The sequence below is a fragment of the Myotis daubentonii genome, chromosome 4 (assembly GCF_963259705.1).
Source record: "Myotis daubentonii chromosome 4, mMyoDau2.1, whole genome shotgun sequence".
Taxonomy (NCBI): domain Eukaryota; kingdom Metazoa; phylum Chordata; class Mammalia; order Chiroptera; family Vespertilionidae; genus Myotis; species Myotis daubentonii.
In genome coordinates, this window is record NC_081843.1 from 94,127,075 (window position 1) to 94,199,163 (window position 72,089).

At 35.1% G+C, this 72,089-nt stretch overlaps 1 protein-coding gene across 1 annotated transcript; it reads right to left on the reverse strand.

The window, feature by feature from the left end:
- Positions 1-9,998: 9,998 nt before the first annotated feature.
- LOC132232450 (small nuclear ribonucleoprotein E-like) lies at positions 9,999-10,481 on the reverse strand. The gene has a single exon (XM_059691870.1). It carries the CDS (start codon positions 10,432-10,434, stop codon positions 10,147-10,149), a length of 288 nt encoding a protein of 95 aa, XP_059547853.1. The 5' UTR covers positions 10,435-10,481; the 3' UTR covers positions 9,999-10,146.
- Between the last annotated feature and the right edge of the window lie 61,608 nt (positions 10,482-72,089).

Below are 72,089 nucleotides of genomic sequence, written 5' to 3' on the forward strand. Positions count from 1 at the left end.
CCCCCCTGGGTTTCCGATCACTGTCAGTGGCAGGGGGCTTCTTCCTGCTTTCCCTTTCACCTCCCTGCATTGTGCCTACATATGCAAATTAACCGCCATCTTGTTGGCAGTTAACTGCCAATCATAGTTGGCAGTTAATTTGCATATAGCCCTGATTAGCCAATGAAAAGGGTATCATCGTACGCCAATTACCATTTTTCTCTTTTATTAGATAGGATTATGAAAAGTAATATTAGTTTCTCTGCTGAAGTTTTAAAAATGTGTTAAACCTCTTAATTACAAAGCAACTTTGTGTGTGTGTGTGTGCGCGCGCGCGCGCGCGCGCGTGTGTGTGTGTGTGTGTGTGTGTGTTTAGTGAATTGATTAGGATAATTCAGGCTGCCTGTGAAATGTTTCATACTTCATACTATTCAAGTGCACTATGGAGGTAAATATGATGATATTCTCAAATAACTATTACTGTGGTAGTGAGATATAGATTATGCTTGCATAATGGTTCCTTGTAAAATGCTTAGGACAACTTTTAGGGCTCCGGGTAAGATCACTCTCATCATTCTGTACATTTTAATTTTCAATGTTTTTGAAAGTCTAAATGACTAAGCATTGAGATCAACTAAAGTGATCATGGTTTTCATATGAATACACATAACAGTACAACTCTTTAAACCCTTGTTTTCAGATTGTTTTATAAAAATAATATGAGTTTTAAAAGTAGGATGGTTCATCTTTCTCTGTGCAGGCCAAATACCTGAGATACAGAAACAAATATGAATAATAAACCTTTAAGTCAAAAAGGAAGTTCAGGGAGGCCACTGAGAGTGCCCTTCAACTCAATCTACACTTCCATTTCCTTTTAACTTTGAATTTTGTCTAATGCTTGGCAATATCACCACTGACAAAAAGTGTATTTTAAACACTATGTCATAGTAACATCTTTATTACCAAAAAGGAAAATAAAAATGGTACCAGCAGCATGGTATCTCAAAGCAGAATAATAACCCCATTATTCTGCTTTGAGGAACTAAGAAAGGAGACTTGGGATATACAGATATGGTTAATTATCAACCTAATGATAAAGAATGTCAGAGACATAACAATAAAATAAGAAAAAATAAACAGAAAATTCTACTAATGGATAGTGATGAATAGATGGGAGTCTTGATCCACGCTGAGGCCTGAGAAAGGTGAATAAAAACTTGTGGAATTAATCTAAGCCATGGATTCTCCTTTATACCACTTGTACTTTCTATTAGGGCTGGAATTATTCCATTTTACACTGGGAAGTCAGGGATACTTAGCCTGGTTCACACCCTTGTTTCACTTTTTTGTTCCCAAATCTATCATTGCGGTTGCTTCTCTTTTCCCACACTCTTCCACCGTAACCCTTCCAATCTGTTCTGGACATAGCTGCAAGAGTGAATGATCTTTTTCAAACTGTAATTTGGATCAGGTCACTCCCTGGAGTTAAGTGCTCCAAATTCATATTGCATGCTATTTGTGAATAGGGCATAATCAAAAACAAGATAAACTTTTCAATTTATTGGCACGAAATAAAAGCTAAAACTTGAGCCTGTTGCATTCCAATTTCGGGCCCAGGAGAGGCATGTGGAATTTGATTTCTGATGGCTGAGTGGCCCATGTCCTCCTTGCAGGGAACCAACACAGGACTCACAACATGAAGCTAGTAGTCACTGAGGAGGCCTTCACACCCTTTGCACCCAGGAAGGAAGCTCCTAAACCTTCTGAAACTTAGGACGCTGGATATGACTTCTATAGATATTGCTCCTGTGATGTAGTGAGAAGAAAAGTGACAAGCCTTAACCCTTGGCTTGGGCCAGGCTACTTGAGAGATGCTATCTCCCTGGTTACTTCTGAACAACCTCAAGTTGTGTGCCATAGGGTTGGAGGTAGGCAACTACAAAATCACAAGTTGGGGAATGGAATGAATTTCATGAACCAGGCCTTTAGTAAAATTATATTCTTCCAACAAGTTGAGATATTCAAAATTCAAAATTAAACCATGTGCAATATTTCAGCTCTTTTCATTTAATACTTTCAGGTTCTCACTTGCTTTTATAGAGATGTTCATAAATGTTTTCCTGTTTGAAAAAATTGTTTTTAATAACTGCATTTCGCTAAAAGCTTCAAAAACTGTGTTTTCTAACTGTTTTAACTGTGGAATATTTCACTAAATATTTCTAAGTGATATTAAACAAACTATATATATCCACTACCATTACAGCATGTAGATTGATTTACAATATAGTTCTTCAAGAGTTCAAACATTTCTAAAACCTATAATTAGTGACAGGCAATAAAAGGAGAAAATAAAATTACATCTGAATCAGGTTTAAAGAGAAATCTAGATTTCTGCTTAAGGAGGCAATCTGCTGTCTCCTATCACTCCATGTTGCACACTTACAGAAAAAGCTTATAACAGAATAGTGAAGTCACTTTAGCATAACAGTCATTTGAGCTAAATGAAAAGCCACGCTTCAAAAGTGCTATGCACAGACATTTAATATAGACATCTCTGATAATTCCTCTTCCTTGGAGATAGTCCTAACATAATTCAGTTACTATTCCTTCCACAGATTTGTTTATTAAGGTTTTCATATAACCAGGGCCATTCCTGCAGCTTCCATATGCATGTGAATGTCAGCATTTTATTCAACTTACATATTTATCATTTATTCAAGTTATAGATTTCTTGAGATAGTGAAATACAATATTTAATTTTCAGTAAAAGCACACCTTTTCCTTGGAAGAGAAGTATCTATTATATTGCATCTGGGAAGGTTTGGGGAAGAAAAAAAAGTCTGTTAAAATAAGAAAAACCTGAAAAAAATGTTAAGCTGAATAAGAAGATAGATATAAACTCGGGCTGTTTCAAATAGCTTTTAGGTATATAATAAATGTCCTGTCACCTCCCACCCTGTGGTGTAGCTTGCTTAAACGAAGGAGAAGAAACATAAACTTCCACCTCTCAATGAATGAAATGTCAGAGAACTTGCAGTCATTTTTTAAAACCCACATACATACAGTAGAGTATGCATATAGTAGAGTATATGCATATGCATATTTCTGCATTTATAACTAAGTATATTCACACATATACATGTACAGATTATACACAAATATATAAGTATCCTAAATAATAAAAGCCTACTATGCAAATTGAACAGCAGAATGACCAGTAGAATGACCGGTTGCTATAACATGCACTGACCACCAGGGGTCAGATGCTCAATGCAGGAGCTTCCCCCAGCCCACAGGCCCCAGGCCAGCAAGGTGGGTGCCAGCGGGGACCCCTGATCACCCCACCGGTCTCCCTACAGATCGGCATTGATCGCTGGCCAGGCCTAGGGACCCTACCCATGCACAAATTTCATGCAGCGGGCCTCTAGCATGCATATATATATTTTTAAATAATGGTTATATTTAAAAGTGAGAATCATAGTTTAGTATACAGAAGCAATGATGAATGTAGATCTGTATATTTTGGGGATATGAGAATCATTAAAACCAAGCATTAAAATAAATTAAAGTTAGAATCACATCTTCTATTCAACTAAATTTAAAAAACAACAAAATACCTGTACAATTGCATTGCCCTCATTAAAATATGATTGTTTTAATAATTTATTTGTACCAAATATCAACTCAATAAGATTTATCTTTAGCTTATATATTTAAATTTTAATTTTATTTGTATATTTTTATGACAGATAATGTATTAAAATAGTCTTATATATCCTGTTTATTAATTAATAATAGCACAAATATTTAAATTGAATGCTCACATGTCTTTAAATTATTGGATATAAAATAAAATAAATATTTAAGAACCACTATCTTATAAAAGCTTCAGGAAGCAGGGCAGGACTAATTTAATGTTCACTAAGTTGATTCTTGAAGCTCCCAAATGAAATTAGACACCTGCTTTCCCCACCATACATCTGTCCGTCTGCTGGTTGAGATCATTTCACCCTTCCAGCAACTGTGGAAGTACCATTAATGAAATGTTTCTGCTTTGCACTGCAATATACTATTTCACTGAAAGCAAAGAAGACAGTTTACCTCTGATCACCCATTTCCTGTAAATTTACAAAACCGTAATATAGGGGTACAAAGAGCTCCAATATTCATCAATATGAGTGAGTTTGGGGGAATTGTCTATATTTTTCCTTCACTGTGTTTTCTCTTAACATCCAATCCAACTTTTTTGGTTCTTGGATATTGGATTTAGAAATCTGAGGAATGTGTTAGCTCCTAAATAAGTTCCTGTTATTTTCAATAACTTAAATTGAATGGCAATATTCCATATGTAGCTACAGAGCCTTCTGAAAAATAGTTATTAATCTTTCTTTTTCATGACTCAACATCTATTTCTTAAGACATATAAACTTTCAATTTGAATTGTAACATCATTTCTCAACTTTCCCCCCCAGATTCTCTTAGGCTTGAAGAACTATCATACCAAACACAGGATAAAAAATACAGCTCCATATAATGACTTGATTATAGCTTGTTAAGAATAGACTTGTTATCCACTCATCATTCCCTCTTCAATTTTTCATTGAGATGTGCTCTTTTAGAAATTTGTTGAGTGGGAAGATATGAGCATATATAAACATGCATTGAACAGCTGAACTGAAATGTTTATAGCCCTGAACAGGAGATTGCTCATTGGCACTAGTACAATGCACAGACATTTTCATGCACGGTCTGTAATTGCAATATTGTATTTGAGGGAAAATGTGTTTGGTAAAGAGTGAAAACAATTCTACAGTTGCTCAGGATGATAGCATTAGTGAAGTTAACCAAATCAATGTTTCATCTAATGGTTTTTATTTCATCAGATTTATAGAACATAATGTTATAAAGCATGTTGAAATACTAAATTATAATTAAATAAGACACGATTAAATAAATTTTGATTTCTAAAATGAGTGCAAAAAAAAGAGTACTGTTAAATTTTGAATGTATATAATCTCATTACATATAGACAGGAATTACTCAATTTCCTTGACATACATTTTACTATTTTCTCCATGGGTAGAAAAGTAATATCAATTACAATTCTATTATTTTTACCCATCTATTCAAATGCTTTGTTTTGCTGTAGCTGGAAAATAATGAATTCAATACTGTCTCATTTTACTTAAACCAACTGAATATAGGTTCCTCACACATTCTCTTCAACTTGGTCATTCAAATTTCAAAATTTTAAGTAAAACAAAAAGTGACTCTGATTAATTTATTTCATTGAAAAAGTATTAATAAGATGCATTTTGGAAGTGATAACAGATAGATTTCAGGCTTCCATGTTTCCACTTCATAATTCCTCTGCTCTAGATGGTGCAGTTCTAAGGGTAAGAGCAAAGCTCTCTCCAGCTATTTCAAACTCTAACAGCAACACACTTTCCAGCTTCCAATCAGAATTTGAAAGAGCTGGGAAGAATGTTGCTCCCACCATTAGAACAAAAGCAAAAGTTACACCAACTATAAATTAGTGCCTTTTCTTGAAAATATTGGAGAACTGGAGGTCAAACAACTTAGAGAAATCTAAACAAAGATCCCTGAAGGTAGAAATGGAATCTAAGCATTTGCTTATCTGGAACAGACACCTGGTCCTATAATCTCATGAGCAGATTCAGCCCTCACCAGTTTGGCTCAGTGCATAGAGTGCTGGCCTGCGGACTGAAGGGTCCCATGTCCCATTCCTGTCAAGAGCATGCACTTTGGTTGCAGGTTCTTCCCCAGCCCAGGCCCTGGATGGGGCGCATGCAGGCGGCAACTAATAGATGTCTTTCTCTAACTTGGATATTTCTCTGTCTTTCCCTCTCTCCTCCACTCTCTCTAAAAAATAATGAAAAAATATCCTTCAGTGAGGATTGAAAAAAAAAAAAAAAACATCTGATGAGTAGATTCAACTAAAAAATTTGACATCCATTCTATGAGTTGCTAAAGACTGAATATGGGCTGGCATAAAAGTGTGACGTTCCAGCAGACCAGAGACAAAGGCAAATTTGCATTTTCTTATGGTTGTTTCTCCTGGAATCCTACCACCTGCTCATTTGGAAGATCAGGAAGATACTTAGAAAGTTTTCCCATGTGGTGTTTACTTGGCAGGGGCAGGGGGTACTTCACAAATCCATCCAGACCAATATCAGAATTCTACCTATACAGTAGTTACTCCTTACCCAAAGGGTATGCATTCCAAGACACACACCCCTCAGTGAATACCTAAAACCAGGGATAGTATAGAAACTTATATATACTATGTTTTTCCCTATAGATATATGCCTTGATAAATTTTAATTTATAAATTAGGCATAGTAAGATAAGAACAACAAGTAATAATAAAAGAGAACAATCATAACAATATACTATAATAAAAGTTATCTGAATGTGATCTCTCTTCTTTCTCTTTCTCTGATAACTCATGCAGGGATATCAAGACAGTTACTAAGTGACTAATGGGTGGGAGCATATATAGCTTGGATATACTGGACAAAGGGAAGATCCATGTCCTGGGAGGAATGGAGTGGGATGAGATTTCATCTCCCCACTCAGAACAATGTATTATTTAAAATTTAAAAATTGCTTGTTTCTATAATTTGCAATTTAATATTTTCAGACTGCAGTTGGCAGTAGATAACTGAAACCAGGGAAAGCAAAACCACAATTGAGAGCTAACTACTATATATGATTATAATAAAATAAAATAAAAATCCTTTAATATAAATGGATTTTAAAATGCATTGGTGGAAACCCACTATTGCAGGAAGAGGAGAGAAATACGGGGGGAATTCTAGCCCTGGCTAGGATGAGTGGTGGGGGTGGGGGTGAAAGAAGTAATCACTGAATAGGCTAAATAGCAGAACTGAGAAGATAAATGTAGAGTAGAATTTTAGAAACTGCCAGAGAGAGAGAGAGAGAGAGAGAGAGAGAGAGAGAGAGAGAGAGAGAGAGACTGAAAATAATGAACAACACCTAAGAAGCATGGAGGAGCATAATGAAGAATCTAACATTTGTTATACTGAAATCCTAGAAGAAGAGAAGAAGAAAGAGGGTGGTCGGATTAAGAGGTATATGAAAAGTAATGGGCTAGCTTTTCTGAACTTTGACAAAGTGTATAAGCATTCTTAAAATAAATAAATAAATAATAGCTGAGTGAACATCAGACAGGAAAGATCCAAAGAAGCTCATTGCAAAGAATATCATAATTGTTTAAAAATAAAGACAAAGAAAAACAATATTGAAACCAGCAGATAGTGGGGGTAACAATTATAATGACAGCAAATTTGGCATCAGAAGTGATAGAGGTGAGAAATAAATGTCACATTTTTCAAGTGCTGATGTAATAAAATGTTCAGAATACTTAATCCAGAAGAGAAAAAAAAAGTCTTTAGGAATGAAGTGGCATTCCAGACAACCTCAGAAGATGTAAACTAAGAGATTCTTCTGCCAATGCAACCTACTTGAAAATAAATATCCATGAAATGAAATTAAGACAAAGGATTGGATAAATAAATGAACTGAAGAGAAGGTATAAATCTTTACAGAAAAATTTCTGACTTATGAATGTAAAAAGAATGCAGTCACGACAAAGATTCCCCCTAAACCAACTCTAACCAGGCTCCTGTAAGACCTTTCATGATGAAGGCACGTCCTTGGGCCTCATCCCTCAGAGCAAGAATCCTGCTAAGTCAGTTTAGATAGAATCCCTCACCCTTGATATCTGGACAGCTTCTCTGCTCCAGCAATCCCCCAAGTGGCACCCAATCACTCTGGTGTACCTATAGCAAGAATCTGCTCTTATCCCTCATGTTATCTCCTAGTAATTTATATCCACTGATGCTCCTCTCACTCCCCATCTCTTATACATCCTATCTCTATACTATGAATCCCACTTTCCCTTTTTGTAATTGAAGTTGAGCCTGATCTCTCTACCCTAGATAAGTAGTCCCTTTTAAATAAAGTCTTCCTTACCATACTATATAAAACCCTAATATTCACATTGACGGAACGGCAGGACGACCAGTCGCTATGATGTACACTGACCATCAGGGGGCAGATGCTCAATGCAGGAGCTGGCCCCAGGTGGTCAGTGTGTCCCCCCAGGAAAAATGCTTCTCAGCCAGAAGCCAGGCTCATGGCTTCTGAGTGCAGCAGTGGTGGTGGGAGCCTAAGGACCCCTTGGGGGATGTCCAACTGCCAGCAGGGAGTGGTCCTAACCCAACAGGTGGACACGACAGGTGGGCATCCGTTGAGGGGTCTGGGACTGCGAGAGGGAGTAGGCCGGGCTGAGGGACCCCTCCCCCCAGTGTACGAATATCATGCACTGGGCCTCTAGTCTTTAATAAGTATCATGAATATTTATTTTAACAGTTAGTAAAACCCCATTACAAGACCACAGTCATACTTGTAGGCTAATAAGTGTTATAATGTATGGTCAAAATCTTTAGGAGTTGCAAAATATTTACCTAGCTTCAAACCTCTCCCTGAAAAACAATTAATTTATTATGATGATTTTCATATATGTCCATCCCCTTAAAAGTAAGCTAAATTTAGTGACTTGCTTCTATCGAATAGAGTTTAAAAAAACAATAGCAGTAACTGTACAATAGAGACACCTGACAAATACCATACTAGCCGAGAGATCAAGGTTATGACTGGGAATGAGTCATGTGGATATTATGTTCCTCCCCACACAATGGGATGAGAAGATCACCACCTCTGTGGTATTCAAACATAGCCAAGTAGGATAGTGGCCTATAAGTTATTTGACTGGTATCCTTAAAAAGTGTCTATATCATAAAACAAAAGGAAAAAAAAATCACAGATTAAGGGAAGCTAAGGTAATCTGATGTCTAAATGCAGCATAATACACATAATCTTGGAATTAAAAAAATAGTAGAAAAACTAAGGTAATGAATATAGTCTGCAATTTAGCTATTGTACTTTGTACCAAAGTTAATTGCTAAGTTTGGATAATAGAAAAATTATATAAGTCTATAAAGTCAGGAAGTTGAAGGAAACAAACAGTATATATCCATAGAATATGCCAGGACACATTGTAAGGTTTTAAATTAATGAGATCTGAGAGAAGGTTAGAAGGGATCCCTCTGTACTATCTTCGCTCTTCTTCTGAAATGAATCATTATTTCTAAACAAAAAAGTTTTTAGAAAATTCTGAGATGAAAATCTGTGTTATCTCCAGCTTCAATCATTCTCCTTCAATATGTTCTATTCTCTTTTCTTTTTCAATGTTCTTTTATCTGATCCTTGTTTTTACTCCATCTCTAGTGACATCTGAATTTTATTGTGATATCCATAAGAAAGGACATAGAAATATGAATGCAAAATACACTTTTTGAAATATTCAAATTTAGAAGCACATTTGTGAATTTAAATCCTTTCATGAAATCCTCACTTGAATATAAACAGGGATGATTAATAATCAAAAAAAATGCTGTGTCATCATAGAATGACTCCTGACAGCACCGTTCTCTCACCCAAAGGACATTCTGGTGAACATGAAATTGTTCCTTAAGGGTCAATTGCCTATTTCTATTATTAGGAACACTTTTTTCCCTGTCCTTAGCCTACCCCTGGGAAGATATCTCCCACATATGACTTAGCCTCAGTAATGCTACTTGCTCTTATTCACAATTGATGGATTATGTATTACTTAATACTTCAACACATATGTTATTATTTATTTGCTTAGTTTTAAATATGTTTGTATTAATTTTAGAGAGAGAGGAAGTGAAAGGGAGACATAGAAACATCAATGAAAGAGAATCATTGATTGGCTTCCCCCTGCAAGCCTCCTACTGGGGATCCAGCCTGACACCTGGGCATGTGCCCTGACTGTGAATCAAACCTGTGACCTCGTGGTGCATGGTCAACACTCAACCACTGAGCACACCAGCTGGGCAGTCTATGTTATTTTATTTTATTTTTTTGTTATTGTTATTTTTTTTTTAACAAAAACAATTCCACATCATTTATTGTCATCTGGTAGTAACTTAAGGGTATTGTAAGCCAATATGAATAAATGGGTAAGAAATATTCTCCCAACAAAGGACACCAAAAAACACAAACTGTATTTCTTCTCAGTAATTCCTCACTTCATTAAGACATTTCTAGGTGGAGACACTGGAGCAGAGTAATATTACCTCCTTTCAGCATGATCCGACCTAGCTGTTTTCTTGACTTTGTTTTAGAATGAATCTCTTCTGCATCATCTAATACGAGATTCATATACTCATCAAAACGAATGATACAGCCTTCTATCTGCATATTCACTTGCTCATAAAGCCACACCTGAATCCGAGATCTATTTTGTAAGTGTCTGAAGATGAGGTTGATGGGCTGCACCATCACCTTCTGCACCTTTTGGCCCTGGCCCCGGCACACCATGGCGGAAGCTAACAAAGAGAACACCAAGCCGCACGCTCCTTCAGAACCACTTCAGTCTACGTTATTTTTAATTCCTTCAGGTAATCTGAAGGCTTGGCATAGAGAAATGTTCCACATTCTTGGGTTCTTCACAAGGAAAATTCCATTTACTTAAGTGCCCTTGAGTTCTTTTCACTTTTTTTGATACCTTCTACACAATGGTCTTGTGTTTTTCTTGCACCTTATGTATGGAGATACAAATTCATTATTTCAAAATTTTGAAATCATAGATATAACACTCCAAATCACTGTAAACCAGCAAGGCAGATTCATTTTTACCTGGAAGTTAAAACCTCATTGGGAAAGACTGTAAATTTTTACATCTCCCTATGTATGGTTGCTACTCCACAAAATTAGTGATGAGTTAATCCATTCTCCTTTAAAATCAGCTGTGTTTTTTGTCATTCTAATAAATTAATTTAGGCTTATCCCTACTTTATCTCACATTGATCACCATACACAGCAGATGCTCCAATTAGCCAAAGTCTATACCTTTTAAAAAGTGTTAATCTATATTCAATTCCCATAATTTTTTTTTCATTGAACATCATAATCTCCAGTCACTTCATTTAAATTACTAAAATATATCAAGAAAATAAACAAAGGAAAAACAGGCTATGCTTTACTATGTAAAGTGTTGCACTATTTTTACTATCTTATTTATTCTTATATTCACTCTGCAACATGAATACTGTTAATCTCCCTTTGAAGGGAAATGTCAAATACTGAACACTCTAGTCTAGTATCATGTTTTCCATGCTCTTTTTTCTTAGTAATTTTTTGCAGGTCATACAACCTCTTTACTTTAAGCTTCTCTGACTGCTCAAGTGCACATAAAATAAATACAAATGGTGAGTGTTTAGAATATAGTGAAACTCAGAATAATCTGTATTATTTTTAAAGATATCAAAAGAAAGAGTGTTAGAAATTGTTCTCAGCAAAAATAAAAACATGTTAGAGAAAGTATTAGAGGTATAAGCATTGATAGATTCTGGTAAATTCATATTACCATCGCCTTTATGTCCTAATTCTATCTTGCTCAAGATCTGCAAATAATTAGCCTATACAGCAAGTGCCACCCTCCTCCCTCCACCTCCACAATCTATATTCACCTATAACAAATGAATGCAAAATTTAAGCATGTTCATTAAAGTATCATTAACTTCTTCATGGTGTGGTATCTTTCTTTTCTCTTAAATGTAGATGATTTCTTAATCTTGATTAGGTCAGCTCTGATTACTTTCAGCCCCCAAGCACATGGGTCAGTTCTGAATTTCACAGTTGATTTACTGAATAGATGAAAAGAAAATTAGACCTTGATGTATTTGTCTGACTTATCATGGTGGGGAATCTCATATATTGATTAGCCCTTAGGAGAGCAGCATCCTCAGACTCTCTGCAGAAGGACATGGCAGTCTAGTTAACATCCATAGAACAACCAGGAAAATGGAGTAGCTTGTTCCGTAGAGAAACGAAAATTACAGTTGCCTTGACAACCAAGGATGACTCCTGCCTACACTCCTTGTGACTTTCTTGGTATGTGTAAAATTCGTTCTGAGATTAATCATTTTTCCTTCAGAAAATTGATTTTTCAGAATTATGCCTCTTGGAGATACTATCTAACAAATGAATTACAGTTAGGAATTTGATTTATTCTCCATCCATATCCCTTGGGTTTTTTATTTTTTTCCTTTATTGATTAAGGTATTACAAATGTGTCCTATCCTCCCATTGTGCCCCTCCCCCCACCTCCCCACCCCAATCATGCCCTCACCCTCACTCCCTGTTGTCTGCATCCATTACTTATGCCTATATGCATGCATTCAAGTCCTTTGGTTGATCTCTCTCCCTTATGTTCTCTGTTTTTGACTGCAAAATCTGTATGCTTACATTTGAACTTGTAGAACAACTATGCACTTTTACAGAGAGGATATTCTCTGTGTTCTGAACATGCTTTGAGTTACATAGGATTACGCACTCAGTGTGTGAGCCCTTTTGCACAATGTAAAGGCCACATACCAGTGACAAATGATAAGGAGCGTGATGGAACCTCTTATCTTTTTTAGAACTCTACATTAAGCCAATGCATTAGAGTTGTTAATGCATGCACAGAGATTCAGCCTATAAATAAAATTATAACTGTATTTCCCTTGAGCTTCCCTATATGTTTTAACGACTTCCATAGTGTATAATTTGTAAGAGTCTTTCACAGGAGCAAGAATTATTTCCATTTTTCCAATCATGCTGCTCATTTTTTGTTATAGAGTCTTTTATTTATTATTTTAAATGATATAATTATTTAAAAACATTCCTTTTTAAAAAATCTTTATGCAGAGGATATGCTTTTTATTGATTTTAAAGAGTAAAGAGAGAGAGAGAGAGAGAGAGAGAGAGAGAGAGAGAGAGAGAGAGAGAGAATGAATTATCTATCAATTGCCTGCCTCCCTTATGCACCCTGACTGGGGCACAAACACACAACCTGACCAGGAATTGAACCTGCCACCTCTCAGTGCACAAGAGGACATTCAACCAACTGAGCCACACCAGCCATGGCCAAAAAGATATTCTTGATTATAACTTTTGTTTTGAAAGCACAACATTCAGTGACTATACATGTACTATAAAGAATACACACAGTGATGAACCATTTATTCTCCTAAAACAGTTGTTTCACAGTTGGAAAGGCCGAATATAAACATTGTGCAATTTTCTAGGATTGTTCAGAAGATCTGTATATGTAGAGTGGCCTTCACAAGGGGAGATCATCACAGATGCTATCTAAGATGTAAATATTTCACTGACATGCATGTTATAGTGAAACATTTGAGAATAGTCAGAGGGGGAGTAGAATGAGAAGAATATAGATATAGATATAGATAGATATAGATATAGATATAGATATAGATATAGATATAGATATAGATATAGATATAGATATATAGATATAAATAATATAAATATTCAGACTGGAGAGAGTAGAAACATAACAGGTAGAGAAGGGATAAGCAAGGCAAGCTTCAAAAGTTTTATTGTTTCACATATTATGTGTATATAACTTAAAGTTGTCAAATAGGCAATAATAAATAAGCAGTATGATATAAAAGTTTGGACTTAATGAAGACATGTTTTTCCTGAATATGCAAAAATGGCAATTTATAGAACATCTAATATACTATAGATATTACCATGATACTATAACCTAGGGAAAGGGTGTAGACTGTGAACAGATCTTGGTAACAAGCCCTGAGGGTCTTAAAAAGTTATTTGGTTAACCATTTAATTTAAGTGATACATTTTAGAATTTGCACACAGGTAAAGGTTGCTTGAAAATGCATATTTCAAGAGATAAAAATGTGGGTGATAAATTATATTGAGCTTTAATATTGTTTAATATGGCAGCCCCAATCTAGCAATTATCTGCTCTTTTAATGTGATGAGCAGTCAGTGGTTCTCAACCTTCTGGCCCTTTAAATACAGTTCCTCATGGTGTGACCCAACCATAAAATTATTTTCGTTGCTACTTCATAACTGTAATGTTGCTACTGTGATGACTCGTAATGTAAATATCTGATATGCAGGATGGTCTTAGGCGAGCCCTGTGAAAGGGTCATTCGACCGCCAAAGGGGTCGCGACCCACAGGTTGAGAACCGCTGACTGCTAGCTAAATTTGACAGTGCTCTGTGGCACTGGGGCCATCCTGGCAGCTGTGGGCCACTTCTCAGGAAAGCCCTGGTGTGAAAAACTGTGAGCAGACTGAGGTGAACTGGTGGCATTCCAACTCACTGGAATAATAATTGACAGCAGTTAAGAGTGGGATAGCTTCAAGCTTGCATTCAATGTGTCCTCTCTGTCACTGCCTTGAGGAAAGAAAAGAGTGAAGATTTTCCATTTTGAATGATGACCTCTCTTAGTCACACGGATTAGCATGGAGGTATCTGACATAATTTTAGATAAATGAGTACTTGACTAATTATAAAATAATGTTATATGTTATTCTAAACATATGAAAATAGTATTTTTCAATCAATGGTAAACTAAACTGGATGAGGTCAGTATTCAATTGGCTTCTAGTGCTTCCCAGATACGGAGGTTCAAATAAATATGAAGCATCACCATAAATTTCCTGAACATCTTATTGGACTAATGATTAACTTATACTAAGCAAGTTCAATAAATATTCCACTGATAAGATATATTTCTTTTATGTTCAAATTTACTTTTTTCCATCTCCACTATTATCCTGTTAAATCAGTAAATATTCTTAGAGAAGTGTTTTGTTTATATTTTTGCTATTTTTATAATTGACAACAAAATGTATGTATATATATATGTGTGTGTGTGTATATATATATATACACACATATATATATATACACACCCCCAATTCTCCAAGTTCAACAAAAAGTCATTTCAAAGAGGCTTACTTTAGAAAATAAAATTATGCCTCACAAAGATTATATTGTAGCTGGTAATTCTCTTCACTCTGATTATGAAAAACTGAAAGAGGGCTCAGGAGGAAAAAAACAAAAAGAAAACTTAGCATGAAATTAAAAAATAAGAAAAATGAATGTAATGCTAAAACTCATGAAACTGGAAATAATACACATAAACTTTACAAGGTGAGCAAAAACACATCAGGGAAAATAAAATGATGAAATTAAACAATAATTCTCTGTAAATTTACTTTGAGGGTTTTTTTTTTGTTGTTTAGTGTGAAAGCCAGAAGTAAGAAATGATAAGCATTTTTTTCTCTGCACTAAAACACTAAAACCTTTACTCGTCTTGTCACCAATTTTTTTTTTTTTTTGCTGCCTAAAATCCATAAGAAATTTAGTATATACTGTGTTATTTTTTTAATACAAAGCATAAATTCCAAACTTTATGAGCAAGATGGATCAACTTAAGAAACAGAAGTAGCCCCCAGGAGGTCATCTTGAGGAATAAATGTCCTAGCCAGTGGTCGGCAAACTGCGGCTCGCGAGCCACATGCGGCTCTTTGGCCCCTTGAGTGTGGCTCTTCCACAAAATACCACGTGTGGGCACTCATGTACAGTGAGATTGAAACTTTGTGTCCCATGCGCAGAAGTCGGTATTTTGTGGAAGAGCCACACTCAAGGGGCCAAAGAGCCGCATGTGGCTCGCAAGCCGCAGTTTGCTGACACTGTGGACCTAGCCAATCAGGAGCTGCCTTTCTGGTTTGGCTAATTATCTAAAGAGTAAATGGTTTCTTTTATAGGTAAATCATCTCTGAGACATTATCAGGCCATTTAAATGGCCATTTTACACTATGCTATCTGATTTTTCTAGGCTCTCTAAATTATTCAATGTTATAGTCTTTCACATGTTCCTATTTTAATGCATTTATCATCCATTATTCATATGTTGAAGTCTAGTCATGCATATACAAAACAGTTATATCACATTCAATTCACCATTCAGCAAGCAATAGAACAATACTCATTCAACTACAATTGTATAATATGACTAACGTTCAACTACAACATGCACAAGAATTAATCACCTAGTTTCAGACAAATGCTTCTTATAATGGTATCTCACCATCATGCCATGGTGTTTAACGTGTTGTTTTTTTTTTTTTTACTTTGTGCAGAAATCCATAAAATTTTGAGTTCTGATGTTAATCATTGTAGATCAGATATATCTTAAATAGGAAATAATTTTGCTTAATAACTTAACAGTTTCCAATTGAAAAAAATCATGTACCTCAAATAATTTATTCTTATTGGCACAGTAGCAGGGACTGTTACTGACTACACAATTGTATTTGCTATTCACCAAGAAGAATGCTTGTCATTGCCACTATAATTTGATAGTGAAATTAATTTCATGTTTTTGGAAGCTCATCATATTAATTACTTGTTAATTATGTTTTAATTGTCTCTTAAAAGTTGAACTCGTGATTTGCTTTGCATTTTAAGTCCCTTAAACCTTGTAAGTCCCCAATTAATATTAATCTTTAGTGTCAACTATGTTTGTTTAAAGAATTAAAACTGACAGAAAAATATGTTAAGGAGTATAAGGTAAGAGCATATAATTCAAGCCTGTTTTTAATCAAATACTATTTACAACCCCTATTGTTTTTTCTCAATTGAATAGAGTCATATTTTTTTCTTCAATCATGTTTGGAATGATGGAATGATCATTACATACTTCCCTCTACTCTACCATACCAATTTCAGACTCTCTTTTCTGTTGAAAGTGGAACACTCTGAAGTTGATAAGGATACCTTTTTAAAAATAAAATCATATATCTAAATTTTTCAAGCTAATTTTTCTTACAGTTTAATTTCAAAGATTTTTAATAAAATATATATTAAGCTGTTAGTAGCAAAAATAGAATAGTTCATGAATCAGATTATATCTATGTGTATCCACTAGTATGTATGTGGTTGTATTTTTGTAAAGCCTATCTAGATGTCAACCAGAAATCAAAGGAATTAAAATTAATAGTGGAACTTACCACAACTCACTAGTCAATATGTGAATTTCCCCAGTGGCCATTAACGTGTTGCTTATTGTCAGCACCAAGGCCTGGAGACTCTTCTCTGGATAACAAAACTAATGAAATTATTTTTTTAAAAAATCTCATAATTAAAAAATGTTAAGTACAATTAAATTATATACTTATAATTTTTAGCCAATTGATCTTTTTTTGCCCCTTGAAACTCAAGAAATAAATTTATTGATATTTCCCATTAACTTTTTTAGAAATATTAAATGATAGCTATTTGTTAGACTAGGCTAGGGGAAACTGTATCAATGTGATACATCGTGAAGTCCAAACGTATTTCTGTACAGATTTAAGATATATAATATACATTTCCAAGGGAACCATAAACCCTGTGGTCAGAGCAGCATTGCCATGGAAAGGAAAAGGCAATGCTTCTGAGAGTTAAAGTCTGAGTTCAGTTCAGTTAAAGTAGAATTCAAGAGCCTTTTTATTTTCCCATCCAGCAGCAGCTGTGACAGAATAGGAACAGATGAGAGATTTAGATATAGATTAGGAACAGTTAGAGGAATTAGTGTGATTAAAAGCTTTTGTACCTTATCTGCCTGGATGCATAAAATGCTCTGAAGCTCCTAGCATCAAAGAAAAGCCAGCATATTGCAAAAGCAGAAAAGCACATAGCACAGCCTGGTGAGGGCAGTTTCAGAATAGCATTTCCTTACCTCTGAAAGTACCCAGGTCAGAGTGAGTTAATCAGTTTATAGGGTGGATGAAAGACAACAAACAGGCTATTGCAGTGTGTCCTTTGTCATAATCATTAGCCTTTTTGTTGTTATCTAGGGTTAATCACATATAATACAGACAATTAGTTATCTAGGTCAATGACTACTGTGTTGATATGATTCACTTAAATTTTAATCTAATCTCTGCCTTTGTTTTTGTTTTTCAATAACCCAAGGATGGGAAGCATTGAACTCCAATTTATGAACCATCTCAGGATCAATGTGGCATGCAGTGTCCAGAGCACATATAGATTGTCACTTTTCAGCCATATTCTGAATGGCTGGAAAGGCCCATGGCAGTGTTTTCAGTTTGATTCCCTCTCTATGATTTGAAGCACAGGTACATAAATAAGTTGCCTAGTTTGCATTTATAACATAATATTTTAAAAACTATAGATTTTGCCCTAACCAGTTTAGCTCGGTGGATAGAGCATCAGACTGCGGATTGAAGGGTCCCAGGTTCGATTCCGGTCAAGGGCATGTACCTTGGTTGCGGGCACATCCCCAGTGGGGAGTGTGCAGGAGGCAGCTGATCAATGTTTCTAACTTTCTATCCCTCTCCCTTCCTCTCTGTAAAAAATCAATAAAATATATTTTTTTATAAAAACTATAGATTTAAATCAAAATTGTTGAGTAATGTGGTAAGTAACTGTACTAGTTTGCTATAACAAAGAAGCATCTAATTCTTACTAAATATAAATATATTTATAAATTGATAGTTTTAAGGGAAAAAAAAGCACAACTCAGAAGCATTTATTTATAAAGTAATTTAAAATAGCACCATCTCTCTAGGCAATATTGAAAATCTCGAAGTCCATACTGACAATGTTCTAGATGTATAAAGATAAACAAAATATCCTGTAATACAGTACATTTGTATCTGAATAAATTGAAGATTAAAAAAGCAATAGGGGTTATAATTAATAAAAATAATCTACATGTAGCAGTCTAACCATACATCCACATGAAAAGTAATCAGCACCTTGGCAAGAAAGCATTGAAGGCAGAAATATTCACATTTTCTTGACCAGTTAGCAGACATTGAGAAGGGGTCTCTGGGAACAGACCTCCCATGTGTGACTTGATTCAGTCAGCAAAGCACCTTAGGTCCATAAAAGCATTCTGCCAACAACTCCACATCCCTGTTTAACTATTTTTCACTTCATTTAGGCTATTATTGTTAATGAATCACAACACTACTTTGGAATGCCACTCTCAGAATTCTCAAATGTGCTCATATATGTTATTTAAATTATTTAAATGGCTTAGAAGGGCTTTCATTTCTAAAAGAGCTAATATTATAAAAATCTTATGTATAAAATAATACCAACAATATTTATATTAACTTATTGTTATAAAAGACTTTAATAAAAATTAAAATAATTAGGCTTTACAAAATACTCATATTACTGAAGTTGTTTAGATTTTGTTTTGTTTTTAGAAATCTCTGACTTTTCCATTTTAGTTAATTTAAATGAAGCTTCTCATTATGACAGCACTTTACTTTGAAGTGGGACTTTTTAATGTCAAGAAGAGAAATCACCTCCCAGTTGTTTGACAATTTATTAAAGCAAGAGGTCTCAGGAGATCAGCATGCATAATATTGTAAGACATAATGTCATAGGGCTGTCGTTACAAAATAAACAATTTAATATAGATCACAATGCATTTTCAGCCTCTCTTTTAATTGTCAGAAAAGCCCTCACAAGGATAATATTTGATATTAACATGAATATTTTATACTCTCTTCTGAGGAGAAAAATCACATCTATTAAAACTTTCAAATATACATGCATTAAAGCTATTCAAGTAAATAAAAATTTGCCATGTTTGAAGACGAAAAATGGAGATACATCAATCATGTGATATATCTTACATTTCCTTTCCACTCCAGAATTTTAATTGTCCCTCACCTGTTCCTTTTACCAGTATTATACTTGATTTTTGTTATAGTTGATTACTAATCATCTCCTATGACTTTAGAATGAACCAGATATGATGATTATCATAATCTGACTTGTTTTATTACACTCAAGTAGCAAGTTGAGAACTTAAGCTAAAATATAATTTGAATTTGAATGTAGAAATGATTGAATCGTGTAGACTAGTATTGAGCTATTATGTTGTAGTTGTAGCAGACCATTCACTGTTAGGTTTCATAAAGCAAAAATTGCATTATAGACTTTAATCTTAAAGTATAGCTATAAGGGGATGTTACATGTGCCTCACAAGAAAAAGAAATAAGAATAAAAACTTAAAAAGAGGCAAAAAGATACCTTCTTGGCCCCTGGTACTTATGTTGCCAAGCTTAATGGTGGTTAATAAATTGTACTTCTTATATGTAGAATTGAAGTTTGAAATCATATATATATATATATATATATATATATATACACACACACACATATAGAGCTATTCATATTTATACAAAACAAATTTATAAAGAATTCTAAAAGTTATTGCTAGTTGAACTATGAAATAAAATTGGTTTAACTTAGAAGCATATTTTTAATATCTTAATAATGAATACTTTTTTTACCTAATCTTATCCAAAAAAGAAGTAATATTAATATATAGATATATAATTCTTCCCCAAAGACACACTTTTACACACTCTCTTTCCCCTCTCTTTATTAACATCTAACCCAGGAACAATAGTACAGCATTTAATTCAATGAGTTGCAAAGAGTAGATTTACATTAATTCAGCAACTATTATGTGCCCAAACTAGAAAATAAAAACAGAAGTAGCTGAAACCGGTTTGGCTCAGTGGATAGAGCGTCGGCCTGCGGACTGAAGGGTCCCAGGTTCGATTCCGGTCAAGGGCATGTACCTGGGTTGCGGGCACATCCCCAGTAGGAGATGTGCAGGAGGCGGCTGATCGATGTTTCTCTCCCATCGATGTTTCTAACTCTCTATCTCTCTCCCTTCCTCTCTGTAAAAAATCAATAAAATATATATTAAAAAAACATAAGTAAATTGCTTAAAATTATGTCACTGGTCAGTGCTAACGCTTAAATTTATATTCCAGACTATTTGATTGCAAAGCCCATGCATTCTCTACTTCCATGCTATCTTTCACTCCAAGTGGTTGGAGTAAGAATCTTAAGTTCCCTGAACATTTATCAAAATAATAAAGAAATTCTCAGGTATTATGGTGTAGTCATCAATGAGTGCATCCTTAGTTTCAAGAATTTCTTTACGTATCTACTAAAATATTTGACACCAGAAACTCTATCTTGTGGAAGATATACACATGAGCCTCTAATGATCATAGAACAGCTCATTGATACTTCCAGTAATTATGCATCATTTTAAATTATAAATTTAGATCTTAACAAAATGCTGTGATTAATCTTATAATATTGGTGATTGCTACTGCCTACCATCAACTATGTTATTAAATGCAAACTAGACTGCATCTACTCCTTAACTACTAATTTATCAATTCATATATACATTCATCTGGATGGAGTATTGGATTGGTACATCAGAGACCAGCATATAAACAATCACATATATTCATTAGTCAGTGAAAAAATACCATAAATATGAAATCCATTAGATTATGTATAACATATACCAGAAAACTACTTTTGTTTTCATAATGGAATATATAGAAAATAAACTTTCAGATATAATTTCTATACATCCATAATAAGGAAATGCCATCCTCGATAATTATTAAAATATATTAAAAAATGCAGTTGTCGGTATTCCATAAGTTAAATGTACAAACTATATGTACATTATACATTGTAAGTCACTGTAGAAATTAGAACAATATAATTTCTATATACTTAAAAGTATTACATGCAAAGTTCTATAATTTTGTGCTATACTCACTAGCAGGAATACAGCCAAAATACTAATTTAAATGAAGAGCAATTGTAATTACAAATGTAGCATTCTAATCATTAAGTTTAGTTAAGTTTATGTGTCAACTTGACTTGGGCCAAGAAGTGCCCAGATATTTGGTCAAACATAGTCCTGGGTATGCCTGTGAAATGCTTCTGATGTGATTGGCATTTGAATAAGCAAACCGAGTAAAGAAGATTGCTCTCCCTAATATAGGCGGGCTTCATCTAGTCAGTTGGAATAGAACAAAAAGTTGACCTTCCCTCAAATAAGATAATTTCCCTGCCTTTGGACTTGAACTGAAGCACGGGCTCTTCCTGGGCTCCAGCGTGCTGTCCTCTGGATGGGAACTGTACTGTGAGGTCTGGTTCTGAGGCCTGCAGGCTCCGCCTGGAATTGGACCAGCAGCTCCCCTGGGTCCCTGCAGATCTTGAGGTTTGTCAGCCTCCATATTCACAAGAGCCAATTCCTTATATATATATTCTGTTGGTCCTTTTTCTCTGGAAAGCTCTAACTAATATACTATAAATGTCACTCGTACAAAGGATGAGGACTGTTTCTTAATAACCTTTTATTTTTCCAGGTCCTCATCCATTGCCTAGTAAATGAATATCTGTTAAATGAGTAATTCTCATATCAATAACTTTTTATTGGTATAACAAATTTTCATGCAATTTCTTATTACTAATATCCAGTGGAGGCAACTCTCATCTTTTATTCTCTTATTATTTTATATTCAATTTTTTCTAATTCAGTAAGAAATTGACATTAACATTCTTAATATATGAGTGAAGGGTAAGTCTAAAAATAATTTTATTTATATAAAATTGCATAGTAGTTTGTATTATTAGCTATTTGGAGAGCCTACAAATAAACCTTCTAGTTGGTCTAAGAGCTTCTCAGCATGAATCATGAAAACTAAGGAAATAACCTCTCTTTTGACAGCCTTAAATTTTAAATATACTGGAATTCAGCTTTGTTAGCTTAGAAAGACTTAGTGATGAATATAAATTTGTTTATTTACAAATGAGGTGCATATGGAATCTTAGATGCCAGTTGAAACTGTAAACTCTTACACTGAGGAGTTGCCCTGAAGAGAAAAAGAAATCTCTAGTATATAATCCAATTCTGCAATAAAGCCAGGACATAGGAGAGATTTCCCTGCTTCTAGAAAATCTGACATGACTCACTTCCTCACACCTTATTGTTCACAACTGCTGGAGTAATAGAGATAGTAGCTTAAATTCCTTCCACACCAAACATGAAGCTGCTTTATCTAGTTTTTATTGTAACAAATTTTTTTTTCAGTAAAACTTACTTGATTAGCATGGACTTAATTGGTAAAGAACTTTTCATCAATAATGCCTTCCCTCAGGATATTATTTAAAATTATTATTATGTAATTAATTAATTACTGTATCTATGCTTAAAATGTCTATAATATTTTGCATTAAATACTGAAAGCATTCAGAAATGCTAAAAGCAATTTATAAGTATATAGAGCAGTTGGTACTTCCATAAACATTTCAAAAGGATATTGTTAAGAGTAAGAAATTTGATTTTACAGAAGAAAAAACTGAAGTTAGAATGAGAATGAATTCTGTGAAATTTTATTTATGATTTTCTCCTGAAACAGGAATAAATTGAATTAAATGCTGATAGGACCCAGCACAGAGGAATATTTTGAAGACATTGGTGATAGAAGGAATAATTGATAAAAAATTCTCTAGAGAGCACAGAAATGAATGGAATACAGTGAACATATGGAGAGATATTTCTAGCCCCGAGGAAGCTACCTCTTGCACTGTATTGTTCACTAACGCAAAGGGATGTGAGCCAGATTTTTCATTGGCCATTAAGCTTTAGCACAATCAACGTTTGCGGCTCTCCTCGGTATCATATGGAATGGAAACCTGAGAACATTTTTTTCTCAGGATTCTTACTAATATAATTCCAGAGTAGATTCCACCATCAAGAAGCTCTTGAATAATACATAGAAATTCAGAGCTATAATTGTCTTCCAGCAGGATAGAAATATCATGAGAAGAAGAAATGAAAATTTGCCCTAATTCTTGGAATCCTCCTGAAAATTAGCCACCTTAGTGCTATTAGTGACTGAGATCATTGGTGGGGCTTTCTTATTTTCTGAAAGCTAGAGCCATTTTTCCTTTGTTGTTCACTACTAGCTCTTCTATAGATTTGTATATATATATATATATATATATATATATATATATATATATATATGTATATATATTTATATCCCCTTATATATAAGCCCTTCATGTTGAAAGATCTGGAACAGTCTGTGCTTTCTTGACTCAACCCTGACTGATAAAGAAGAAAAGTGGATGCAAACACATTTACAATCATGGTGGCTGAAACTGGAAGCAGTTTCTATTCAAAATGTAGGGAACAAAGAAAGTAATTAAAAAGGGGGAAGTTAAATGTTTTTAAGAAACAGCACTCCCAAGTGGAGAATAACAGAAATAATAAGCTTGATAAATATGGCTAGCTTAGCAGCAGTGAAGACTGGATAAACTTGATAATATATAGTGATCAAAATGTAGGTCTTTCTTTCTTTCTTTCTTTTTTTTTTTTTTTGGAGTAGCAATTAATATCCCTAGAATGAAAGTAGAATTAGGAAAAAAAAAGGGTTAAGAAGCAAACAGAGCAAAGAAGTTAATAGTGGTTGAAATGACAGCTGATTATGAAGTAGGTTTCTCTAAGATACAAGTTTAGGTATTGTGAAAATAACCAAGTGTGTGAAGCATTTAGGATGATTTAGTTGTGGTCGAAGGCTTTATTTTCTTACTGGTGAAGCAGTTTCGAGGAAAGCACATAAGCCTATGATGCCACCATGCTTTTGGTGGCTGAAGTGTATCCTAGGCAAGTTGATGAGTTAAAGGAGTGGGGACTGAGCTTAATCACCAGGCGTGGCTGTGGTATTGGTGGCGGGGAGACGTTGTTAAGGGCCATCTCTGGGCAATGAGGCACAGTGCCTGAGGAATCTAAATATAGCACAGATGGAAGTGTATGACTTATATTTTCCCAGGTCACTTACAGATTCGGGGACTTTCTATGGTAGCTGGGGAACTAATCCCATGGACAAAAATGTTTGTGAAAAGGATTTGTGTTTTAAAGCCTCCACTGAATCAGGAACATAACACACTTGTTCCTGAAATGTAAACATCTTCCGATGAAATATTCCAATTTTCTTCTCAGTCCTGAACCTTTATTTTACTCTGTGGGCCTGAAGGATATATTATACTTGTTTTTATGGGTAAGAATTTTAAATTTGCTTTTTAACATCTTAAAGGCTTTTTTTCTGTTTCTTATGTTTAAATAAAAGCTATGAGAGAGTGTTCTGTCTTCATTCATTGTCAATATAGTCCAAGTTATTACTCTAGCCTTCTAAACTATTAGCTTCAAATTGACAAACTGAAATTAAATGAATAATAATAAACTATAAATGGTGAATTGTTTTATAGTCTACCCGTGGTCGGCAAACTGCAGCTCGCGAGCCACATGCGGCTCTTTGGCCCCTTGAGTGTGGCTCTTCCTAAGCCTTAGGAGTACCCTAATTAAGTTAATAACAATGTACCTACCTATATAGTTTAAGTTTAAAAAATTTGGCTCTCAAAAGAAATTTCAATTGTTGTACTGTTGATTTTTGGCTCTGTTGACTAATGAGTTTGCCAACCACTGGTAGGCAGATGTCAGATCATAACAATCATGTAAAAAGTTAAGGGCCTATTAATGGTTGATGTACTATTATATTTCTTTTAAGTGAAACATCAATTTTTTAGAGAAAATTAGCACAATAAAAGCCATCACAATACAGTTAACAAGATTATCCAAAACTGTACAAGAGGACTAGCTACTTCTTCCACTATATCTAACTACATTTATTCCTTTCATTTGTTGTAATATTTGATTCTTTGTAATATTTCTATACAAATAATCATTTTACCAAATACATCCATAGAGTATAGACAAAACTGTTATGACAAAGTTATAAAAGACACAGCCACATACATATTAAAAAATTTTCCATTTTTCTTATTCCTCCCTCTCTTCATCTAGCCCTCTAGGGACAGGCTGGAGTGAAGACAGCAAGGTAGTGTCACTCAGCAAAACTACATCATTCTCAGATCATGTTTCCTCCACCATGTCTTCTGGTGTTGCTCTAATGTGCATGGTAGAAGCTACCTTATATATTGTTCTGTCACTCAGGAAAGGCAAAAAGCAGAAAAGGAGAACAAGCAATTCTATTTTATGCAAATAATGAAGTAGAAATTTATTTTGCTCACATCCTACTGGCAAAACCAAAGTCCCATGGATACGTCTAGTTATGCAGGATTTTTTGTTGTATGATCATGTACCCAGGCAAAAATCCCAAAGGAAAAAAGACAGGATCAGGGATCCCCTAGCAATCTGCCTCCCCTAACGTCACAAAGGAGGAACATTTGTACTCCTTAGTCATATGGATGAGAAACACAGCACTGTTATGCTTCTTTTTTAAAAATATATATTTTATTGATTTTTTTTTACAGAGAGGAAGGGAGAGGAAGAGAGAGTTAGAAACATCAATGAGAGAGAAACATCGATCAGCTGCCTCCTGCACACACCCTACTGGGGATGTGCCCGCAACCAAGATACATGCATGCCCTTGACCAGAATTGAACCTGGGACCCTTGAGTTCGCAGGCTGGCGTTCTATCCACAGAGCCAAACCAGTTAGGGCAACTGTTATGTTTCTCTAACCTGTATTTCCCCCACTTAGGTGCAATAGAAACACAAGCAATATCTATTAATTTAATAAATACTACTGTACCTAGTTTCTATTCCATCTGTTTTTCTTACCAGCTATCTGGCATTGGGGAACATATCTAAACCATATGATCTTTAATTTCCACATGTGCAAATTAAGGTAATAAAATTCATAAAATTGTGATTTTAAATGAGATAAATGGATAAAGCATCTGGATACTTAATAAAACACTACCAATTTCCTAACTCCTTTTAGTCTCATTAGAAAAATAATTATTATATAATGTGAAATCCCTCCCAGAAAGCTAGAAAGTTTTAGGTATTTAAATTCCCACAAATGCTATAGAAATGTAAATACAGATTTTTCTTGAGTTCCAATGCCAAGTTTTGTCTAACACGGAGTCAAACTTTCTTAACTCTGTGGGAACTTGGAATGATGTAATAATTTCCCCTTCATTCCTCTAATTACTCATTCTAGCATTTGGGGGGTATTTTTTATCCTCAAATTTATTCACAAGTGTTTGGAATATATCATTCCACTTTAGAAAAAGGGAATTAAAAATAGTATATAAGTCATTATGTTTTCACAAATAGAAAAACAACAACAACAAGCAGAACTCTAAACACTGTATCCATGTTCAAAGAAAATTCTTGGCACAAAAAACAAAATATTGACACACAAATGTTAAATTAAAATGCATAAATCGTACCTATGTGTGTTCTTATACGTCTTCTCATTTTTCAGCAAACTTCACTAGGTTGACTGTTCTCTGTGCAGGTGCAAACATTTGTACTCACCACAGTTCCATCAGTCCGAAAAGCTCTCATGTGCTCTCCCCTGCAGTAAGAACTTACCTCAGTCACCAACTGCTGCTAACTATTGATTTTTTTCTCCAAAACCATGTTGTTTTCATTTGAAGAATGTCATCTAAAAACAAACATAAGAATAAAATTTTTTGATGCTGTATATTTTTTTTCACTCAAAATAATTCCTTCGCTATCTATCCAAGTTATTGCATCTATCAAGTTTGCTCCTTTATATTGGGGAGTGGTGTTCCATTTCTGTGTGTGCACCACAATTTGTTCATCCTTCCACCTGTGTGGGACATTTGGGTTGTTCCCAGTTCAGTGCTATTATGAATATAGCTGCTATAAATATTTGTGTATAGGTTTTGGTGTGAATAGGATGTTGACTTCTCTAAATTTCTAAGAGCAGAATTTGTGGATCATACAGCAAATTCATATGTACCTTTATAAGAAACTGTAAAATTGTTTTTCAGTTGCTGTGTCATTTTTCATTCCCACTTATTGTATCAGAGTTCCAGTTTTTCTTATATCCACAACACTTGGAATTGTACATTTTGTTGTTTTGTTTTGTTCCCATTTAAGAGATGTATGGAACTACCGACATTCTGTGGTTTTAAGAATGTATTTCCCTCAAAGTCAATGATGTTTAACAGATATTTTTCCATGTACCTATATGCCATTTGTATATCCTATATTTTTTACTAAATGTTTATTCTTTTGGCCATTTTTTATTTCATTATGTTTGAAATTTGAGAGTCTAAACTCCTGCAAAAGTCCTTTTTACAGGTATAGAATAATGAATATTTTCTTCCTGTATCTAGTTTGTTTTTTCCATCTCTTACCAGTCTCCTTTCATAGAGCACAACCTTTTCATCTCAATAACACTCAATATACTATTTTTATTTGTGTGATTTTGTGAGTCTGTGTGTGCATATGTAAGCATTTAGAATAATACATTTATCTAAAGCTTAATTTTGAAATGTTGACTTTATTTATTTATTTATTTGTTTGTTTGTTTTATATAGGCCAGGTTAATCCTTCCACCCCCCCCCCAAATTTTTCTCATGTTCTTATTTCATAACAACTTATTCATTTTAATGGGTTTTTTTTCTTTGTAATTGTGGTACACAGAACTTAACACATTTCTCCAATTAAATTGAAATAAAGTGAAAAAATTGCATCATGACTACCATTTGTGCAATTGGAAGTCATACTTACTATTTTAAGATCTATATTCCTTTTCTGTTTGAGAAATAATTTGCCACATTCTATAAACTTTTACATCATTCTCAACCGTATTTTGTGTGGAAAACCAGTGAGATTTCCATATTAATAATCATCTTTCTAGAAAAGAGTGAAGCAAGAGTGATTCATTCTCCTGTTTATCATATTCCCTATAGTATATAGCTTGGTAATTGGAAAAATGTTCACTCACCCCAAACTCATTTCACATGTGCTTTCCCTCATCACTGATTAGTGATTCTAAATGTTTCTTTTCTTCTAATGTGTGAAATTAGGTCTCCTTACTTTGACATGGCTTGTTAAAAACGAGATAAACGCTACATTCCTGTGCGTTCACATGGTATGATGAGCTTTAAGTATCCCGTGAAGCAATCATTTGCAGCATCAGTTACCATGGGTCAAATCAGGCACAAAGGTGTGGGAGAAATGTGCTATGACAATCTGCAGTAAAATGATTTTGTTTTAAAATATGTTAATTGCTTGATTTTATAAGTCACTGAGGACTATGGCTAAGGCAGAGACTACATCAAAATTCAATTTTTACACAGCACAGTTAATGAAAATAAAAGGTCACCATGTAAAAGTGCCTGAGGCATCCCATGGTTTTTAACATTGGCTGATCCTTAGGAGCTAATGCTAAAAACACATAAGTTTCCATTATAAATTAGTTTTTAAAATAACCAATTATGGTAGGTATTTCATTTAACACAAAGATATAATATTCTATTTTTAAGTGGATTTTAGGCAAAAGACTAGATAATGTGTTTTTATAAGGAACATGCATTTTTTAATTATTTCATTTTTCATTATAAAAGTTTACTTTTATGAGGAATTTTTTCTCCTTCATTCATTACTATAAACATACTGTCTATAATCATAGTTTATATATCAAAATTATTCAATGAATATTTTTGAGTAATGATTATTTCCTTATATCTCAATTAAATTATCTTTTCTACTCTGCAATACATTACTTATATCATTGTCATGTAATTGTTCCACAACTGGCAATCATATATTTAACTTATAGTAACATGAACTCTCACAATAATACCCAAAATATCTGTATTTCTTTGTCAAAAATAAAAATATCTATCTCTTTGTCAAAATCCATCTACTGTGGTTTGATAAAATAGGAACTGTATTATTTTTTCAGGAGATTTATACCTTAGTGGATAAAAATAAGCATATGAACACATAAGTGATAGGAAATGTTCATTGTTGGAAATATGCAAAAAATAACCAAGTAACTAACCAAGAAAGTGAATAGCAGTGGAGAGAAAGAATTAGTGAAAGGAGAAATTTCACCCAACTCTTAAAAAAATTAAACAGGAATTAACAGTATTATTTTGGATCGAGCGTCGACCTTTGGGCTGAAAGGTCCCAGGTTCGATTCCGGTCAAGGGCATATACCTTGGTTGTGGGCACATTCCCAGTAGGGAGTGTGGAGGAGGCAGCTGATCAATGTTTCTCTCTCATTGATGTTTCTAACTCTCTATCCCTCTCCCTTCCTCTCTGTAAAAAAAAAAAAAAATCAATAAAATATATATTAAAAAAATATTTAAGTCACTAATCAACCCAAAAATTTATTGTAACTAATGAACACTTATGTGTAATTTTCAATATTTTCCCCAGATACAAATCTTGTCATCACCCTCATAATTTCAACGTTTTATGGAAAAACAAGCAAAGTACAATGAAAGTTTGCCTTCACTGTTTTGAGCACTTCAAGAAAATTCTTTACATCCACTGTAGTTCACGTACCCTTCTGTTGATTGTCATGAACCCAAAATACTCTCCCTGTGAATTCTTAACTTGAATATTTAATCTTTGTCCACAACCACATAACTAATTCCTTAATAGTTTAGATCATTATAGCTAGCATTGTATTTCACAGTCACCTTTAAGTCCTTAATATCTTTACTTTCTTGCTTTCGCTTTCATTTACTTGCTTATCCAGTTTTGAGTCTATAATGCAGAATTTTAACCACTATTTTGGTATTATCAACTTGATTGCTATATGATAGAATATAGATGCAGGGTCAGGAAGAGACTAAAGACAAGCAGATGGGGGTAGGAGGAGGAAGGAGAGGATAAAGTGGGGGATAAATGGTGATGAAAAGACATGACTTGGTGACTTGGATGGTGACCACACAATACAATATACAAATGATGTATGATATAATTGTCCACCTTAAACCTATATAATTTGATTAACCAATGTAACCCCAATAAACTCAATTAAAATGAAAGGAATAGGATTTATAGGTTTGGCCAATAACCAAGAATGACAAACAGGTGTGTAACAAATATGTATTTCCCTACCCTCAGTCATGATAGATGGCATGCATGAGAGGGCTCTAATTCTCCTGGTGAATATTCTTTGTCCCCCAGTAGGCAAGGCAATTGACTTCTGCTTTGATTGTGGGGATGCTGGGTTCAGGCTACAAGTTCAAGGCTCCATGAGTATACTATCCCAGCAAGGGGATAGACATGGTCTGTATGCATGCAGTAAATTTGAAAGGCAGAATGCTGATGAGCTGAAGCCCGACCTCTGTGAAAATGACCAGCATACAAGAATACAGGTTCAGAAAATCCACGTTAGTCGGAGCACCTAGGAGGATAGAGCCCAGTTAAGTAGTGTCAGAAAGTTCAGAGTGCTGTCTCCAGGGGTTATGGATTTGCACAGAATACTGAATATAGATGTTTTATATAACAAGAAAGTTAATGCTATGATAAAACTATTAGCTAAGGGAACACTTACACTTCAATCTATTGCCTAGGTTTAGCTATTTCTTCAGTGTTATTATTTTTTCTTTTAAATATGACATTTTACATTGCATTTTGCTTTATGGGTTTATATTTTGAGAGTAGGAGAAAAAAATTTTCTTGAAGAAAACATCCCAGACAGAAAATATAAACAAAAAGAATTAACTCAATAGAAGTTCATTCTTCAGACCAATTTTCTATAGCCTATTAAGAGTATAAAGACTTAAGGCTAAATAGACTTCAATAGCACACATTCCTAGATTCCACTTAGAGTCCAGTTCTTTTGTTTTTTGTTTGTTTGTTTGTTTTATTAATCCCTTCACCTTTTTCAAACAGCCCTTCAACCACCTTCCCCTCTGACAGCTCTCAATCTGGTCTTTGTATCTATGAGTCTGTTTCTATTTTGTTAGCTTATTTTATTAATTAAGTCCCACATATAAGTGAAATCATATGATATTTGCCTTTCTCTGAATGCCTTATTTCACTTAGCATAATACTCTACAGGTCCATCTTTGCTGTCACAAAAGGTAAAATTTACTTCTTTTTTTTACTGCAGCGTAGTACTTTATCTACTGATAGGCTATCACTTCCCATAATGAGTTAATTCAATTTGTATGCTGGAAGAGATGGTCATTTTATCCATTGATGTTTCTATTGTCATTAATACAAATAACCTCACTAGATAATTTTACATATACAGAACAAATCTATCCATTGAATTTACAGTTGATAAAAAAATGACATACGTGCCGAAACCGGTTTGGCTCAGTGGATAGAGCGTCGGCCTGCGGACTGAAGGGTCCCGGGTTCGATTCCGGTCAAGGGCATGTGCCTGGGTTGCGGGCACTTCCCCAGTGGGGGATGTGCAGGAGGCAGCTGGTTGATGTTTCTCTCTCATCGATGTTTCTGACTCTCTATCTCTCTCCCTTTCTCTCTGTAAAAAATCAATAAAATATATTTAAAAAAAAATAACATACGATTTCACTCATATGTGGAATCTAATGAACCAAATAAACTGATGATCAAAACCAGACCCAGAGTCATAGAAGCATGAACAGAATGTTGAATCTCAGATGGGAGGCAGGGGAGGATGGGAGGGGGGAGATCAACCAATGAATTTGTATGCATATATGCATAACTCTTGGACACAGACAATGGGGTGGTAAGGGCCTGGGGGAAGGAGTACAGAAGAGGGCTGGAAGAGGTTAATGGGAGCAAAAGGAGGACCTATGTAATACTTTCAACAATAAAGATTAAAAGGAAAACAAATAAATTCAAAGAAATGAAAAACATATGTGCACATATCCAAATGTATTTTACTATATATCTGAGATTCCAACATTAATATATCTTTAAAAACCATCCAAGCCTAAGACATAGGTCTGCAGCAAACAGTATTCTAAATGGGTGCCTTATTAACAAGAGAACTTTCCCCTTTCTTAAGGGTCACTAGTGAATTTCGCTTTGAGAATTCCTGCCTTGCAACATACATAAAAGTCTGATGTAGTACAGATAAGCAGCTGAATCAATGTTTCTCTCTCACCGATGTTTCTAACTCTCTATCCCTCTCCCTTCCTCTCCGTAAAAAATCAATAAAATATATTTTAAAAAAATATATACATCTTCAAGAGATGGGCAAAGAGTTGTTTGTTAAACATGATACTAAATATACTAACAAAAAACAACGTTTCTACTATTTTTATATATCAAAATGAATAGCTTTTAGACTTCAAACATTAATTTTGGGGGGGCAGTGAACATCTTAAACTGCTTGATCATTATTTACTACTTCCCTATTACAATTGTACATGTCCATTCAGGGCTGGCCTGCTCTTTGGTGTTTGAAGCTGAATAAGTTATATCAAATATGATCTCTGGGCCTGAGCAAATAAATTCAGAAAATCAGGAGTTAGAGGTTTGAATTATTCATTCAGACCTATATCCCTCAATTGTCTTCTCTAACTCAGTTTTGCCTGAAAAGCTTCGAATTAGAGTATATGGGGCAAGGGTGGTTCTAGGAAGAAGAGGAATCAATGGAGAAAATAGCCCGTCATGTCTGAGAGGGGAAGATGGGAAGAGAGAGAAGAATGGGAATAAAATCCCTGCCTGTCTTCCTTCCTAACACATCCAAACATAGAAATAAACCTACCCTTTCCTTTTCTCTCATCCATACCAACCCTAATAGAAGACAATTTATAACACATCTGAGTCTTTGCACATTAAAACAGCAGAAATCTCTAATGAGGCTTCAACAAGCCATCATTTTAAGACTCAGTTTTTTCTTTTGTATGTCTTTTCCCAAATTTCTCTATCCTCCCCCTACTCTTTATTTATTTTCACCATCATTAGTCACTTAACTTTCTCATAATGTCAGTGATTAATGTTGCTTTCACTCTGGTATACAGCTTCAGAATTTTTCATAATATACCCCTTCAAGTATTGAAAAAAATTAAGCTAAAACTCTGGCTTGACAGAATGTATAATAATATTACTGTCGAGAATTTTATTCAGGAAAGTAAAAATAAGGGAAAACAGCTTATTCACAGAACACTTTCTGGAAAAGACTTTTCTTTTAAAATGTGATGTATTTCAATATATTTATTCACTTTAATTCAATTTTAAATATACATTTTAATAACAAAAGAACACATTTTCAATAAAAACACGTAAAACTTGAAGAAAAGGAAAAACTTCCAAAATATATAAGGAACTCATACAACTTAACAAAAGGAAGACACCCCAATAAAAAAAAATGGGCAAAGGACCAAATAGACACATCTCCAAAGTGGACATACAGAAGGCCAAGAGGCATATGATAATGTTCAAAATCATTGATCATTAGAGAAATGCAAATTAAACATGACAATGAGGTATTAGCTCACCCCTGTCAGAATGCTTTCAACAACAAATCATCAAACAAGTGTTGGCAAGGATGTGGAGAAAAGGGAACCCCAGTACACTGCTTGTGGGAATGCAGACTGGTGTAGCCACTATGGAAAACTGTATGGAGTTTCCCCAAAAAATTAAAAATTGAACTCTTATTTGACCTAGTGATCCCACTTTTAGGAATATATCCCAAGAGGTCAGAAACACCAATCAGAAAAAAATATATATGTACCCCTATGTCCATATCAGTGCAATTTACAGTAGCTCATATTTGTTAACAGCCCAAGTACCCATAAGTAGATGAGTGGGTAAAAAAGCTGTGGTACACTTACACATTGGAATACTATGCAGCTATAAAAAAGAAAGATGTTACCATTTGCAACAGAATGTATGGACCTGGAAATTATTATGCTAAGTGAAGTATGCCAGTCAGAGATAAGTATCACATGATCTCACTCATGTGTGAAATCTAATGAACAAAATAAACTGATGAACATAATAAGGATCCAGAGACATAGAAGCATGGAACAGACTAACACATTTCAGAGGGAAGGAGGAGGTGGGGGTGGGGTGGGGAGTGATTAACTGGGGAACTTATATGGATATATGCATAGCCCATGGACATAGACAATAGAGTGGAGAAGGCTGGAAAGGGGTTGGGAGCAGGTTGGAGGGGAGTGAATGGGAAAACAAACAAAAAATCAAACAAAGGGGACATCTGTGATACTTTCAACAAATTTTTTAAATTTATAAAGATAAATTTAAAAAACAATACATCTAAAATCACTAAAGTAACCACAAATCATAGAATGTAAAATACTATATAGTTCCTTTTGAGTGAAAACTTATTTTAGGGGCTGTATGGATTGAACTGTGTTCCGCTAAAATTCCTATGCTGCAGTCTTAACCTCCAGTATATTGGAATGTTATTTTGAGAGAGTTTGTTATAGATGTAATTATTTAAGAAGAGGTCATAGTAGAGTACATTGGGCCCCTTTTCCATTATGAGTGTTGTCCTTATAAAAAGAAGGCCATGCCCTAGCCGATTTGGCTCACTGGATGGAGCGTCAGCCTGCGGACTCAAGGGTCCCAGGTTCGATTCCGGTTAAGGGCATGTACCTTGGTTGCGGGCACATACCCAGTAGGGAGTGTGCAGGAGGCAGCTGATCGATGTTTCTCATCGATATTTCTGGCACTCTATCCCTCTCCCTTCCTCTCTGTAAAAAATCACTAAAATATATTTAAAAAAAAAAAAAGAAGGCCATGTGAAGAACACAAGACATGCACCCAAGTATAATGTTATGGGAACATGATGGCAGAAATCAGGGTGGTGCATCTACATGCCAAAGATTGCCAGCAAACCACCCAAAGCTAGGAGAAAGGCATGGACCAGATTCTTCCTCACAGCTCTCAGAGGGAACCAACCCCGTTGACACCTTAATGTCACAGCTTCCAAAACTGTGAGATCATAAATTTCTCTTATTATTGACTTTAAGATAGTTGCCATATTTTTGGTAAATTAATCTCATAATATATGCCCCCCCACACAAGAGAATTTCAAAATCACAATGATAAAAAATACATGCTTTGGTTTTAAAATTGTAATGAAACAAAATCACTTTCCCACATAAAAATCTTGGACAGAGAATAAAACATAAAAATGAAAAATATAACTAAGAATTAGAAAAAGAAAATAATAATTTTCATATATATATATTAAAAAATAAAATGTACATATATATTTCATAAAAATTTCTCTAAAGCATTATAATACTAATATGACTCCAGTTTAGATGGTAAAAAGTAGGTATAAAAACTGAGTGTGGGCCCTAACCGGTTTGGCTCAGTGGATAGAGTGTCGGCCTGCGGACTGAAGGGTCCCAGGTTCGATTCCGGTCAAGGGCATGTACCTTGGTTGCGGGCACATCCCCAGTGGGAGGTGTGCAGGAGGCAGCTGATCAGTGTTTCTCTCTCATTGATATTTCTAACTCTCTGTCCCTCTCCCTTCCGCTCTGTAAAAAATCAATAAAATATATTTTAAAAAGAAAACTGGGTGTGGGTGTGTGTTTTGATATTTATTCCACTTAAGGCCTTGAACTTTACCAAAACATACTAATTTCGCCCCATTGAAGATTGCTTATGTTATCCAATTTTTATATGACCTAAAAACAGCATTTTTTCTACATAAATTTAGCAATTTTATACAATTTGTTATATAAACAGTATCTCCATGAGTGTAAGGGACATGTCTATTTTTATACATAATTGAATCCCAAACACTTAGCATAATGTCTGACCAGAATAACTTTTAATACATTTATTTTTGGACACTGATATTGTATATATAATATCTCAAAACCCCTCAAAACATAAAATAGTGGTACACACTTTAAGTCATGGCTTTCAAACTAAGTTTTTACAAAGGAAAAGTAAAATAATTTCCTTTAAATCACATAAAATAAAAATATGTCTTATGAAGATAAAGTAATAATAAAAGTTATCATTATTATAGCTATAACTTTTGAGACCATATTATGTGCCAGATGTGTGCTGGAAGCTTTATGGGAATTACACATAAAATTAAGTGCAGCTAAACACTAATTGCAAGAAGGTGGGGGACAGATTAGGTTATAATAAAAGTAGAGAAAGTGATACTTTAAATTTGGCAGCTGAAATGAAAATTTAACAGTTCAGAGACTGATGACATTTTTCATCTTTGGCCAAGTATGTGTTGCTCCAAAAGAGAAAAGGGAGTGGGAAAAAGCCCTCGGCTAGTTATTACAGCATCCTTCTGTGCTTGGAAGGGCATGATGTGCAGATTATTGATCAGATTTTACCTTAAAATGAAATTATGTTTCCATTGATTTATGTGTAGTATAAATATGCATCCATGAACATTTATATCTCTATAAATATAATAATTTAGAATGTCAGAGATCTGGTTTGTATCTTAAATTTCTTATACTAGATGATAAAAGGATATGATTGATCACTAAACAATACATTATAATAGAGTATGTTGGGGGCAATCTTTAAAAAGCTGTCGTCTGACCAGCGTGGCTCAACAGTTGAGCATGGACCTATGAACCAGGAAGTCACAGTTTGATTCCAGGTCTGGGCACCTGTCCTGGTTGTGGGGCTCAATCCCCAATGGGGGGCATGCAAGAAGCAGCCAGTCAATGATTCCCTCTCATCAATGATATTTCTATCTATCTCTCCCTTCCTCTCTGAAATTAATAAAAAATATATTTAAAATATATTTATATAGGATGAAACAATGATCATCCTATATAATAAAAGTATAATATGTAAATAGACTGAACAGCCAAACAGTGGAATGACCATCCAGATGGCCATACAGATGACCTTCCGTGCCAGGCCAGCCCACTGGTGCCAGGCCAGCCAAGGCAGGTGTGATGTGATTGGTCAGGGGCCCAGCCATCACCCCATGATTGCCCCACAGAGGGAGGCCCAGGCCACTGGCTGACAGGGCGATCAATCAGGGGGCTCCATAATCGCCGCAAAGAGGGTGGCCCAGGCCACCAACCGGCGGGCTGCAGCAGATGTGCGGGGCCTCCGTCTGTGAGGGAAGCCCAAGTCCTGGGTGCCCGCCACAGGAGGGTAATTGTTCCTGGCAGCCGGGGGAAGGAAGACTTACTCTTGCACGAATTTTGTGCATTGGGCCTCTAGTATCCTATCTAATAAAAGAGAAACATGGTAATTTGCCGTACCTCCGCTACCCTTCTCATTGGCTAATCAGGGAAATATGCAAATTAACTGCCAGCCAAGATGGTGGCCGGCAGCCAGGCAGTTTGAAGGGAACATGAGGCTTGCTTACTTCAGTGACAGAGGAAGCCAACGTTCCCCGCCTGCCGCTGCTGGGCTCTGAGCTTGCAGTTTGAAACATTGTTACAAATATAGAAGGTAAACAAAACCCCAGAAACCTGCTTTCAGCCAGCCGGGATCTCAGAGCTGGAGTTGAAACAATGTTTCGATTATAGAACCCAAACAAACCAGATACCTGCTTTCAGCAGTGGAGGCCTCAGAGTTGGAGCCAAGCCTCAGAACTAAAGCTGGCCCAGAATAAAAAAAAAAAACAAAGAAAAAAAGGAGCGGTTGGGAGCTTCAGTCACCCGCCAGGGTGAAAACAGCCCTCAGCCCCTCACCCAGACTGGCCAGGCACCCCAGTGGGGACCCCCACCCTGAAGGGGGTGTGACCAGCTACAAACAGCCATCAGCCCCTCACCCAGGCTAGCCAGGAACCCAAGCGGGACCCCCACCCTGATCTAGGACATTCTTCAGGGCAAACCAGCCGGCCCCCACCCGTGCACCAGGCCTCTATCCTATATAGTAAAAGGGTAATATGCCTCCCAGCACCAGGATCAGCAGAGCCGCGAGGCCTCCCAGCACTGGGATCAGTGTGACAGGGGGCAGCGCCCAAACCCCCTGATCACCCTGCGGCTCTGTGTGTGACAGGGGGCAGGGCCACAACCTCCCTATCCGCCCTGCTCTGTTCGTGACAGGGGAAGGAGCCCCAACCCCCTGATCAGCCCTGCTCTGTGCCTGATAGGGGGGAGCTCCCCAACCCCATTATCGCCCTGCGGCTCTGTGTGTGACAGGATGTGTCACCCCAACATCCTGCCACGGGCTCTGCTCTGTGTGTGACAGGGTAGAGCCATAACCTCCCCATCGGCCCTGCCCTGAGTGTGACAGGGTGCGGCGCCCCAACCCCCTGATCTACCCTGCTCTGTGTGTGACAGGGGACGGTGCCCCAACTCCCCTATCGGCCCTACTCTGTGAGTGACAGGGGGGAGCTCCTCAACCCCCTGATAGGCCCTGCTCTGTGCGTGACAGGGGGGAGCTCCCCAACCCCCTGATCAACCCTGCTCTGTGCATGACAGGGTACGGAGCCCCAACCCCCCTGATGGGCCCTGTTCTGTGAGTGACAGGGGGCAGTACCCCAACCTACTGATTGGCCCTGCTCTGTGTGTGACAGGGGGTGGGGCCACAACCTCCCCATCAACCCTGCCTTGAGTGTGACAGGGGGTGGTGCCCCAACCCCCCAATCGGCCCTACCCTGGGCGTGACTGAGGGTAGCATCGCAACCTCCCGATCTGCCCTGCTCTGTGCATGACAGGTGGCGGCACCCCAACTCCCCAATCAGCCCTGCTCTGAGCCCGACCAGGGGCTGCAACTAGGGATTGGGCCTGCCCTCTGCCACCTGGGAGCAGGCCTAAGCCAGCAGGTCGTTATCTCCCGAGGGGTCCCAGACTGCCAGAGGGCACAGGCCGGGCTGAGGGACCCCCCCCACCCCAAGTGCACAAATTTTTGTGCACCAGGCCTCTAGTATATATATAACGGTTTTTTGAATAAAATATTTTTGAAGTAAAATTAGACTTTAAAATTCAGGATTGGTGAAGAATAAATCACATGTTGTATAATTTACCTTTTTAAAATTTAAAGTGCAACAAGTTTGACAAATGCATACAATTATATAACCAACTCAACATCAAAAGGTTTTCATCCTTTTAAGTCAATCACCTTCCTCCAACACAAAATCTGTCAACTACTTATCTGATTCTTGCCTTATAGCTTAGCATTTTCTGAAATGACATAAGAATGGAATCCTGAAGTAGTAGCCATTTCTGTGGCAGTCCTTCACTATTTTTGGCATTTATCCATGTCTTTGCACGTTATTAGTAGTTGGTTTTCCTTATTGGTGAGGAGTATTATATTGTATGGATGCACCCAAATTTGTTTATCCCTTTGTCAGTTGAGGAGCATTTTTTTATTTTTATTTTTGTCCATGGTGATTATGAACAAAGCTATTATGCATTCAAACACAGATTTATGTGTGGGTATATATTTCATGTCTCTTTGCTAAACACCTAGAAATATGATTAGAGGGTAATTGAGTAAATATATGTTAAATGTATAAGTAATAGACAATTTTTCAAAGTAGAAATACTATTTCAGGTTTCCATCGCCAACATCTGAGAGTACCAGTTATAGCACATTTTCACCAATATTTGATATTTTCAATTATATTGATCTTTACCATTCTAATAGTGTTTTGTGATATTACATGGTAGCTTTAATTGGTTTTTACTTAGTGACTAATGGTGTTGACAATTTCTTCATATATCTATACTAATAAAAGGGTAATATGCTAATTAGACTGGGTTGACCGTACATCTTCTTGTTGTCCAGTCCTCCTTCCGGACAAAGCCACGGTGGTGGAGACTAAGGCAGAGGCAGTTAGGGGCGATCAGGCAGGAAGGCAGAGTGGTTAGGGGTGATCAGGCAGGCAGGCAGGTGAGCGGTTAGGAGCAAAAGGTTCCAGATTGCAAGAGGGATGTCCAACTGCTGGTTTAGGCCCAATCCCGGTGGACTAAACTAACAACTAACCTGTAAATTGTTAATATGTACAACTTTGAGAAATTTACTTAATTCCAGGATATCCTTGTTGACTCTGATAATTCAGAGGTGTTCAAACAATCACAGTTCAGGGTGTCCTTAGTGACCACATTTTTTGTTATGTTGCTGGCATACAAAGGTCAAAAGAAATACATAACCATTCCATTTATTTAGCAGTAAGTTCTATCAATGTTGAAAAGATTAATGTTCTAACAACGTAATGGTCATTTGAAAAAATTATATATAAACATTGAAATAGAAATACTGTTATTCAATTCAGAAATAGGTTTATTTTTACCTAGAATCAGCAACATACCAAGAATTTCCTTTTACCTAGTATGTCAAGTGTTACATTAAAAAAAACTCCCAGTGCCTGTTAAATACTGTTCCACTTCCAAATCACTTCACTCTGACTTGACACCACCACTCTGCTTTCCTGTTCCACATTGATTTTTGCACTGCTGAGCACTTTACATAAAGACCTCAAAAAACCCAGCTTCCCCCAAAATCTAATCTCATTGAGAGAAGTGAAGTGCAATCTAATCTTAAAACCATGAAGTTCTTCCAGCTGGTACTTCATATGGTATCTGGCAAATCTCAAGTATTATTGTGTTTCCCCCCAAATTTTAAAATGTAGAATACTTCCTGTGAGTTTTCTTGGTGCCTTGAGGCACCTTTTAGAACAGTCAGTTTGAAAACCATGGTGTAAAATGGAGATACAAAATGCCCATATCAAAGATTATGAGAAAGATCAGTCTCCACACCATCCCTTTTTTAAATTCTAGGAGCTCTGCCTCCAAAATATATCTCATGATATCCATTTCCACTATCTTATAGAAATGAGTTATTCAGAAATATTGAATATGATTCACACCTCTTTTCTTACCAAGTTTTTGCCCTTACCCTACAAGAACAACAGTTATTAATATCTATATTCCTAGAGAATTACTCCAGTGGTTTGCCATAGTAGATGCATAATAATTGAATGGCTTATTGCCTGCAATAGATGTCTAGTGTCACAAGATGTGCCCAAGCTGAATATTAAAATTCAGATGTCTATATTCCCATTCTAGTACACCATCTATGACCATGCCAGGCTATTAAATATTTTCTGAAAGCAATTTTGGGAGACAGCAAGATAATAAGGGAGGAATGTTTTTGTCCATTCTGAGTAATAACTACACAAAGTATCTTGTCTACGTTCATAAAAGAATAATCATTGTTTTACTCCCATAGCAACAGCTCTATCAGCAACCTTACCAATTCCTTCTGACACACTGTTGTGATGCAGCAGACAATTTCCAACCTGGGCTGATTAAACTTTATATATGCTTTCAGAAAAATGTTACTAAAAATCTCAAGCATATATCAAACATGAAATAATTTTATAGTGAACATCTATATACTCCAACCTAGATTTTAACATTAAATGTTGCTATAGTTGTGTCATCAAACATCAATCCATCCATTGCTCCATCTTATTTTTGAAGCATCTTAAAGTAAATTAAATATATCAATTTTACAATATGTAGAAATATTAAATTATGAAGTTGTTTACTTAAAATTAATGTTACATACCAATTATATCACAATCAAGAAATTGAAGATATCGATATACTTCTATCTAAATATTTCAAAATGCATTTATTAACTAGGGTTCAATAGACTTGATTTCTTTTCTTATTACAGTCTACATTCAATATTATTTTGAATTAGTTTCAGGTGCACAGAACTGTGGTAAGACAATTATACACTTCACAAAATGCTCCCCTGATATTTGCAGTACCCACCTGGCACCATACTAGTACATCCTATATAATAAAAGGCTAATATGGAAATCAACCAAAAGATGGAATGACCGGTTGCTATGATGTGCACTGACCACCAGGGGGCAGATGCTCAATGCAGGAGCTGTCCCCTGGTGATCAGTGTGCTCCCACAGGGGAAGTGCTGCTTAGCCAGAAGCCAGGCTCATGGCTGGTGAGCGCAGCGGTGGTGGCCAGAGCCTCTCCGGCCTCTGCAGCAGCACTAAGGATGTCCGACTGCAGGTTTAGGCCTGCTCCTGGCAGGGGAGCAGGCCTAAGCCATCAGTTGGACATCCCCTGAGGCCTCCCGGACTGCAAGAGGGCACAAGTCAGGCTGAGAGATGCCCCCCTCTACCCCCTGAGTTCACGAATCACAAATTTTATGCACCAGACCTCTAGTTGACTACATTCACTATGCTGTACTTGACATCTTATGACTATTTTGTAACTACCAATTTGTACTACTTCTCCTTTTATTTGGAATTCATTGGGCTGACATTGGTTAATAAATCCATACAAGTTTGAAGTGTATAATTTTATAATCTATCATCTGCACATTACATCATGGACTTACCACTCAAAGTTGTCTCCTGCCAACATTTATCTCCCATTTTCCCTCTTCCACCTCCCCACCCCAAGCCTTTTTCCCTTTGGCAATCACCATACTGTTGTCTGTTTCTGAGCGTGTGTGCTTCTGCTGTTGTTTTTTGTTTGTTTGTTTTGCTTAATCTCTTCACCTTTTCATTCCACCCCCTAATTCACCTTTTCATTCCACCCCCTAAAACCCCCACCCCTCTGATAGCTCTCAGACTGTTCCCTGTATCTATCAGTCTGTTTCTATTTTGTTTGTTTATTTTGTTAATTAAATTCCACATGTAAGTGAAATCATATGGTATTTGTCTCAATTTGTACCTTTTAATCCCTTTAATATTTTTGGTGTAAAATTAAATACTATGAAGTACACAAGTATTAAGTGCACATTAGCTAAATTTATAAATACATATATCTAGATATGTGGCTTTAGGAATTTGCATTTTCTTCCAATGATTAGCCTGTATACTGAAACATTTAAAATATTAAATGTTTTATTGGTGTTCAGTTATAAGTATGACCTCCTTTATACTATGATTTTTTCATTGAATACATCCTTATTTTGAAGCAGTTTTTTTTCTTAGTTCTGAGATTCATATGCATTGTCAATTATTTTAATTTAATTGGACTTTTGACCAAATGATAAATTCTTATATTTGCTATTTTTTGAAGATTGCTAAGATTTTCTTTATAACCTAGCCCATGTTAAAGTATCATGTTCCTTATATAATTTAAAATCATTCATATTTCTACACACTGCATATAGTGATTTTTATGTTTTCAATAAATGTTATTAATTGTATTGTTCTAATAGTCTAAATCCTTATCAATTTTTTTTCTGATTGATCTCTTCTCATGAGAAAGGTGTTAAAAATTTCCATCCTAATTATGTATTTGTCAGTTATTTTTGTACTTATTATTACATAATTGGTCTGCTGATATATTTATATTTACCTATCCCTAAACCAATGGTTCTTTCTTGAGGACTCATATTTCCCACTATTTCTGAAGTATTATATTTTGATATTGCTTCTCCTTTAGATTCCCCATCTGGAGTGCTTATTATATATTCTAATTTCCCATTCCTTATTTTTATATGGTTTTGATGCATAATAATTTAAGTCATGTCACTGCCTTTCCTTAAACTCTCTAAAACATCTCATTAAACTTAGACTAAAAAACAGGATCTCTACTAGCCATTTGCTACCCTCATCTCTCAGCACATCATATGTGACAAGATTACACACATAGCTTTGAAATGGGAAATGCATTACCAGGAAACCTTATTTTGTATTAAATTAATTGTCTTATAAAAAGAGACAAATATAGTTAATGAACAAAAGTAGTGGTTTAATAATTTATACTTATTTTTGAAAGATGAGTTAAATAATGAGCAATTCAGCAGCAGAGATGATATCAAATGTCATTTTATCTTTTCAGTCAAGAATAGTACTTGGTGTATAGTAGGTGCTCAAAAAATTGATTCAAAGGAATACAATTTACTTCAATGGAATAGAACTTTTAAATAAAGTTATCTGGCATGGTCAGGGTGGCTCAGTGTTTGAGCATCAACCTATGAACCGGGAGATCACTGTTAGATTCCCAGTCAGGGCACATGCCCAGATGCAGGCTTCATCCCCAGTGCGGGGCATGCGGGAGGCAGCTGATCAATGATTCTCTCTCATCATTTATGTTTTTTTCTCTCTCTATTCCTCTTTCTTCCCTCTGAAATCACTAATATATATATTAGTAAGTTGTCTGGAGGCAGCAAACATGGATATATACAATACTTAACCCAAAAATTAGAAACAGCCTTAAAAAAAATTAAAAAGATTTCAAAGTTAATGACAAGACTTTTTAAAGGTCAAACAAGTGAAGTTAATACAGTAAATTCATTAAACTTTAAAACTTCCAGAATTGTTCAACTCAAGACTATCTCCATTGGATATTGTGAGGAAATTAAATTAAAAACAACAACAACACACACACAAAGAGAGAGAATATCAGTCCTAGAGATAGACTTGCCTCTTCTGTAGAAAATAATGAAACTTATATTAGCCCATAGTTCAGGCTTCCTGCATAAACTGCACTGGCAATTACTATAAAAAATGTAGACTACCTAATAAAAATGAATCCACTGTTTGGAATAAAACTTGCCTTTTATTGAAGTCAGAGTCATCACATTTCTTCTACCTAACTTCTTGAATAATAAGAATTTCTACTTTCTTTAATGTTCTGAGAATTTTCTTTCTGAACAACATAAAGCTTACATTATTGTGCAGAGGAAAAAGTATGCTTCTATTGCGAACATGCTGCAATATTCCATTTAAATAAAGTTGATTCAGCACCAATTCTCTAGATACTAGCAATTTTATCATTGGAATAAATGTAGGATACTTGCCCGAGTTGACTCTTTCATTATATGTAGGCTTTCTATCATGAGAGACTTTCTCAGGATCTTTGTAATAGTACACTTCAGAAAGAAAGACACAATAAAAGATAGTATTACTTCTTTTAACTTGTGGATGTGATATAAATATGTTTAAATACACCTTTAGCTATGATGAGATAATAGTCATAAATTCAAGGGCTTCTACTGCTCAATACTTTAAACCCTTGGATTATTTTATATAAAAATAATTTATTTGAGATTTGAATAGGTCCAAAGGTTTTAAAAGCCATTATATTCAAGAATATCCTAAAATTTTGAAGGTTTCCTTATATGGCATCATTTTATCCCACATTAGATATAAATCTAATGCCAAAATCATCTTTCTCTGACTACAGAAAAAGAATTTCTATATTTCCAATTTCCATAGTACTCTTATTTCCTCTTCAATCCTTTGTGCAAACTATATAGCACAATTAATTTTTTAAATGCAGGTATGAATCCATTGTATGGCATTATATTCTCATTGCCTTTGAGTTAAAAATAAATATATTAATATGACTGGAAATTTTTCCAAGATAATTTTCCTGTTCATTTCCACATTTTAAATTTCTGTCATTTTCCTCTTTATTTTCTAACTTAAGCCACATCAGATTTTTGCATTTAAGGCAGCATGCCCTTTTCTACATATCTCGGTGTGTGTGTGTGTGGGGGGGAGGGGGCAGTAATGCTATTTCATCTTTAAGCAAGACCATATGTTCTCTCCATCCATGTCTATTTTGTTTAAATTAAGCATAACTTCATTCAGGAGACTTTCAATGATACCTCCTCCAACTTCACCTATGTAGACTGTCCTCATTTATGTTTCAGAGTGGTGTGATGCAAAATATTTCAAACCAATTCTTGGAGTGAAATAAAAACAAAATACAAGCAAAACATTTTTATTTTAGCATAGGTTGATTTCTATGGTTTAGATATTTCCACCATGGTTAATTTCAAGTAACATATGATCTAATGGACAGAAAAATTCCTAAAACATGAACAATTCCTTCTGAATCATTCAAACGCTGTGATCATGAGCTGCTGCTTGCAAGTTCCCGCACAACGCTCTCTGTGGAGGCCTACACTTCCCGGTCAGAATGCCCGCTGCACTGCTAATGTGAAACTCCCACCGTGTTAGGGTCCATTTCCTTCCATCTCACTGTTGTATTTCCAATGAATGTCACAGTGGCCAACCCATAGAATGCAACTCATAAAAATGTATCGAATGAAAGGAAGAAAATGCATGGGTGCTGATGCTTCCCTGGCTTACAAGACTGCCTATACATAGATGGTTAAAGAGTGTTTGAAAGTAAACGCCTCCATCCTTCTGGACTGCTCACATAAGTATACTTGAGAAAGACACTGAAATTAGTTTGTATTGGTTGAAATTGCTTAGCTGTTGATTCTGATTCAACCTGTATTGGAAAACATTGTTCCAAAAGTATGTATCTTGAGCATATATATGCTGGCTGAAAAATATGCTATGGAGATATTTAAAGCAATTTTAAAGCCATATTATGCAAAAAAATTTACACAAATTACTGTTAATACAACTGAGCTTCACAGATATTCAGTTGCACACCTAATTAAATAGCAAAGAAAAAAATGGAACTAGATGATGGATGCACAACCCAGTCTCTTTCAACTGCTCTATCATTTGCAGTCTTAATTATTTGGAATAAAATAATTTTCATTGGCTGCTGTAAAGTTGCTAAGGCAAGCTATAATTTACTGGAGATTGACCAGGAAGCCAATAGGAGATTCAGTACATATAAGCACACCTTACAAACGTTAGAAAAATAATGCCATGGTCTGAGTACCCATGGATTTGGTACTAAAAGATTTAATGGCCATGCTTGTAACAGTTTCTTTAATAAACGATTAAAATATTATTTACTAAATTACCAATGTTAATGATTATAAGGAGTTTTTAATTTTTATATTTCTGAAAATCATATGTAATAAGTAAAATACATTGAATTATAATTTAATTGGTAATATTTCTTTCTACCTTAGTTATTCATAAAACTAATATCATCATCTATTTGATAAATGAAAGTAATCGTTTTATGCCATATTAAGTGTCTTGATCCAGAATAGCAAAATGAGGGAGTTGGAACTAAAACCATAAGGCCAGCAAGGATAAAATTATGACTACAATGCTTAAAATGCCAGTTATGGAGTTCCTGCTATAGTTTTAAGGCATCAAGGGTAGGAATTTTCTTACTCTTTCTTCATCTAACTACATATGTTGCTATTTTAAATTGTAGGTGATAAAATATTTAATGCATATGTCCCTGGCCTGGACAGCTATAAAAGAGTTTCCTATAACTCAGAGCTTTAAGTTAGCAGAGATAAGCTTTATTTACCTAATTTTATGTGAACAATCAAGGACAGAAATTAAAACCAAGGTGGGATGGTGCAACAAGGTTTTTGGTCTACATTTTCTGAGAGGAAGTTTGCTTGTTACCATTTTTCTCTTATTTTCAAATTCAAGGAGAATGTCTTCTCAACTCAAGAGTATGCAAGGGCAACATATTAGTTATGAATTGGTTCTGACAGCTTTCTAACCATTTGAAATTGCACGGAAATACATAAAATTCATGAATGTTAAAGGCAAAGCTCTTTTTTTAAACTGCTATGTTCTTGATTTATGAAGTTGAGCAGCTAAAACGGAAGTAGGTTTAAAACAATTGCCTTGTGCAGTTCTAGTTTAAAACTAAAGTAAATGCCAACATTATCTTTATAAAACTTTGTCCTTGTTGATGGTTTGTAAATGGTAATCTCCTTACACTGTATAAGATATACATACTTACACACGCAGGTACAACTACACACACAGAGAAAATTGCTTGTCTTGTTATTTTACCGTTAGCTTTCTGTTAAATGAAACTTTCCCTCTTTTCTTATCATCAGGGAAGCGTATATATCTACATTGTCACTGAACAAATTTAACTTCTATACTTTGTTTGGTCATAGCAAAGAAAATAGGCCCACAGAGTTTTTAGCAATCCTTCCGACATAGTAGTCTTGTAAGAAATTAGGATGAATATTAAATAAATTACTTTTCATCTTAATACATATTTTATATTTCACTTTTGCTATTTCATGACAAAAATGTTCACTATCTCTTTTGCATTAAAAAAAATTAAAGACTGCCTTAGCCAGTTTGGCTCAGTGGATAGAGCATCGACTTGCAGACCAAAGGGTCCTGGGTTTGATTCCTGCCAAGGGAATATACCTTAGTTGCAGGTTCCTCACCCACCCAAGCCCTGGTTGGGGGGAGTGCAGGAGGCAACCAATCCATGTGTTACTTTCACATCGATATTTTCTTTGTCTTTCCCTCTTTCTTCTACTCTCCCTAAAAATCAATGGAAAAATATCCTCAGGTGAGGATTAACAACAACAAAAAACTAAAGACTGAAAAATTCATTTTATAAAATTATGTTACTTCTCTCTGATTAGAAGTAATTCCATGCTGTCACTCCAAAGTTAGTTCATAAGGAAATTATACCTTGGAATTGTCACAGATGGAGTTAAACAAACCAGGAAGACTTTTTCATGTCTATTAGAAGGGGGAAGTGAGATTGAACCCAACTTCCCTGAAATAAAATGAGAGTTTTTAAGTGTTGGGGTGAACTAATGGAATGATACTGGTGGACCATGGGACAGAGATAGGTCAATGTGATTTAATCATTTGTTCGCTAACTGGTGATTATGAAAGTTGAGCTCCTACCTTCCACAGAGACTGGGAAATAGGTCTCTGTCATATATATATATATATATATATATATATATATATATATATATATATATATATATATATACACACACACACACATATATATATATATATATATTATTGATTTTTACAGAGATAAAGGGAGAGGGATAGAGAGATAGAAACATCGATGAAAGAGAAACATCGATCAGCTGTCTCCTGCATACCCCCAACTGGGGATTCGCCTGCAACCAAGGTACATGCCCTTGACCGGAACTGAACCCGGGACCCTTCAGTCTGCAGGCCAACGCTCTATACACTGAGCCAAACCGGCCAGGGTGGTCACTGTCCTTCTTGATGACTTCATTTAAAGGGGATGGCTCTCAGGCCCTTGAGAGAGACATAAGTGGGTAATAAAACTGACCAGAGGCTGGGAGGAGATTTACATCTGAAAGGGGTGAACAAGTTTACAGTAAAAAGTTTTCTTAAGTATTGTCTAAAAAATGAGGAGGACAAGCACCAGGGTCAGAAAAAAAAAAGCCTGTGTAAAGGTGATTTAACCTGGCCATCTTGGCTAATATAGGAAAGAGGGGCCACAGTCCACTTAACAGCTTCATTTACATGCTACCAGCATAGAAAGAAGCCTGGAGGGAAGTGGATCCATTACATGACAAGCTGGGCGCCTATGCCTTGGAGTCCTTCTCCTCCACATTTTGTCCTTTGTGAGTCCAATATTTTTTTCTCCCAGAAACCGTCAAAATACCCCCTCCACTATGCTCCAATCTGAGTTAGCGATCCTTTCTCTGTGTTCACAAACAATCTAGCAGTAACTTTTTTAAGTTTAGAAAAGATAGGAATTTATTTTTTGTGGTCAATTTTGTCTTCCCCATCACATAGTGAGCATTTTTTAGGGCAAAATACTCTGATTTTTATCTGTGAATCCTCAGCAAAAAGCTAAGTGTCACATATCACAGATGCACATTAAGTATTGCTGAGTAAAAGAAACAGTTCTTTCACGGCAAATAGTTTAAAGTCAGCTAAGGTAAAGAGAATCAAAGATGGACAAAGGTTCTACAAAGTCCCTTAAACCTTGAGTCTTAAAACATTTATGGGGTTTATTTGAGCAGTGAGGCTAACCCTATTAGAGAGCATTATAAATAAAAAAATATGCAAATTTTTAAAATAGCCCTGTTTTAATGGGGATTATAACAAAATCGAATATGAGCTTAACTTTGATTTCCTTGGCTTTTATGTTTCAAGTTTAATCCATGATATCATTTGAAACTATCTTTTGGAATGCAAATCAGCACCAATACTGCTGAGCACAGTGAAATTAGTGAAAATAACAACAGAAAAGACCTTACAAAGTATACTAAATTCTGTTCTCACAGAGTCAAGGCGGTATTTATTGTTATAATTAATGGGTTGCATACAAATATAACCCTGATTATCATTTAACTTAAACTAAACACATATAAATAATCCTATACAATTTTTAACGGGAAGATGAAATAGAATACAGTTTAAACAGACAACAAAAATACCCCATTTCACATTTTACCTGGGAGATAATAGAAATGAAGAACTTTATTTTGTTTGATGAGAATTCATTTTTAAACACCTTTCCTCCTAAATTGCATGTGAATTTTAAATTACAGAAAGAAATCAATGGATATTGAAAGTCATTTTTCTGTATAAATATATTTGAAACTACAACTGGCAAATGATATTTTTGTATTGTATTTATTATTTAATATCCAATAATCATGAAATTGAACTTTTTCCTATATGCTGCATTATATTTTATAGCAAACATAAATAATTTTTAAAATACAGAGCTTATTTAAAGTATGCTTTCATGCCAAACATACTCTTTTATGAACATTTTAATAAGTGCAATTAAATTCAGACAATGGACTATCCCTCAACATGCTCAATTTTGTTATAGTTTTATCTTGGAAGAAAATTAAAATTGTATAAACTTCTGTTTTTAATATTATATAAATGCATATCAATTGAAGAAAAGTATCATAAGATGGACAGAGACAGACAGAAAAAGAATCTGAAACCATAATTATACACATAGGTCATATATCTTCCTTAGTCTTTGATTTGTGTGCTCTCTCACTAAACATTATTTATAACATTGAAGTTATATATCTACCATACATTGTAATGGTATCATACTATGCTATGTAATAAGTAAATATTGTTTAGGGTTAATGATTCTATTATTGCTGGAAAATTATGTTATTAATAGAAAATGTTACTATGCTTCCATTAATACCATAGGTGGAAATGTACATACTCAATGACCAGTAAGTAACAGAAAAGTCAGGAAAGTAGTTTGAAACACTTAGGGCACTGTTGTTACACAGTGGTTAGTTCAGAATGTCAAGTACAGCTCAGACCTCCTGTGGCACACCTGTTTTGACCTTAACATTCCAAGAGTGACTACAGTAGTTCTAGGCATCATATGCTGATAATTGTAATTTGTAAACACCAGTTTAAAACATTTCCAGCAGATAAAAAGGATTGCCACCATTTGGTCTTCTTTCAGAAGAATAACAGAGAACTTCTCAGAAGAACCCAGGAAAACATCCCTTTACATTCAATTTTAAAAATTCTCAACAATGATCATGCCCAATGTTTCTTTTTAAAGAGAATGACTCTACAATAAATGATTTAGAAATATATTATAGAACTGGAGTAGGACAAAAGCCTAAAATTTACAAAGGGCCATTAGGAGAAAGGTGAATGAAACCCCAGTTCTGCCATGACTTAGATTTTGGGGTTGCTATAAGTATTTTATGACGAATTTAATCATAGGTAATAATGTTATAAATGTTAAATAGGATAATTCAGAAACATTAACAGAATCCAATAGAAATTGAAATATTGTTTTACCATATAAAATGGGAGAATTTTCTAACAAACTAACATTTATGAATTCTACTGTGCTCCACTTACTAAAATATAAGGTTTCATTTATTCTAACATATACCACAATGTTTGTTTGTAGAGCTCATACAAATCATAGTAAATGACTCATTTATTGCAGTATATACTTTCAGTATGACTGTAATTAATTTATTCAATTTTCTGAAGATTTTTACCAGAAATAGGTGAACATAGAAAACAGATTTATAATGAGAAAAGTACTCTTGTCCACATTGGGTGATGAAAAGTGTGTTAGAATGCTTCAGGATTATAAAACAATACGTGTATGCCTTTTTTGAGCATCACGTGCATTTTAAATTATTAAAATTATGGCAACTTTTCTGAGCAGGTCCTAAAATCAGAAGGTCCTATTGTAACTTTTCTAAGTAATGGTAAAATTCAGTAATACAAACATTGTTTTATGAATTATGGGTGACATTTATATTATTTTAAGGCAGTAAAACAGCACCCTATATTCTCAAGTTGAGTGAGGTAAGAATAATGTTAGTGCTAGTTTCTCAGAATATCCCACTATGTTCTTCCATCTTATTGAGGAAACTCTCCATAAAGCTGATAGATTTGCTACCGATTATATTATTTCAACTTCTGAACTCACCATCAAGTAGAAACATTTACTGGTTATCAATTCAATTATGTAAATTATGCAAAAAAGACTCAATAATTAGTGTCTAAGGATATCTTTATTTTTAAGAGATACTTATAGGCAAAATTGTTGGCTTTCTACTGGTTATAGAAGAAAGCATGAAGTAGGAAAGCAAAGAGTAATTGTCTGATTTCTCTATAGTACATAAGCAAAAGAGGTTAAAACAGGTGACATGAATATGTAATTATTTTCATTCTCCTAAATGCGATGTTTGTTTTTCAGTCTTTCACAAGCTGGTGGTGGCAAAGACTGGGGAGAGTGCAGTGTGTTTGGTGATCTTTCTAGCTTTTGCCCTGGAGTTTAAAATCTGGTACTGGCTAGCCTGCATACAGAATACAACAGTCTACCCAGATAGTTGCCTAGCCAATTCAGGCATATTGTGGCAGTTATTTTAAATTTTGAACTATTTCATCATTAGGTTCAACAAAATACTTAGACTACATGTTTATGTACCTATAAAAGCGAATGAAATCCCATATGCAAAAATTCTTTTATATGTATGAATGAATATGAATTATGAATATAAATGAAGGGATATTAAAGAGTGTCTAAACAATGAGTATAAAAATCTGAAACTATTCACACAAACTCATCAAAATAGAACTGTGAAGAAGATGGACATTTTATATGGTATTTTCTATTCTTAACACATGAATGTTCTACCTTCACCTCTGGACATGAGAGCAACTGGTATCAGACTTGCCCTTAAACTAGAAAACGTTAGAAAATTGCATAAGACATCTGAAGAAAAAAAACAAAAACAAATCTGTTTTCACACATTTGGCAACTAGATACTCAAAACTGTGACAGCTGAGAGAAAAGAAACATATTGAGGAAAATACTATAATTTCACCCCACTCTTTCTGTGGGTCATTTTCTGAATTTTGAGCTAGAAAGGAGGTATCTAAGCAGAGTACTGGGATCTTGTACAGTTGAGAATAAAACATTAAAATTGCAAGAGGCAAGTAATTGAAATTTGTGGGGCAGACTACCAGAGAGAAGGGAGCCACACAGAATAAATTCTCTGAAATATGCAAGGAGACTAGTTGATTATTTGGGTAACTAGTAAACTCTACATTCATAAGGTGAGATTAAACAAGCATAGATAGTGCAACAGATTCCTAAATTCCCAATAAGAAGTGTAAGAACAACTATTTGGGGGCAAATGTCTAAAAAATCCTGAGAACATACATAAGGATGGGAGATGTTTAATTCACAATCAATGAAAGTAGACACACATTATCGAACCTCCAGGGTATTCAGAAGAGACACAAGAATACCCATGCCTTAGCAGTAGTGAAACTACTAAACCAAAACTATAGTGAAGACACCTGCATTAGCTCCCCATTGCCAATGTAACAAATTACCACACACTTAGGACCTTAAAACAACACAAATGTGTTATCTTACAGTCCTGGAGATCAGAAGTTTATTATTGGTTGACACTGGGCTAAATTCAAGATGTCAGCAAGACTGGCTTCCTCTTGGGGCTTTAGGGGACAGTCCATTTTCTTACTTTTTCCAGCTTCTAGGGGCTGCCTGAATTTCTTGACTCCTGATCCCTTTCCATTTTCAAAACCAGTAATGGTCAGTTGAGTCTATCTTGCATCACATATCTTCCCTGGAACATCTCATGTCTTTTCCACATCATTTCTCTGACACTGACTCCCTTTTCTGCCTCCCTCTGCACTTTACCAGCCCTTGTGAATACATTGGGTCCACTTGATAATACAGGTTCACCTTCTTCTTTTAAGGTCAGCTGACGAGCAATCTTAATTCCATCTCTAAACCTTAACTTTCTCTTGCCATGTAATATAGCATATTGCCAATTCTGGTAAATAGGCTATGAATATCTTGGGAGATATCTCTCTACCATAGCTCCTTTAAATATAAACTAACAAGTTAAAAAAGAAACACTGAGGGATTTAAGTAATCTGTAAATACCTTGGCTTCCTGCCAAAACAACATTAAAGAAAAAGCTTTACAAGAAAAAAATAATCCCACTCCTAAAAATACTAATACTAGGAACCAAGGAGGGTATTATAAATGCTCCGGACACTCAAGGGATAATGAAAACCTGTAATGAGCAATTTTAACACAATACTAACCTAAGAAACAGGAAATTTGAATAGCCTATACACATTTAGAAAAATGAATTCGTAATTAGAAAGTTTCACATAAAGTAAACCCCAGGCACAGATGGCTACACTGGTGAATTCTATAAAACATTTGACAGTAAAGTGCTACAAACCCTAGACTTTTTTTTTTTTTTAGAAATTTAGAGGAATGAAACAATGCCTCCTCTCATGAAAATTAAGGTAAATTTTCTACCAGTATAAGTGAACATCCTTTAAAGCCATCCAGATGAATAAAATTGAAGATCATTGCAAAAAAGCTCTCTGCTGCCATAAAAAAGTAACTACTGTTAAAACTACTGAAGCTCTATGAGAGGTGAAGAAAGGGGTCTAATAAATTTTAGAAATAGATCTAGGAATTACAAATATCAAATATTAACAAGATGAACTGTGGAACTCATGTACAGATGGAGAGCCAGATAGCAGGAGGCACGCATGTGCATTGGGTGCACAGCGCCCTGTGATCTATGACGGATTTCTGCCCATAAGCATTGTCCAGTCCAACTCCTTTGGAATACTGACAGTTTCTTATAGATTTAAATATCCACCTACCATGCAGCCAAGACATTTTACTCTGAGATATTTATCCACAAGAAATGAAGTCTATGTGCATAGAAGACACAGAAGAACGTGTATAAAAATTTCATAGGAGATTATGAAACAAGTTATTGAAGTTTAGGTGCTAACCTCCTCCAGGGCCATCAGATGGCTGTCACCTTATATAACAAGTGGCAATACATCCCAATATTTGTCTAAACCAGTGGTTCTCAACCTTTTGGCCTTTTAAATACTGTTCCTCATGTTGTGACCCAACCATAAAATTATTTTCGTTGCTACTTCATAAGTGTAATTTTGCTACTGTTATGAATCATAATGTAAATATCTGATATGCAGGATGGTCTTAGGCGACCCCTGTGAAAGGGTCGTTCGACCACCAAAGGGGTCGTGACCCACAGGTTGAGAACTGCTGATCTAAACAATTATTGACATAATAAAATTATAACTTGTTTTTTCTTTATTGATTAAGGTATTGCATATTAAAGTATTGTATGTGACCCTCTGCCCCCCCCTCCACGCATGCCCTCACCCCGCTGGTGTCTGTGTCTATTGGTTAGGCTTATATGCATGTATAAAAATCCTTGGGTTGATCTCTCTCCATTACCCCCACCTTCCCTCTGAGGTTTGATGATCTGATTGATGCTTCTCTGTCTCTGGATCTGTTTCTGTTCATCAGTTTATGTTGTTCATTATATTCCACAAATGAGTGTGATCATGTGATATTTATCTTTCTCTGACTGGCTTATTTCGCTAAGCACGTTATAATTTCTTATAATACCTGACAAAACAATTCTGCAATTTGTTAACGGGACTTCATAGTAAAGATATTTTAAAATGGTTGGATATTTTGGGTTTAGTGAAATATGCTGTGATACATTTTTCCCCCTTACAAAATAACTTACACTCACTTGATGTCTATCAGAGGACAGTAACTCAACTTTTATTGTTTAAGTTATGGATGCAGGATTCATTTAAAACTGATATTTATGACTCAAATAAATTGTGTCATATAGTGTTATAAAATTGGCATGATAATAATTGGAACTTTTATACTGGTTATAAAATATTCCACAATATTGAAATCCTTATTTCTTCCCTTAATGTTCTTATTTGGATGCCTGATAAGGTTATGCATTTCCATCAAAATGAGTTATTCATTGAAAGTACAAGTTAATGCATGATATATTTTGAATTCATAGATTAATTTGAGGATAAGAGATATCTTAATGATATTGGGCTTTTGGCCCATAAGCACAGTATAGTTCCCCATTTATTCATGCAATCTTCAGTTTTTGTTCATGGTATTTTGTTATTTTCAATGTACAGTTCTTTTCACAACATTTGTAGAATTATCCTGAAATATTTCATGCATTTTGATATTATTTTAATTAGTATTACTTCTAATTTTCATTTTCTGATTAATTTCTATTAGATAGTTATAAAATTCATTTTAGTCTTGTATCCCCAAAAGACTGTGCTAAAGTCATTTATTAGTTCTGCTGGCTTTTTAATTCCATTACATATTCTATACAAACAGGTCTTATACAACTAAAGATATTTTTACTTCTTACTTTCCTATCTGTGTATGTTCTTTTTCTTGCCTGATTGCAATGGTTAAAACCTGCAGCTCAATGTTAACTAGAGGTGACATCTTATGTTGCAGATCCTAGAGAGAAACATTCAGTCTTTTATCAAAATATACTAAGTTAGGCATGGATTTTTCATAGATGTCATTTATCAGGTAAAAAGTAAGTGTCTTTCCATTTCTAGTCTGCTAAGTATTTTAATCAAGAATGGATATTCAAACGTGTCGAATGTTTTTTTCTGTGTCTATTGAGAGGATTATATGGTTTTTCTTTTTTAATGTGCCAATATGCTGAATTGCATCAATATATTTTTGAATATTATTCCAAACTTGTATTCTTGGGATAAAATCAACTTAGCCCTACATACTATCCTTTACGTATAATGTTATTTTTAAAGACATATACACTGAGTGGCCAGATTTTTATGACCACCTGACATTTGTAGGCAAATTAGCTATAATTTTGCGCTGAAGTTGCTAGAGGGCCAGACCATTATAAATAGGGAAGCAGGTTGTTTACCACGACAGTAGACATGATTTTTTTCCCCCTAAAGATATGAGTAAACAACGCGATTTAACAGCCTTTGAACGTGGGAAATATATGTATATACAAACGTCAGGTGGTCATAATAATCTGGCCACTCAGTGTATATTTATAAGTCTTATATGATTACCAATGTATTTATAAATTTATTTATTCTTTTGTATGAAAACATATTTCCCTCTAGTGTCATTTTCCTTCTACTTGAAAGATTTATATTAACATGTATAATGCTAATGATGAATTATTTGTTTTGTGTATCTGAAAACGCCCTTTCTTCACCTTTATTAGTTTAGCATTCTGGGTAAATATATATTTTTGATTAAGCACTTCTGAAAATGTTCTTCTTCTGTCTTTTAAATGTTTCTGAAGAGAAATCTGCTAGCAAGTGTAATTTTTCCCCTCTAAATTTAAATTTTTTCTTTATTACTGGCAATGTGTAATTTAATTATTATGTGACTTGGAGTAATTTTCATATTAATTGTGCATTAGATCCCTTGATCTTTTTTAGCTTATATTTCCCATCAAAATTGGAAACATTTTGGCCATTTTTTCCCCCAAACATTATTTCTGGCTTCCACACCTCTCCTTTTTTCAGTGACTTCAATTACACATACAATATGCCACTTTGAATTTTGCACAACTCAATGAGGCCTTTTAAATATTCTATTTCATTTTGGATAGTGCCTATTGCTACATCTTCAAGTTCACTAATAATTTGTTCTGATACTTTTAATCTGTCATAATCTCATCCAGTAGTATGCTTCATCATGTATTTTCTAGTTTTATCTCTAGAAATTTTATTTAGGTTTATTTATATGTTCCATGTGTCTGTATAACTTTTTAAACAAATGGAACACAGCTGTAACTGTTTACTATCCTTTGTCCATTATTTTAACCTTTTTGGAGTGATTTTGATCAATTTTTTTTCTCCTCGTTATTACTCATATTTGCCTGCTCACAGAATACCTGGTAATTTTTAAAAAATTGGAAGCCAGGTATTTTCATTTTATCTTGTAATTGGCTGGAGGTTTTGTATTCCTACTAATATTATTGAATTTTGTTCTGAGTTACAGTGTTTTGTTTTCTTTTTCTAAAAACATTTGTTTTTAGTTAGTTGTTTATAGGTTTGTTAGGTAGGACAAGGATGATGTTCACCATAGGACTAATTTATCACTACTCCAGAGATAAGACCCTTCAATAAACTATATTTCCAGGAACCCTGGGCTAGTCCAGTTTCACTGGATGGAACAGACCCTATTTCTTGGCCTGTGCCAGACTGGGGCACTGTCACATCTTATTCTTAGGTCCCCTTTCTCCCAGCATCCAGCAGTTTCCACACACACACACACACACACACACACACACACACCTGGTGACCAGCATCCAGTTGAACGGAGTGTGACACTGTGCAGTATCTGGGATGCTGATAGTGTTACAGCCTTACTAGTCACTTTCTAAGCCTTGAGCATATTACAAGAAACAATTTCAAAAATTGAGAATATAGGTCAACAGAGTAAACTAAAAGGACCTGACATTCAAGATAAAAATTATAAAATGAAAGAGTAAAGCTCATGCTTATTAAACATAGAATATGCTCTTTAAAAGATTAATATCTGTAGTTTTATAAAAATACTCTAAAAATAATTATGTTTAATCTAGTTTGAAACATATTTCTGTCAAAGAGCAGAGTTAAATATATTTTAAGAAAAGTCAATTTTTCTTAAATATTATTGACAGAATGATAAATTGCAAAAAAAAAACAAAACATTGTGCATTGGTTTTCCTCTAATAAATTTTAAAAATAAACATTGCATGGCTATTCTAACATAATTCATAAACAGCCTATTTTTAGACTCTTAAATACATTTATAATTGCTGAATCTAAACTCTAATTTTATGTAAAAATTGCATTGGTTCATATCATATTTTACTGCCTATTCTCTCAATCAACAAACAATAATATTAACCATGGAGAAGTTTATGAGTTGCTGTTTCTTTCAATTTTCACATAAGAAATGTATTAATTGAAAAGGTACATTACTTATAGATATATCAAGAAGGTCAAAGCGCTGAAACCGGTTTGGCTCAGTGGATAGAGCGTCGGCCTGCGGACTGAAAGGTCCCAGGTTCGATTCCGGTCAAGGGCATGTACCTGGGTTGCGGGCATATCCCCGGGGGGAGATGTGCAGGAGGCAGCTGATCGATGTTTCTCTCTCATCGATGTTTCTAACTCTCTATCTCTCTCCCTTCCTCTCTGTAAATAATCAATAAAATATATAAAAAAAAAAGAAGGTCAAAGCAACTAAGGTGAAGATAAACCAGATAAAGGATATTACTAGTTAATATCCACTTTTACAAATTATGATAATCATTTACATTAAAAAAATAAACAAGCAAATTAAATACTATAATATTGATCAGTGGCTACTGTAAATTATTCTTACATGTGAATTTGTGTCCAGAAGCCTATGTTTTAAGTATTTTGAAATATGTTGAGCACATAACATTTTTATTTAATATTCTCTAAAGAACATTATTTTTCTAATTATCTAGAATTCTTTTTATTCATAAATCCCTATTATGTGACATTTCATTAATATAATCATCACTATAATATTTAATTTAAAAACAATAGGGTTAATAAAAACTTCTCAGCTATCATATGTATTTTCTTTGCATAAAGTTTTTATTTTGCTTAGTTATTGAAGTAATGTTTTTATTATTACTTGCAATTACTTACCAAAAGATAGTCTCACCATTCTCATTACTTCCACATGTGGCAGGTAAAAGAATATTTTTATAACGAATAAAGGAAATGACTATAAAACCACTAGCATATAACACTAGAAGTCTTCATGGTAATAAGCCAATTTTTGTTGAAATGAACTCATTAATGCTAAAATTTTGCTGACATCCAACTGGTTGGAAAACTGCTTTACACAATTCAAAAGGCACTTCATGAATTGTAGAAGAGATGAAAAAAAAGGAAATGAACTAACCATAAGCAAGCCTATTTCATGTACCTGACTTCCAACAAACTCCTCTATAATCCATGATTGTGATCTGGGGAAAAATTAATACAATTGATGGGGTGACAGAAGGTTCCATCAGAATGACATGAAAAGCTTCTTGCTGAGCAGTGCAGAGCAGTGAATTGTTTGGTGGTTGAAATTCTTGCTTTAAGAATCCCTTTCATTTGGCTAATTCATGAATAACTTCCAACCCACTGTACATGATCTAAGCCACAACTCCGGCATATTTCTTCACTTCATGCACCAGAGTGGACATTCTTTCCCTGGATCAGAGAGGATTTGTCTTGCTGTGTATAGAAAGATCCTCAGATAAGCAGGAGGCACTGCCAGATGGGTTCAGGCTAAATCTAATGGGTCTATTTTTTTGCTTGTTTATTTTCAAATGATATTTATTACACAGGAAAAATGGTCATATTATAATATGTGAAAAAGAAAAATGTAAAACTATATTTTAAGTAATGACAACTTTAAAGAGTATATATATGTGTATGTATATGCTGAGCTATGTATATACCCTATTATGCACACACATATACTATATATATATGCTAAGTTTAAGAAATGGAAATACTAAAATAAAATTAGTGGCAGAAGGAGGGAAGACACATTGTTTTCTTCATTATAATTCAATATATATTTTAGTTCTCTAAAAATGTCTATATATTTATAATCAGCTGGTTGTGTGTTTTTATAGTAGAAACTCTTTCAAATGTGAAAGGTTTGTCTACTGAACTTTGTTGTTTTTTTGTTGTTGCTGTTGTTTTATTTCCATAAGTTAGGACCCGCAAGTCTTGGTTCCTCTAATAGGTTGTAATTTTACTTTTGTTGGGTGTCAGAAATGTTCTGTTCCATTTTCATAGTTAGATTCTTTCTGCATCAACATTTTCAAGAAAAAAAAAATTAATGCTAGAAGAACTGGGTTGTTGGCTATAACTCTGAAAACTTTAAGAAAACGAATTGATCTTTTCAGTTTATGAGCCTGGAGCTTTCTCACTAGACTTGTTTTAATTTCCTGGTAAGCTGGAACTGATTGGTTTAATATGGTGAATCTCTGCTTATTAAAATCACCTCAGTTGCTTTTTAAAAATGCCCAGCTCACTGCACCCTACCTCAGGGTTATTAAAACCGAATCTCTGGGAGAAGGGACCAGACACTTTAATATGATTCTAATATGAGGCCCAGCTTGAGAACTACAAACTGAAGCATGTTATTATCTCTGACATAGGATCTCTTTGGAGAACCATTTTGTTCTTCACTTTGAAGAAATTCATGGCTGAATTGACCATGCCTAGAAACTTAAATCCTAATACTCATGAATGTACTGGATCCCTTTCCTGCGGATACTCAGTTTAGATGCCGATATATCACCTTGTGGTTATTCTGTATAAACTGCAAGCTGTGGGGGGTTACTCTAACCCAGGTAAAAAGTGGTTCCTTGTTATACTTGTATAAATGTGTGGATATTTCTGCTAAGAAGACTGTAAGATTGGGGATTTTTTAACATTCCCTCAGGCTTTGGTTTTGTGGTAAGAAAGATACAATGAGCTATACAGCTCGAGTTGAACAGAAGCCTCCAGATTCTGATGTTAATAAAAGGCTTTACTTCAATATTCATGGAGAATCAAGGGTGGTGGAAGCCGTTTTGATGGATCAGATAGTAGTCTCCATTGGGAGATCCTACGTTCCCTCTCACTTTTGTAAATCAAAACTAACTGAAGGGCTGTATATCAAACATCCCTGAGTCAGCGTCATGGTGTGCAGCTTTGCATTTGTTGCGGTTATCATTGCACCCTCCATATTTAACTGGCTCCTGTTGAAAGCTACAATGAAACCATTTAACTAGTGCAATTAAGCAGGTATTCTGGGCAACAGAAGAAAAGAATCTGGGGACTTCATTTTTCTGACTCCCTAAGAACTGATTTTACTGAAATCTAACTGAAAGTTACTTTTAGTGGTATACTTTTCTTTGTCCTACATAACTATTTTGATTTTATCATCAGGAATTATTTAACTGCCTATGCCATCTTCCTTGCATTGACTTTGAGATTAGTTTAACTTTCAGCCCTGTCTCAGCGATAGGTTGGCAAACAGTTATGACCAGAGCATGTACTTTGGGTTCTGCCGCCATTGTCTTCCTCACTGTTGTTTTATCTTCGTGCCTATTTCCCCAATCCTTTTTCCAACATCTCCTTTTGTACTGTATGCATTTAGGTAGCTTTAAATCCTTTCTGAAACAAGGTGAGACAACAATAAATAAACAAAAAGCCCACAAATACAAAAAAAAATCTTTAAGAGAAACACATTAGCATTTTTACCTCAAAGTGTAGAAAATTGATGCCACATCCTTATTTTTTATTTCTTTCCTCTCTAGGAATAAGTCTGTCAGTGAGCACTGCTGTGGATTTTGCTTGGGTTCTAATCCTATGTGCAATATTTACACCTGCAGATGAACTGCAACTGACAACTTGTTATCAGTTGTGAAGATCTCTATGTAACTCTATGTATGTGTCTTTTAATAATTAATTGGATATGCAATTGATTTTGATCTGTGAAAAACTTAAAAGCCCTCATCCTTGGGGAATTTACCTATTTTCAACGTTGTATTTAGGAAGGTAACAGGGATCCCAGAGTTAGTGCATCAAGTCAAACGGCAAAAGATGCTGAAAGTAATGGAAAAAGCAACAGAAGGAAAAATCATTTTCCCTCGGCACAACAATTTAAATAAATTGAATACACTATTAGGAAGGCAGTGTGCTATTTTCAGGAGTTAGAAATTGTCAGAACAGCCCTTTCTAGATCTGCTTCAAGCTGCTGGCGCTCTCATTCCATCCACCCATTAGGCTGAGGATGAAAAGCAAGCCAGGTGGCTTATGTATGCATTCAAAAACAAAACTGTTTTATCCAAATGTGAGAATGGACAAGAAACGAAAATAGTTTTGTGATCTGCAAATGAGAATGGGACTTCTTTCAAAAAAGATTTCTCACGTTGGAAAAAAAAAATCTTGAAAAACAGAAGAAATTTCTGCTGGCAAGCAATGAAACTTGCTCATTTTGGCAGGAACAAGATCTCCTTCTCTGTATAGCCTTTTCAAGCTTTTGAAGGCCAAAGTAGAAAAAAACAACAACAAAGAACAAAGAAGTAACATTTGATGCTTGCTAACTAATTAATTTTTTATTTGTACTCATATTGTCAATTTGGGTCAAAAGGACAATTACTTCAAAATAAAGATATATTTACTACTACCAATGACCAAAGCCATACAAAGAAAGTGAAATTCAGAATTATTGAGTGTGAATATACATGTTATTAATTAGGTAATATATATATATGCTTAGTTATTCAGATAAATAGATACTGTGTTTTTTTTAATCCTTCACAATTTTAACAAGTAACCAAATATAAACTACCTGGATTTTCAAAGACAATGTAATGAGAACACACTTTATTTAAAAGCCTATATTTGTTGCAACACTCACAAAATTAAATTGTGACTGTTTTACTTAATATTTTTACTCTTTTTTAAAAATATGTTTTTTATTGATTTCAGAGAGAGAGGAAGGGAGAGTGAGGAGAAATAGAAACATCAATGATGAGGATCATTGATGGGCTGCCTACTGGGGATTGAGCCCATAACCTGAGCATAAATGGAATGGTGACCTCCTGGTTCATAGTTCCAAGCTCAACCTCTGAGCCACACCATGGGGCTTACTTTCTTAACATTGATGAAATGCTTATTTAAAAGGGCAAAGTAAAAATCAGGGAGTAAACTAGTGTTAATTGCTAGCTCATGAAACTCATACAATTAGCAACTTTTACAGATGCACAATTTACAACTCTCTCTCTGCCTCCTCCATTTCACAGGGCCCAGCTATGCTCTCCAGATATAAATGACCCTGTTTGTCCTGCAGTGAGTGTGAGGACATAATAATTTATGGGTATTTGTATACTAAGCAAGCAAAGAGTGAGCAGAGACCAAAGAATTTGCAGAGGGGAATAATTTAATCCGCTCTCAGTTTTACCCTTACAAATATGATAACCCATGGATATTTGGCTTTATGGCTCAAGCTTTAAGCATCCTTTTTGAGGTACAGGAAAAATGTCATATGACCTATTTCATAATATTAAAATACATGTTTCACAGTTGTGGAAAAAAGTTAACTGAACAGTTATTAAAAAGAACAAAATTAAACACTAGAGTCAGTGCATAGCATTCGGGGTTGCTAAAAAGCTAAATAATATGTTGTAGGTGTCAATATAGTTTCAGGATTGCATTGTGCAAGATACACTGAATTTTTTTTTTCTATCACTCTCTGCCTTTTCTTCCCTCTTCCTATCTGTCAAAATAAATACAATATTAAATTCCTAACATTGAGCTGTTGAGAATTTCTATCTCTGAGTCTATTATACCATGAAAGGTTCCTCCATCTTACTTTACAGCACGTCATTGTGGGAAGGGTTTGTAGGGAACCTTGTATATTTCTGTTCTCTTTCAATTTCATAAAAAGGACTGAACTTTTTGCCATGTAAACAGAAGTTCTCCTATAGGTTGGTTTTAAGACGTTTCTAGGGCATGGCCAGTAATTAGAGTTTTATCATCACAGTTGGTGGAAACCCCACTTCTTGGTCTTTTTCCAAGAAGACTTCTCTCCTTGTAGTAACTTACCCCAAATCCTCTATTCCATTTCAACCGCTCTACCACAGTTTGCAGTGTCCCTCCACTGAATTGGACATTAATGAAAACACATGTTCATTTAATTTGAGCATATTCAAACTCTTGAAGACAAAGAACTACAAATCCCAGTGACATGTTTTAAATGAGAAAGAAAAGTATAGGGAGGCCAAAGGCATTTTAATGTTTTACTAAGTGAGTCTGCCACGAATATGTTATATTTTGGAAATAAGCTTTCATCTCAGAGCCAAACATGGACAAATATGATAGAAAACTTGAAGGTACATAAATTCTACCCAGTTTACTTCACTCTATTGTAACCTTTATTAGAGATTTGAATATGCAACCCAACAAAGTCATTAAACACTATAAGTGATGGAAGGTGGCCAGAGTAAGATCTGATCGACATCCATTCCTTTTTTATTTTCCTAACAAGTCACTTTTCATTTCATTTCATTTATAATTTTTCCTGATTTATTTATTCATTCACTTACATGTTAATATATAATTTTTTTCACTTAAGTATAGTTGACATACTATACCAATGAGCAAAAAAAGCAAAAAAAAAAAAAAAAACACAACAAAAAACAAAACAAAAAACAGAGTCACAAATAGGGATCAAAATGACGGCTGGTAGAGAAGAGGGGTGCTCTGGGATGGGTATAAAAGATGAAGGGAAATAAAGTCATTAATACTGTGATGTTGGCATGGTGACATATGATTACTAGACCTAGTGTGGTGACAAAATTGTAAGGAATATAAATGTCAAATCACTATTTTGTATATCTAAAACATCCACTGCTTTTTATTTAAGTTTACTGCTATAAAGAGAAACACAAGGGCATGCCTGCACACATGAGCTCACAATGTATAATTATTATATATTATATTATAAAGCCATCTCTATATTCTACTCCATGGTTCACAACACGACATTCAGTAGCAAATGGAAACCTGTTTGAAGTATTTTCTACGCTGATTCCAGGGATCAGCACAGTAACATGTGTACATGTTGGAAACTTCTCAAGTAAGGAAGAATAATTCAAGGCCCAAGAGAATACAAGCTCCTTTATAAACATGATTACCATTTTCTCTGTGATTAGTTATATGTGAAAAACAACATAAAATATTTGTATAAAACAAAAATATAGACATTTTCTGGGATATATTTGTTAATGAATAAATAAAGTTAAAATGTTCATAATTTCTAGTTTATTATGCAGATATGAGGGCATAAAATAAACTCAGGCTTATTTATATGTAACCTTTGTTAGGTTACATATTCTTACTCAAACTTGACATCGCTCTTTCCATACAATTTTGATTGTTCTCTTTTTTTTTTTTTTTTATTCATGCGTTTAGAGTTTTGAGGGTAGTGTTAAATTAATTAAGCTAGGAGGCTATTAGACTGAGGTGGTCTAATGCTGTAGCAGCCTATGTAAGCAAACCAAAATCTAAGTTCCTAAGTGACTTAAGGCTACAAAATTGAAACCTAAAGCCAACCAATCCAACCACCCAACTAGGCTAAGGTATAACCAATCAGTGATTTCTTTGTTTTGCTTCTACTCTTTCTCTATTGAAGGCTTTCCCCAAACTGCTATCTCTGGGGTCCTCCTAACCACTTCTGGTTTGGTGTTGCCCAATTTGAATCAATGTTTGCTCATGTAAACTTAAAATATTTAATACTGACTCCATTTATCTCTAAGTAGTTTTCAGAAAACAAAACAAAACACTTTCTTATAAATTAATGTCTTTTAAAAAACAAATTTTCCTATTTGAAAAATTTAGCCTATTCCAATTTGTTGTGTTTTTTTGTGTTTGTTTTTTGTTTTTTATTTTATTTTAATGATTCAGAGAGGAAGGGAGAGAGAGAGAGAAAAAAACATCAATGATGATAGAGAATCATTGATCAGCTGCCTCCTGCACACCCCACAACGGGGTATTGAGGCTGCAACTTGAGCATATGCCCTGACTTCCTAGTTCATAAGTCAATGCTCAACCACTGAGCCACACTGGCCAGGCAGCCCGTTCCAATGTAACAGCAGTTTTGAAAACCATAATTTTTCATGTGCTAGCAAATTTTAGATGCATTTGTGTAAAATGTCAAGAAATGAAAATCATTTCACAGAATGGTAGATTCAAAAGCATCCCTTTGATAACATTATTAATTGAAAATATTATTTATGGAAAATGTTCCAGAATATTTTGATTATAATTGAAACCAATTGTTTAGCTTGATGGGAAGGTGCAGCTGTCTGACAGTTGTCATGCAGATCTATAAGGAGATACTCTTCAGTGGCATATTTATTTGTGGCAGCATTTTTATTGTCAGTGACTAAAGAAAATAGCTACAACTAAAGCCTTAAATAGAATTAATAAACTGATGATGTGAGTGCTTTGACTAAAAATAGTCAACAGTTGACAAAATTGTGTCAACTTATACTAATGCCATCAGGGGGGAAAAGCCATGAGTATCATTGGGATTAATTCTGTCCAATTGCTATGTGTAATTCTTTACAATAAAATGGAGATGGCTTGTTATTTAAAATGGTTTCATTATGAGGAAAGAATCTTTATCTTAAAGTGATTTTTAAAAATTTCCTGAGTGTATTTAATGTGCTGCCCTTTGATTTAGTATGTAAACTGCCAGATCAGCCTAGGACCCTCCTAGAAAATAAGAGATTTACTGCAACACTCTGAAAGTTTGGCTAAATCAACTGCAGAGCCAATAAAAGATTATTTTGTATGTTCTGGGTTTTATTTCATTAATTTCTGCTTTCTGGAATCTATGTCACTGTGGGATCTAGAAATAAAGCAGCATCAGGGTATTCAAGTAAAAGTATAAAGATTAGAATCATAATGAGTGAAGGAAACATAGACCTCCCCCGACCCACATACATACCCAATGATCAGCCAAATCCTACAAGCAACTATGATAAAATCTTTAACAAACATATTAAACACATTTGTTAAGGAAGTAAAAAGCATAGTTATCTAGGTATTATCTGCCTTACAAAAAGTAGAGAGGAAGTATTTCCTCATGTATATCCAAGCATTCATTCTATTAATCATACTCCTATTAACTATATTTTAGCAGCTTCTTCACTTGTTTACCTGCAACTAGTTAACTCTTATCTGACAGACAGTTTCACAGTATCCTATCCCACTTTCTATTTATCTCCCTAACTTCCTAATATTTAAAGACAGCTAAGTTCAGTATTAGTCATGCTCATATGATGATTTATCTAACCCAGTTATAAGCTTTGATATGTATACTGATGGCTCCCAAATGTGTAACTCCAATCAAGAATTTTCCTCCTGAACTAGAGACTCATATACTCTGATCCACATTGGATATCTCTACCTGGAGTCTAATAAATACATCAAACACATTCAGTCCAAAACTGAAGTCCCAATTTATACCTTGTCAACCCCCAAATTGCTTGTGTTGTGCCTGTCTTAGCTTAGTAAATAGCAACCTCAATTGTATAAGTACTGAGGCAAAAACATGTAATAATCTTCTCTTTCCTTTTATTCCATGTTACCAATTCCTATAGACTCTTATGTTAAAACTAGAGGCCCGGTGCACAAATTAGTGCATGGGTGGGGTCCCTAGGCCTGGCTGGCGATCAGGGCTGATCAGGACTGGCTGATTGGGGCCTGCCAGCTGGTGGGGGAAGGATGGGGCGTGGGAGGTTGGCTGCCAGCCACAAACAGGGAGCCAGTCCTCAGCCCCTCTGGGAAAGGGGCCACATCTGCCAGCCACCACCTGTTCCCCGTCCCAGCCCAGGGCCCTGAAGGCCCCAGCAGGGCCAGGAGAGGAGGCAATGGTCGTCGGGCTGGGTGCGGAAGGAACGGACGCCAGACACTGATGCTGCCAGCTGGTCGGGGGAGGTTGGCTGTGGGAATGCACTGACCATCAGGAGGTAGCTCCTGCATTGAGTGTCTGCCCCCTTGTGGTCAGTGTGCGTCATAGTGACTGGTCGTTCCAGTCGTTCAGTCATAACGGTCGCTTAGGCTTTTATATATATATATATAGATGTACCCAGAACCCAGACACTCCTCACCAATACTCACAGCTCCATAGAGTGCTTTTGGATTCTTAGCAAAAGCTATTTCAGAATTGCCTTGGTGTTCTCTTCCCTCTCCACCCCCACCCCCCATCCCAGGGTTCTTTTCTGAAAGTAATCAATACGGTTCATTCAAAACAGTGGTTATTTACTAGTGGTAATTTTATCTCCTTGAGAAATATTTGGCAAAGTCTGGATATGGCTTTGGAGTCAAAATTAGGGGAAGCTCTAGCCAATTTTGCTCAGTTGATAGAGAGTTGGCCCATGGTCTAAAGCAGTGGTCGCCAACCTTTCAGACCTCACGGACCACCAGTGTGGTTCACAGACCACTGGTTGGTGACCAATACTCCAAAGATTTCCTTAAACCAGTGGTCACCAACCTTTCGGACCTCATGGACCACCAGTGGTTCGCAGACCACCAGTTGGCGACTGCTAGTCGAAAGGGTCATGGGCATGTACCTCAGTTGCCATCTCAATACCCAGCCCAGGTCAGAGCCCATGTGGGAGGCAACCAATCAATGTATCTCTCTCACATCAATGTTTTTCTCTCTGTCTCTCTCCCTGACTTCTATTCTCTTTAAAAATCAATGGAAAAATATCCTCAGGTGAGCATTAACCAGATAGATAGATAGATAGATAGATAGATAGATAGATAGATAGATAGATAGATAGATAGATGATAGGTAGATAATAGATTGATAATAAATAAATTGGGGGGAAGATACTGATGTATAATAGAGGCCAACTTAACATCCTATAATCCTTTTCAAGAATTTCCAATGAATCCCTTCTAACTTTGAGTAAAACCCAACAACCTTGAATGTCTTATCTGACTGACAGTTTCACAGTATCCTACCCCACTTTCTATTTATCTCTTTAATCATCATATGAGCTGCAATGTCCCATAATACTAGATGCTGATTCCATCCTCTTTTGACATATCACTCTTGTCCAACAATAAGTGGCCTCCTTCGTTTATGTCAAATAAGTAATATTTCAGGGACTGAGCATTTCCTTGTATCTTCTTGGAATATGTTTTAAATGAATATTTATAAAACTTATCCATTGTGTTCAATATTACCTTAATTGTAAGATCTCTATCATATATAAAATACTATCTCCCAAAACCAGACATACACATACATACACATGCATATGCTCAAAAAAGAGTTTTCCTGCATAATATCTGACAATATATTTACTTGTTTCTCCATTTCCTCATGTACAATTTAAGTCTGATAAGGTTAGAAATACTTTTTTTTATAAACTATGTTTACTTCTTAAGTACCTAGAAAAATGCCTGGAACAGAAATAGGTCTACAATAAATATTTGTTATATGAAATACATAGCATACTTGAAAATTCATGGTTATTTATCTATTGAAATAGCATTAGATTAAACTTTGCTTAACGTGAGTCAAGGGAATGAAACATCAATTTCAACTAAAGAGTTTTTAATCCCCTCACACTTTATTTTGATTACATAAAATTAGAACATCTTATCAGCTCCTTTGCAGTCCAAGGAAATATGGATCACATCAAAAGACAGAGCAAAAAGGGCATGGGAACTAGAAGAATTAAATATTCTTTGATTTTCAATAAAAGAATACTATTATCAATTCTCTCTTACTTTTATTATCAATTTTCTCTTACTTTCAATTGATAAATAATTATGGAGTAAGTTCTCACTTCTTTGATTTGCTATAAATCAATTCAAAAAAGAACAAATTACTTAAATGCTTAGCAGGCAACTTCTATTAATTAGCAAAGTACAGTTAATAAATCCTTTTTGCAAATCCATGCACTGTAAACAGATAATCCTAGACCTAAGAGAGTACATTCCTCCTTGTTATTGTTGAGTTAGCTCAATCAAGCTAGCTTCGCCCTTAATTCATTGCCCCCTTATTTCTTGACTAATGTTGTACCGGTTATAGAGGAAGCAGGTCGGTGACTGCATTTTGGTTGTAAATAATAGGTCATTTTGCTATTTTAAGGATGTGAGTTGGTCAGAACTTAGCTGAAAATATGTACATATGATACATGAATCATGTAAAATATTTTCATATCAGTCACTCATTGATATCCTTATGATTTGAAATTTATTTCCATCTCTCTGCTTTGCTGTTATGTTAGACTGATATCCTTAAAGGCATAGTATAATCTTAGGTATAGAAAAAATGCATAGAGGAAAGAAATGTTTCCCAGAGGCCTCATCCACATAGTGCATCTGATTTCTTAACACATGAAGATTTGGGTAATATACTGTTTTATTTTTCTGTGTGTGTTTGTATTGGGGAGGCAGCCAAGGTTATTTAGAGCCTGATTCTCTCCTACCCAGCAAATCATTTAGCACAGGTTTTCTGTGGGTATTATAAGAATTTCACAAGCCAATAGCTTACAGGGTAGTAATCCCCTAATAAGCCAAGTAAAGAAATAACATATTCCACAGAAATAACATATTCCACACAAATGACAGATTAATCACAATGTTGTCCCAGGCAAGGAGAGCTCAAAGGAATCACGTCCACATTTGATGTGTGTGCCTTTTTATACAAGAAAGCACAATGGAGAGTCAGTGACCAACAAAGGCCTGATTCCCAGCTGCCAGCACAAAAGTAAAAGCCCCCTGTTTCCAGAGCAAGTTGCTCAGGAACTAGGACAACAGAGTTGACACCAACTGATCTCTTCCCTGGGGCCACTGCAGAGTTTATCACCGGCCACTGTCCAGGTGACAAAAGGAAGTGCCCCGAGGGCCTTCAGAGAGTTTTTAGTTTAGCCACTTGTAGCCTCGCCCAAAATGAAACTCTCAGGTCTTCACAAATTATCAGTATTTAGAGTCCCAATGTCCGCTGGACCTAATTGCTTCT

Bases quoted from the DNA above. Each gene is read 5' to 3' on its own strand.
- LOC132232450 (XM_059691870.1), bottom strand. From the start codon at position 10,434: ATGGTGTGCCGGGGCCAGGGCCAAAAGGTGCAGAAGGTGATGGTGCAG.